A 72,089-nucleotide genomic window follows, 5' to 3' on the forward strand; every position below is an offset into this window, starting at 1 on the left:
TTGTACATAGTTTATTTAAAAAATCCAAAAAAATAAGAAAACCTTCAAAACCCAAACAAATCATAAAATTTGCAAAAACCAAAAAAATTAGAAAACATAAAATGTCCAAAAAAATAAAAAAATTCGAAAATCCAAAAAAATGATAAATGTCCAAAAGCCAAAAAAAGTAAAAAACTGAAAATTTCTAAAAAAGTTTATGTTAATTGCATTAGTAGGGCTCGTCAATTTAATTAAAATCAAAACTAAATACTCCTCTGACTTTTTTTCCATTGAAGATTCATATGAAACCATTCCTGATGAACTTTCCACTTTAATTACTAAACATGAAAATCCAACCACATCCATCCTTGAGGAAACAGAGGAGATAAATTTAAGTGTAAATGGAGAGTCCAAGTGTGTCCATATAGGAACTAAGTTACCCCCAGAAATGCGGTCTGAACTCATTGATTTCTTAAGAGGTTATGTAGATGTATTTGCGTGGTCGTATGCAGATATGCCTGGTTTAGATGAAAACGTAGTTGTGCATTAGTTACCACTTAAACCAGGGGCGAAACCCATTAAACAAAAACTTCGAAGACTTAAACCCGAATGGATCTTAAAAATCAAAGAAGAAGTTATAAAACAATACAATGCTGGTTTTTTGCAAGTATCCCCATACCCCGAATGGTTAGCAAACATTGTCCCTGTTCCAAAGAAAGATGGTAAAGTAAGAATGTGTGTAGATTATAGAAACCTAAACAAGGCCAGTCCCAAAGATGATTTTCCCTTACCTCATATTGATCTCCTTGTCGATAATACTGCTGGTCATGAGATGATGTCCTTTATGGACGGATTCTCGGGCTATAACCAAATCCATTTAGCAAAAGAAGACATGGAGAAAACCTCATTCATAACACCTTGGGGCGTGTTTTGTTACCGGGTTATGCCATTTGGCTTAAAAAATGCTGGGGCAACTTATCAAAGGGCCATGACCGCGTTATTTCATGATATGATGCATAATGAAATAGAGGTTTATGTAGATGACATGATTGCCAAATCTCGAGATGCTAGTAACCATTTAGAATGCCTCAAGAAAATTTTGGATAGGGCTCGAAAATATAATTTACGATTAAATCCACAAAAATGTTTCTTTGGTGTCACTAAAGGTAAAGTGCTGGGTTTCATTGTTAGCCATAGAGGTATAGAGGTAGACCCCAGTAAAGTTAAGGCCATAATAGAAATGCCACCTCCCAAAACTGAAAAAGAAGTTAGGGGTTTATTAGGGAGATTACAATATATAAACTGGTTTATTGCTCAACTTACCCCAACTTGTGAACCAATTTTTAAACTACTTAGAAAAAATGCTGAAAAAGGGTGGAATGATGAGTGTCAGTATGCTTTTGAAAAATTAAAATTCTACCTCCTAAAACCTCCTATATTAATGCCGCCGAAACCCGAAAGGCCTCTCCTCCTATACTTATCCACCACACCAACATCTATGGGTTGTGTCTTAGGCCAACATGATGAAGGGGGTAAGGAACATGTCATATATTACTTAAGTAAGCGGTTCACGGGTTGTGAGAGTCGGTACACACCGGTAGAAAAGGTTTGTTTATCTCTTGTATGGGCCACCCAAAGACTGAGGCATTATATGTTATCCCACCAAGTCTATCTCATATCTCGAATTAATCCATTAAAATATCTATTCGAAAAATTGGCATTCGTGGGTCATAGTTCCAAATGGTTGCTACTCTTATCCGAATTTGATATTACTCATATCACTCAAAAGTCCATGAAAGCCCAAGCCATAGCTGATCATTTAGCTGATTCGGCCATTTCTGATCTAGAACCTGTAAACGAAGAATTCCCTGATGAGGGTATATTATTTACCACCTCAAATACCTCACAATGTACTAATATAAATGTACCATGGAAAGTCTATTTTTATGGTGCGGTTAACAAACATGGGAAAGGTGTAGGGGCAGTTCTAGAATCACCATGGGGGAGTAAATACCCGGCTTCCACTAAAATACAATTTGAGTGTACTAATAACATGGCAGAATACGAAGCATGTGTACTCGGGTTAAAAATGGCTTTAGAGCAAAATGTCACTCATCTCCATGTCTTTGGTGACTCACTCCTTATAATCAGTCAAATAAAAGGGGAATGGAAAACTAAGGATAAAAAATTAATTCCATACTTTGAGTACTTAGAAAAATTAGTGGAGGAGTTTGTTGAAATTGAGTTCACCTACTTACCCCGAAACCGAAACTCTTATGCTGATGCCTTAGCCACACTAGCAGCCTGGATAGAATTAACCGATGAAACCATGACAATCCAAATAGATAGCCACAAAGAACCCTCATATTGCCTCCATATTGAAACTAGCAAGTCACACGAAAACCTACCTTGGTACCATGACATAAAACAATACCTCAAGAACAAATCCTTTCCAATAGAAGCCAATCAAACCGATAAACGTACGCTACAACGCTTAGCCATGCAGTTCACACTGTGTGGAAACCACCTTTATAAGAGATCTCCCAATCATATCCTCCTTCGGTGTGTCGATGAGACAGAGGCCCAAGAAATAATGCAAGAAGTGCACGCCGGAGTATGTGGTCCACACATGAACGGCTTGATGTTGGCCAAGAAAATAATGTTGCAAGGGTATTATTGGCTAACCATGGAGGCGGATTGCTGCAATTTCGTAAGGCGATGTCATGAGTGTCAAATTCACGGTAACCTTATTCATGCCCCCTCCTCTTATTTACATAACTTATCCTCTCCCTGGACTTTCTCTGTGTGGGGAATTGATATTATTGGTAAAATTAACCCAAAAGCATCGAATAGTCATGAGTTTATTCTAGTTGCTATTGACTATTTTACGAAATGGGTCGAAGCAGCATCATATTCCTCTATTACTGCAACACATGTGTCCAAGTTTATTAAAAATAACCTGATATGTAGGTATGGAGTGCCAAATGAAATAATAACCGATAACGGTACAAATTTGACTGCAAAAAAGGTAGAAGATTTATGTAAACAGTTTAAAATTACTCACCGCCGTTCCTCACCCTATCGTCCCCAAATGAACGGTGCGGTTGAGGCAGCCAATAAAAACCTTCTAAGAATAATTGAAAAAATGGTCGTGTCCCACAAAGATTGGCATGAGATGCTCCCCTATGCATTATGGGCCTATCGTACCTCTGTACGTACGTCCACTGGAGCGACCCCGTACTCATTGACTTATGGGGATGGAGGCAGTACTCCCGGTTGAAGTGGAAATTCTGTCCCTACGAGTTCTTATGGAGGCACAGTTGAAAGAAGCAGAATGGGCACAATCAAGGTATGACCAACTAAACTTAATAGAGGAAAAAAGATTAAAAGCCTTATGCCATGCACAATGTTACCAAAAAAGAATAGCTAGGGCTTATGATAAAAAGGTCAAACCACGAGAATTCAAAGAAGGAGATTTGGTACTAAAACAAATTAGGGGCAAGGATGGCAAGTTCAAACCTAATTGGGAAGGCCCGTATGTTGTTAAAGAAGTATATGCAGGAAATGCGATTCAACTCAAAGACATGGATGGAGATGAACATGCAGAACCAATCAATGCACAATATGTAAAAAGGTATTTTGCTTAGTCCATTCCTCTTCCTTTTTCCTTTTTTAATTAAGTATTGTATCTACTTTTGGAAATCACAAGCAAGCTAAAAAAAAAAAAATCCTCAATCTTACATCATCAACGCCAAGAAATAGCAAAATTTCAATGGAAAAAATGCTGAGTTTTACCTTTATATCTTTTCTCATTTTTTTACTAGCTTTCGCATTTATATTTCTTAGGTAATCAAAGGGGAATTGCTTGAATTAATTTAGACTATGGTTTAGGCAATTGAGCATGATGCCAAAAATTCTGAATTTTTAAAATAATTAGTGATTTCAAAGTGAACAATTAATTGCTAATCATGAATGTTGATCAAAAGTTGATAACCTTAGGAAATTATTTTTGAATAATTAATCTTATAAAGTCTTCTAAATTTGAGAGTGCTTTAGAGTAACCATTTATTATAGATTGACCCCTAGCAAAACTATGCAATAATTCCTTGTATGTATGAATACTTGGAGTTGTGTGTAATCATGGTACGTGTGACACAAAAATATATAAATTCTCAGAAAAAAAAAATAGAAAACAAAAAAAGGAAAAAAGAGAAAAAAGAGAAATAAAAGATGGAAGTTAGAAAAATGAGTACGGGTGCCTACGCAAGACTGGTTACCAATAGGCTCGACAGAACCTCCCAATTTTTTTCAAAAAATTGTAACACGCACCAACACACTTAGTTGTCGTACTTTGCTCCAATCAAGTGGGAAGGAAAATCAAAATTTACATCATTAGAATTCTTATTGGTTGGAAAGGGATCAATTTATAATCGAAGGAGAAATTAGCACTCTCAGATTTAGGGATATTTGCGGGATAAATTGTTCGAAATGATCATTCTAGGTGATGCATAATAAGATCAATCATGAGGTGAATAAATTGTTCAAGGGAGAGATCATTAATATTTTGAAAGTTCTATATTTTTGCATGCCATGTCAATTGTACTAAGTCCCAGTTCCAATTTAATTTGTAGCAAGTCCTCGAGATTATTTGGCTTAACCTTAGACCGGACAAAATATATTCACATTATGCTCTCCAAACTCATTAGAAAGTCACACTCTTTACTCCTAAATTTTCATAAATCCCAAATGTTTGTGATTCCAAAGTATTTATGTACTAGGTTAAAAAAAGAAAGGAGGAGAAGGAATGCGTACGTAGCATAGTTCACTCGTTGCATATGTGCAACACCCAAAAAAAAAAAAAAAAAACCTCTAACGAGCATATGAAATGAAGTGAATGAGGTGGTATCCCAAATAAGCGGGTAATGTCAACTAACCAAACAAAAAAAAAAAAACAAAAAAAAAAAAACCTTGAAAGCGGTCAAATTAGTTTTGGTTGTACTATGCAGTTAAATAAGTTCTTAGCTTGGAATCACTTGTGACATTCGTGCAATTTTTCTTCTTTCCTAAAGTCCACTATCCATTCAACCCAAACATTCACTAACCTCTACGAAAAAGAAAAAAGAAAAAAAAAAGAGTAGGTGTCCAATTTAATTACTTGAATTAGAACTTCATAACTTGTCTACTTCGAATTAGAGTCAACTAGTATGGTCTCTTGAATTTTACCAAGTAAGCCCCCAAAAAAAAACAAAAAAACAAAAAAATCGCACTAACCCTGTAGGTACCTAGTGGATCCCTGTGGTGCCGTTGATGATCGCTTTATAACAAAATTATAATCCCTTGTGGATAAAAATATGTTTCAATAAGCATATGAGGCAAAATACCACAAGGGAACGCTACCCCTTTGAATGCACCCTAGTGTTAACTATCTTGACTCATAATATCAATGATGGAACAACAATGGGTAGCGACATGACTACAAGATATGACTCACCACTTCGTTCTCAGGTACGTGATTAAAATAAATAAATAAAAGTTAGCTAATGAAATATAATTAAGGTTGGGTACCAAGTAGTCTTACCAGCACTTAACAAGTTAAATGGGTTTCACCCTAGAATGCCTAATGCCTTAGGGACCCATTAAATGAAATTGAGTGCAAGGATAGCAACTATGTATACTAGACCAATAGTTATATTTTCAGGGATATACGGGTGTCTTTTTCCTTCAGCATAGCTTTGTGAGACAAAGCTATCTGAAGAGGGGCAGCTGTAGACACCCCAAATTGTGTAGTTTTGGAAAAAATATATGCTTACATAAAACTCTGAGTAGTGAAATTAATGACGAATGAAGAATGCAATCTCGAGGTATCTGCAAAAGAGGTATGTTGTGTAATTGATTTTTTTATGGTTAGTGTCATTTATTGTCTATTTTTGAGTTGAATATATATGTGCACTATAAGGTGAAAATTAATGCAGTACGAGAATATTATATAATTATATCCACGATAAAAAAAAATTATTACTGACGGTATCATATTCATGGGTACTTATTTTTGTCGACTTATTAATGACATTAGTCATTCATTTATCTACGATTTTGAAATAAATTTTATTACTATAATCTCACAAAATTGAAATAAAATCCAAACATATGACGAGAAAAGATATACTTCTCAGATATATTATCTCGCAAAACTAAGACAAAATCTAGAAATATGACAAAAACCAGTTGTTTTAAAGTGGCTAATTTAGCCCTGATTAAAGAAGAACGTCAAATTTTCAATATACAACAAAATACTGGTTTTAACATGTTATTCTATTAAGACGCGAATTAAATTATGGTAATATCTTTAATTTAAATTATGGATGGTGCCATCCTACACCAACATCCAATAACTTATTAGAATTGCATTTTTCAGATGAAGCCTTATGACTAAAATTTGTTCTTTTCTCTAGTACACCCTGCATAGGTAATTATAAGGATTACTATTCGGCAAATGTAGGACCTATCGGTAGTGATAAGTCAAATCCAAAGTCTTACTTAAAAATATACATATATAAATAAATAAACGATATGATAACTTATAAAAGAATGGAAGGCTGATGCGCTCATCGTTGGATTCTTTCAGAAATTAATCGATGCACATACTTTTACATATAAGAAAATCCAATGATGACTGACTATATATCAGGTGCAATATGAAATACAAATGATGGTTAGGACAAAGATTGAACTAAACTATTGTTTACGCAACTGAACTCCAAAGGAAATAGCCATACCATTAATGTGTTCTAAATGATAGTCTTATTTATATCTATTCTAGGAACCAAGTTTTTTTTGCCATGTAAAATTAATGTTAGGTTGCACGCAAAGAAGTGTGTTACGGTTTCTGTCAAATCACAAACATATCTTGTCAAGCTTCTGTTTTTTTGCACGCAAAGAAGTTTTTTTTTATTCTCTTTTAGTTGCTTTGCTTCTGTTTTTTTTTTCTTCTTTCTTCCTTCTTTTTATTGTTGTTTGTCAAGCTTGCTTATCTCATTTTGTAATATACATTATCGTTGAAATAAATTTTTGAAAGCTAGAATTAGTAGAGACCAATTGATCGGGTGAGTGTGGTGCCTAACACCTTCCACATTCATAACCAAGACACGAACCTAGCTTATCCATGGGCATAAAAGAAATTAGATTGTGTATTTCCCGTTGTATTACGGGTGGCGACTCCGAATAAAATTTAAATCATATTTAAAAGGCTGAGTCGAGCGTTGGTTTCGTAGCACGGTAGCTACAATGCTATAATCCAGGTACTAGAAAATTCTATACTACGGATGTTACTTTTTTAGAAAATGAGTCATTTTTTAACAAAATCCAAGATCCGATTCAGGAGGGCAGCAGTCATGATGAACCGGACTTTGATCTAACTTTTTTATCTAATCCACTAGTAGCTGATTTAGGTCCAGGCCTAGCAGCTGATTCGAGTCCAGCAGCAGTGGATTCAGGTATAGGCCCAGCAGTTGATTCGGGTCCAGCAGCAGCTGATTCAGGTACAGATCCAGCAAATAACTCGGGTCCAGCAGCAGTTGACTCGGGTTCGAAAAATGATGAAGGTTATGAGCAACAAAATTCAGCAGAAACAGGTCAGTCGGGTCATTCACCAAATGGAATTAAGCCATGGATAGATCTTACTGAGGCAATACCACGAGAGGATAACAATGAGGTATGTTCTTTTGAAACCTAGCCTAGATATCCTGCACGTGTTAATCGTGGCAAGCCACCAAAAAGATACATCCCAGAAGATGGAACGAGTAAAGAAATAACATATCCAATTGCAAACTACACCTCAACCGAAAAATTGCCACAACCATTATAGAATTTTGCAGACCAACTATCTTTTATCGCCATACTCGAAAAAGTTGAGGATGCCCAAAAAGTAAAGAATGGACTAGAGCAATGACTATAGAAATGGAAGCCCTAGAAAAAAAATTGTACATGGAAAATAGTTGATTTACCACCAGGAAAAATAACAGTTGGTTGTAAATGGATGTATACAATCAAGTACAATGCAGAGGGAAAAATTGAAAGATATAAAGCTAGGTTAATGGCAAAAGGGTATACACAAACCTATGGGGTTGACTTCCAGGAAACTTTTTCTCCGGTTGCAAAATTAAATTCGGTTCAAGTTTTATTGTCCCTTGCAGCTAACTTTGACTGGCCATTACATCAATTTGATGTCAAAAATACATTTCTTCATGGAGACTTGGAAGAAGAAATTTACATGGAGCTGCTTCCCGGTTACAACCATATTGGATCAGAAAAAAAAGTGTGTAAATTAGAAAAGGCATTGTATGGCTTGAAACAGTCACCAAGAGCATGGTTTGGGAGGTTATGCAAGGCTATGAAAAACTATGGGTACAATCAAGGAGATTCTGATCACACCATGTTCTTTAAAAGGACTGAAGGTAAAATTGCAATTCGCATTATCTATGTAGATGATATGATTATAACAGGCGATGACAAAGTTGAAATTGAGAAACTTCAAATGAAGCTGTCAAAAGAATTTGAAATGAAAAATTTGGGAGGTCTAAAATACTTTCTAGGGATTGAAGTATCACGATCAAAAAAATGTATATTTCTCTCTCAAAGAAAATATGTTCTTGATCTCTTAGCCGAAACTGGAATGTTAGATTGTAAACCGGTTAGTACCCCAATGGAACAAAATGTGAAGTTTGAGATTTGTCCTGACCAATGTCCTACGAACAAAGAAAAATACCAAAGGTTAGTTGAAAAATTAATATATTTGTCACATACTAGACCTGACATAGTTTATACAGTGGGAGTAGTAAGTCAATTCATGCATAATCCAAGTGAAGATCACATGGGAGCTGTCACACGTATCTTACGATATTTGAAGGGGACACCCGGCAAAGGAATCAAATTTGAGAAGAATTGACATACAAAGATTGAAGGATATATAGATGCAGATTGGGCAGGAAATATCATGGATAAGAAATCAACATCGGGATACTTTACTTTCGTTGGGGAAAACTTGGTAACATGGAGAAGTAAGAAACAGAATGTGGTCACCTTATCTAGTGTTGAAGCCGAATTTAGAGGCATGATGAAAGGGATTTGCGAACTATTATGACTACGAAAATTGATCAATGAATTAGAACTGGGAACGAAAAATGAGATGAAGTTGTATTGTGACAATAAGGCTGCAATTGACATTTCACATAATCCAGTGCAACATGACAGGACAAAACATATAGAGGTAGACAGACACTTTATTAAAGAAAAACTTAATTCTCACGTTATTTCTATTCCCTTTGTTAAATCAACAGAACAGGTGGCTGATGTTTTAACCAAGGCGGTAGCAACTAAACCATTTGAAGAAATGCTAGAGAAGATCGGAATGGTAGACATTTACGTACTCTCGTGAGGGGGGAGTGTTAAGATTACACTTGGTTCCAACATAACTTGGAGATCAAGCCGAATCCTTTAAAAGATAGTATTTGATTATTTGTCATTAATTCTAAGGATTGGTTTCCATGTTTAGCATGATATACAAAATATTTCTCAATTGATAAATAGGCATGTAAGAGTTGTGTAATTCAATGAAGAAAGAAAAGAAATAAAAAAAATAAGGGAGGGAAGAGAGATTCATGGGAGTCTTGTGTTCTTGAGTTGTTTTATTATTATTTTTTTTACAGTTCTATTATTATTTTTGACACCTACCCTACCCATTAAGATTTGATCTTACCCTACCCTACCCTTAGCTGTTAAAATTATCGAGTAACGAAACGGTAGTGGGTGAATAACGAATAATACTACTATAATAATTAGTTTTATTAAATACTACTATAATAATTAGTTTTATTATATTTTACAAATAAAACATCAAAAGTCATTTATTTTTCACATATGCAATAATATTACTGATAAAAAATAAAAATAAAAATAAATATGCAATCAATTTCAACTAAATTGTATTTTTTATAAAACAAGAGAATTGAAAAACAAAAATATATCTTCCAACAAATTTAATTATTTAATTAAAGAACAAGACATACAAATAAAAAATAATATGTTTAATATTTTTCTTTCAACAAAAACAATACACTAAATAACAAAAGTAATCACTAATTATTGCTCAAAGATTATCATATTATTATATTTTATATAATTACTCTATAGAGTAATGGATACAAAATAGTACCCGTACCCTTATCCGTTTAGCTAACAAAAAAAAATCCTTACCCATACCTATACCCAATAAGCTAATGAAAAAATAATATTACCTATACCTGCCTTATTGAATACGGTACGGGTCGGGTAAACGGCTAAAAGGGATTGACACCCCTATTTCCAGCGCCTTTCTGCAGCTTAGTAATAGAAGATATATTAATAAACAATTTTTGCTAGCCCATAACAACTTCCGTAGCCAGATCATCACTCTTTCAGTTTCCTTTCCTTTGAAGAGATGCCAATACTTCTATTTCAGAATGCTGTAAAAAAATTGATTATGTAATGCTTGAAAATTTAAGATTAAAAATCCGCATTCAATCATTTCTTTTCTTTTTCACATCACAATCCCTTGAGTGGTTTTGTTCAAAAAAAAAAAAAAAATTCCCTTGAGTGGTTACTAGTGGTTGGTTACAAAAATAGTTTGTGGTTTGTGTAACTTCATTATAGTATAGATTCGAGAATGACATGATATGGACACGTTGTTCATGTATGTCTATGCTGACTATGCAAGACTGAGAGTCACTGTCTATTTCTGATTAAGAGATGAGTACACTCAACCTGTAAATTTAAAGTTGCCCTTATCTCATAATTTTACATTGACTAGGCAGGTTTGATAGTGAAAGATCAACTTAATATCTCATTACCTACCTTATACTGAAAATGTTCAATTAGCTGACAGTATAATCATGAAGCCCAAAACTTAAGACCTATGCCAAAGGGACCAGGCCTCTAATAAACAACCGTAACACTCTTTAAATCACAACAGAGACACCGCGCGCGGACACACTTGTAAACATGAAAGGATCTATACAGCTTCACTAGCAACCTTCTCCTGATTGGCGTTATTGTCACCACCTTCCTCCAATCCAGTCTCCTGCTCCCGGTTCACTGAAGCCACCGGTACACCATCATTAGATGTTCTCTCCTCACTCTCCGCTAGTGCCATTGGGACTGTGACAGTACTAGAACTACCACCCGGCTCACCTGCCAGGCTGGCAAACCCATTCAGTTTCAAATAACTCTCTAGAGGTCGGTTCGCCACCTCCAGGAGATTCATCATGCTCGGCCGTGACTGCAGGTCTGGATAGAAATTCAAATCTATGCCTGCCCGGTTGATATCCAAACCCAGGTTGGCTGATTCACTTTCTCGGTGCACATCCAAAACAGCCAATGGGGTACCTCTAGACGTGTTGCTTCCCTCGGCTTCGTCTTTACTTGCAGCCCAAAGAAGCTTTTTGTTGTTACTGGCCTCAGCCTTCTCCCTCTCTGACTGCTTCTGTTTCTTTCGCATCATTAGGGTCTTGAAACGGCGCCTCACAGTCAAGCACACATTGCACGTGCAAGATGGGTTGTGTTTTGGGCCTTTCCCACTTGGGGGCTGGATGCAAACTATGCACGTGCAGCCTGGCCTGTGGCGTGGGTGTTTCGTGGTCGGTGCGACTGATGGTGTGGCTTGGATGCCATTGGTTGAGTCCCCTACAGTTGCAGCAGTGGCTAATGCATCTAAACCAGATGCGTCCAGTTCTGTAATGTTTTGCTTGTAATTGTAACCTCCATTTCTTTGCCTCTTTATCTCTGCACCATGTTGTGACAGGTAATGAGGTAGGTTTTGCAAAATCATTTTAGCTGTGGTTAGTGATGGAACACAACGGGACTAAAATTTCAGTACTAAATTCAATACAGAAAACACTTCTATTAGTATTATTCTGTTGAAATTAACTGATTCTGTTTATTTACCAGATCAATATACTACAGAAAACATACACATCTTTTACATTGATTCTGTAATTTCTTAGTTTTCCTTATAATATTATCTGAAAATGTTTCAATATACTACGAATAACAATATCAGTTGAAATTACAGAATCGCAATGAGAAGCATATACCTTCGTATTGCTGCAAGAGATTTTGTATCTCTTTTGGGCTCAACTCATCTGGTGCAGAACATGAAGAACTGCAAAAGACACTAACTGATTCAAGAGCATTCATTTATTTACCATATTTTGTTAAAATGATAACAAGGTTTGTAAGTGACGTACTATTTGGAGTCACATGTGTTGTCAGGGCAAGTCCACTTTGAAGCAACAATAACATTTATGGTCAGCCTCCGCCATTTAAAGCATTCATCACATTGGATCCATTGATCTTGATCCCTGAAAAACCATTATTACAAGCAGATGGTTTCCATTGCTAATTTCAAGTTTTGCAACTGAATATCCAATTGGAAATGTAAATCTAATATACTCAATTTTCAGCCTAGACATTAGGCTGCAACAGTCAAAATGTAATATCAGATTAAAAATCGAATTGTGCTACGGAACCAAAATTTATTATGATTGGATATCCAAGTTTATTTGGTACTTCAAATAGGATTTTTATAGTTGATGTAAACACTGCTATGCTAAGCTTAATTATCAAGGCAAAGCATAATGCTTCAATAAAAGACAAATTGAAAAACTATTAAAAAAAAGTAAAAATTATAAGCCAGTCAATTTGAGTATAGCATGCTAAAAAAAGTAATAAAACTTGGACTACAAAATATTTAACTTAAAAAAGTAAACATGAAAGGCTGTCAAATTAGTACCCTGAAGCACGTGCAGTAAAAATTGTTTTCTTCCCAAAAATAGGAGGCTCCTGTATAATACAACACTGCATAAGCTTCTCTGACATTGCATGTTACAAAAGGATATGAACTAACCAATAATTCAGATTCACAAAAAAGATCAAAACTTAATTTTATCTCTCAAAAAGAAAAGAGGCAACATACATCATCAAAAAGATAATGGGAACATTTACAATACACATCTAGGTATATTGGATCAGATCTACACAAATACTATGTTGGCCCAAAATGTTACTTCAATATCACAAATGGTATTAACATGCTAGATTTGTCTCTTATTTTTACAGCAAATTATCATTTCTCCTAAAAAAAACAAGGAAAAAACCCATGTCAGTTCTGATGAAAAGGACTCCTACTTTTTTCAGGAACAGAAAGGAAGAGAGCACTGACTTACATCATACTCTTCAAATTCATATTCCTCGATAAGAACCACATTTGGTTTGACAGTTGGTGGTGGCCTCAACAAATCCTGAGCCTCCTCCCAGGTGAGCTTCAACTCCAATGCCTCCTTGCTATCCATCGACAGCCTTCGGCTCTTTAACCCAATGTTACAGGTCCTCTTTTGAAATGGCTGTAAGATTTCGTTCGGCAATGGCCTCCCACTCTTATTAAGCCAACCAACATCACCATCAGACGGATTGGTGTGATCAGGGGGTCCCTTTCTTGGGTGGAGAAAGCCAGAGTATCCACTTACTATTTGTAAATTGTCTCCTTGAGTGAAAAACGGGTCGGCCATGAAGGTGCCATTTGCAATTGCAGAGATCTGAGAATCCTGCTTTGGGAGAAAAAATGATACCATAGCTTTTAACATGAACGTAAAGAGATCCATTATATTGGTCAAGGTTGAGGTACTAAATGTATGAAGATAAGTACTACTAAAGATTAGGAGTATATAATAACAAATTTGAGACAAATAGGCTTCAAGGTTTTTTATTTTTACAGCAGTTTTACCGGCAGAGTTGCTGTGTTGCTTGCTTTCCGGAACCCCATGACAAGCTTTCCTCCTGGTTCTATACGGCTAAAGGTCACTGACAATACAAAAAGAAAAACAATGAAAATAAACAAAAAAATTCTAGAAATAACCAGATATATAAGCTTCTAGAAATAACCAGATATACAATGTCTACTCCTAAGAACAAGTGTGAAATTACGATCACAAAATACCAACACGTGTATACATTACTGGTACAGATTGCAACTGGTATCATCTCATATGGGTGTATGGACAATTCACATGACTTAGCCAAGTAAATTTACCAACAAAAAGACAAACCTGTGTCACCAGCTTGTAGTTGCAAAGACTGGATACAGGGTGTGACTCCCTCTAGTACGTACATTCTACTATTGTTGTTTGGCCAGAACCGAAACTGGAAGTGCCATTCCTTCCCTTTAGCATCTTGAATTGTCAGTGGTCGGCCTTCAGGTAGAGAAATTGGGGGAAAATATGCCTGAAAATATATAAAGAAATTATCATAAAGATAATTAATCGATCCTTTGAAAAGACATGAAAAGTTTGGGGATTTTATTCTTCTTTACCTCAGCACAGGCTTTTGGGAGAACTAAACGGCCGATCCGACCTGCATCACTTGCACTCAGGACTTTCTCAAACAATGGAACTATTGTTGCATTTGAGCTTTGAGATGGAGACAGGTTAAGAAGACAAAATGACTGCCAAAAAGCCAAGGATAGAAAAGGGAACGAAAATATATAGTGGGCACTAGTAATTAACGATTCGAGAGAGTAGACAGAGATTAAGTACTTCGCTCATCATGGATGCCAATGTAAAGCCTAGTTAGGGGTTGATGTATTGTTTGTTTTTTCCTTTCTTCTATTTGGAGCTTGTTCTCTTTTCACACTTTATTCATCCTTGTATATACTTGTAACTATCTTTTATTTGGTTTAATGAAAATTTAGTAGGCTATTACTTCTTACAAAAAGAACAAAAACAAAATAAAAGGTCCTGACAATTGGTAAAACAGATCCACCAGATATAGGCTGGAACATGATGGTGAAACCAGTGCAAAAAATCAAGACCATAACATTTCTGGTATCCAGGTCAGGAATGCGACTTAACCAAGAATTATACATTTATTTTAACTCTTACTAGTGCAAATGCAGGAATAGCATACAGAAAAAAACTAAATGAAAGGATACTCTCCTGAAATTTGCTGTAGCTCTTGATCAGTAATCCTTGGCCAATAGCGGGGGAGCAATTGGTTCCTCCCCCGCCCCTCTGCTGGTGGCCTTGCAACACGCATGTGAGATAATTGGCTCAGGTCCTTTGTGGTATCAAATGGCATGGCCTTTGATGGTTTGGGTACAAAATGACGCGGCCTTTGACCAGTCAACTCAGGTGGTGGAAGCATAATAGTTCTTTCCATGTTTGGAGTATTAGCGAGACCAAGACTCATGCTCAGAGAAGTCTCAGTCAATGGCTCAGAGTTAGTATTGCTATTATTATTGTTATTACTGCAATTGTTTTCTATGTGGATATCTTTCAAATCAAAGATATTTTGGGAAGAGGTCCCAATGAGGGATGAAATTCGATTCAGTGGTAAAATGGGTTTTTCTTCCCATTTGTCCATAGAAACTGATGGCATGTCTATGGCCCGGCCTTGAAACACTTCCTCACTTGGTCCCCTGGCAGAAAGAGGAAATGGCCTCTGACTCTGATGCATTTGTGGCGGTGGTAGGAGTTTAGGGACAGGTTGGGTGGGTATCTGCAGAATGAATGATGTGATATTAAAAACCAAACCAGCTGCGAGATTTCAGTCAGGGACTAAGCAACACATTTGAGTTGAACCAATTGTCCAAAATATGGTCATTAAATTGTCGTTACGTGCTCTTTTTTTAACAAAAAAAAAAATATATATATATATATATATAGAGAGAGAGAGAGATGGGCTATGGTGCATTGCAATGCATAGGCCATGGTGTGCATTGGACCATAAATCACCGATTCAAAGTCCAAATGACCGATCCAAACCGTTCATCTTGTTCTCCATATTAATATGTGCTTGGAGATCAAATTTTACATATTTTGGAATTTTTTTACTATTTATCAAGCCACTTTGAAAATCGCTGATCCAACGGTGGCTTCTGATTTTACTGTTCCAAACAGTCACCGTTGGATCAGCGATTTTCAAAGTGGCTTAATAAATAGTAAAAAAATTCCAAAAAATGTAAAATTTGGTCTCCAAGCACATATTAATATGGAGAACAAGATGAACGGTTTGGATCAGTCATTTGGACTTTGAATCGGTGATTTATGGTCCAATGCACACCATGGCCTATGCATTGCAATGCACCGTAGCCCATCTCTCTCTATATATATATATATATCACACTCCATATTTTAACTTGTTGGCAAATGATACACAAGATAACCAGATATTTATAAGGCAGACCAAACATTTATATTTAACGTTGAATGATGGAACTAAGATGATAGGAAAAAATCAAGCCAAGGGGATTCAATGGCGAGTCCCAAGCTTGTATGAACTTGCTATGAACTGGTTTAGTCCAATTAATAAAAAAAAAAAAAGGAATCTCAGGGGCAATTAAATAGTTTTTCTTGACATAACATTGTTCTGGCAGTTGGATTTAGTGGCAGGTGACCCAAATATTCTCAAGTGTATTTTGAAATAGAGTAGAATATGTTACTCATATTGCAAAAGACCATAGAAAATACCAGGAGTAACAGTATGGGATAATGGATCTTACAAATTGAACTCCTGAAGCTTTGATGCAGTTAAGGCACTGGACACCACCACTGTCAAGAAGGTCAAATGAATTCCTTGAAGCAATGCACCCACAATGGAGACGCTGCAAAAAAAAAAATCCACACATAGAATCAATGTTATCAGAACCGAACCGGACATCAACCAGGTAGAACTCCGGGTCATTGGTTCATTGGTCGGACCAGTGGGTCAACCGGTTCAACTGCTGATTTTTTTAATACAATTACAACTAATAACCTGAAATACCAGCAAGTTATTTAAATTATTCGTCTAAGTCCTTACAAGAAAGAATGTCATATTTAACAAAATAAACATTATTTTTAAAAATATTGACAGTGGATGTCAAGTTGATTACTAGAAATTAAAATATAAAAAAAATACATCCAAAAGACCACAAAGATGTAGGCCTTGCAAAAATTAATTATTCAACAAAATCTCTCCCAAAGAAACGCCTCTTGAATTGTTAATTTCTGTAGCACATTAGCAGGAACTATCTTCCCTTCAAACAAGATCTTATTCCGTTGCTTCCACAAACTCCAACATGTCGATGAGAAGAATATATATGCACTCCATTCATTGTTATTCATACCCTCTCTTAATTCATGTTGCCTTGAATTGATAAAGATTTGCTCCACTGTCTCACCTCCTTACATGATTTGCACCCCTAGCTTAAAAACCATCCTAGACCACACCTGTAATGCTTTCTGGCATTCGAAAAGATTATTCTACAGAACTTGATCGCATGTTTTACATAATAAACATTTTTAGTTTAGAAATTTGCATAAAGATCCCTAAATTGCAATAGGATGTACCGGTACAGTTTCTGAAAATAAAATAAATTCAATATTAATTCAAATAAAAGAAAAAAAATGTACCAGCAATTGTTCCTCATGATCAAGTACATATATTAGAACTTCAAAGTAACTTCAAAAACAGTTTGAGTTTCTGATTATCTTAGTACCAGCTAGCTTTGGCAGGAACATAACCAACATGCTCTTTGATTTGAGCATTTCATCAAACATCTTGTATGCATAAGTCTATTCAATAAAATTAACACAAAATATTCATAAAACTAGTTACAGTTCTTGATCTTAGTAGCTTCTTTTGTGATTATCTTTCAAACAAAGTGTTGAAAACGAAATTGACCCACAGCCAATTTATCAGAGAGGAGATTGAAATAGAAGGAGATTTAAAATAAAAATGATTTCCATCTTTACAGAGAAGAGATTTGAAGGAGATTAAAAAAAATCTATTTCAAAAAGTCAAGAATAATCGGAGGATGAAGAGATTTGATTGAGAAAGGAAAGGAGAATATGATATCGGAGGAGGAGATCTAAAGAACCTGTTTTGAACCGGACGGTTTAAATCAGCGACTTTTAATAAAAACAGACGGTTTAATCTTTTTTGAACGGTTTATTAGCTGAAGCGATCTGATTGCAAAACCGAACCAGACATGTGACCGGTTCCGATTTTTTTCGGTTAAACCGCCGGTCCGGTCCGGTTCTGATAACACTGCATAGAATTAATATAGATTTTTCCGAAGATTACTCGACTGTCTAAAGGTTTGTCATTGCTATAAAACCAGCTACAAGAAATAAGTATGTGACATTTGTCATTCTGAGTCCTGACTAACCTTTCCACAGTAAGAGCATTCCCTCCATCCCGACTCTTTTTGGTGGAATATATCACAAAACACATGCTGGTCATAGGCCAACCTAAATGTGCATGGAAGTAGTTAGGCATCAAAAGTACTTTACCAATGACCAAACAAAACGACCAATAAGTATATCTCTACCATGAAAAAGAGGAGCGTATAGTTAATGTCAATAAATTTGTATTGTTGGGTGGGAGAGGGTATGATTATACACCCAAATTCATCATGAATATGGTGTACTGTATTCAATTGCAAATGATGTAGAGGACGAAATAATAATGAAGCATTAAATGAGAAATTAATCCTGGTAGGACCCCCCACCTGAAAGTTTGTGGTCATTTGAGGGGGTAGATTTTCGTTTGCTGCCATGTAATAAATTTATCTAATTAAATGCACAATTTTTTCAAACAACAATTAATGCACAGTAAAAGAAAATAGTAATAACAAAGAAAACATATCCACCCGAAACAATCAATAAAAATGAACAGGCAACTTCTTGTCAGAACTTTATTCCAAAATAAATAAGAATAAGAAAAAAAAAATGTGGACACACAAAAGGCCATACCCACACTTGTCACAGAGAATGGCGAACCCACCCGCTCGGAGAGCCCAACCCTTCCGCCACTCGCCGGCCGGCGCCGCTGCCATGCACCCAGAGTTCATGCACCGATTAGTTGCCATAACCACCTGTTTCTCGTCCGTTCGACCACACCTCACTTGTACGCTCCTCGACACCAAGATTAGAAACGAAGCATCGATTGTGCGCCACGATCGAACCAGAAGCTAACTCTTAATCCGCGCAGATCAAGTTAGGCAGAGATCGAAGGTACAGAGATAGCGAAAAGGAGGTTGGGGAAAGAGGAGAAGGTGAAAGAATGGAAAAAGTTGGGGAGCAGATTGATGGAAGGAGAAGAGTCTATTGCATGATGGGACAAAAAATAAGAGTGAAAGAGAGATTGAAAAGGAAAGAGAAAGGAATGTAAATCGCGAAATTTAAAATGCATGCACGACACTTCGCTCCAGCCAATAGCTTGCAGCTTGCTTCTCTTTCTTTCTTCCACTGAGGTCGCCTGTCAACAACAGGACGACCCAAAGTAGCATTAAAATAATATTAATTTCTTACATACCCTCAAAGACTTCTTTATTTTTTTATTTATTCTCTACCTAATAAGAAGATAAGTACATGAAATCCTCTGTTCTATCTTTTCTTTTTAAGTACATAAAGTCTACTTCATATTTTTATTTGAGTGACTCTATGGTATTATGCATATCAAGGTTACGGCTCTATATTCGAGTTTTCAAATTTTAACATTCGATCCGAACTGTTCATCTTGTTCTTCATATTAATATGTGTTTGGAGACCAAATTTTACATTTTTTTGAAAAAAATTTATTATTTTTTTAGATATTTAAAAAATCACTTGATCTGAAAATTTTGGACCATCCAAAAACAGGGATTTTCAATAAATCTAAAAAAATAGTAAAAAAATTTCAAAAAATGTAAAATTTGGTCTCCAAACACATATTAATATGGAGAACAAGATGAACGGTTCGGATCGACCGTTAGGATTTGAAAACTCGAATATAGAGCCGTAGCACGGTAACAAATCGTAATATGCATAGTACCATAGACTCACTCTTTTTATTTTAATATTTCAAGTTAGAAGACAAATGAGTGTACAAAACAACAAATAAAACTTTGTTCCACCGGTTGTGTGGACTTTTTTTTTTTTTTGAACTTACTATTTAGGAGTGAGGTTATGATACAATGCATAGGCCACGTTGGTCCGTATTATTACTTTGGATCAATAAAATAAAGTCCAAACAATCAATTAGAATTGTTCAACATGATCATTTGCTATCTATTTGGTTGAGGCCTAAAATTTAGAAGGTTTAAGTTAGTTATTTTCACTTAAGTTGGCATAAATTATTCATGTGATGGTTGAGGTCTAAAATTATGTTATGTTTTAAATTATTTCTTATTTAGTTAGATTTTGGTGGCTTAAAATATGGTTTAATTTTTTTGTTTTGGCTTCCACTAATGCAATAAGCTTATGGAAAAATTGTGTAGGTCTTGCAACTTATTTTGTCTTACCTTGTCCATTTTTTTTTTTTTGGTTTACTTATCTTACTTAACTTAATTGCCTACAAAAACAAAACAAAACAAAAACTAAATAATTCCAATTTTTATTACTGCAAAACATAATGCAAAAAGCTGGTACCAGTTGAAACAAGTATTTATAGTACCAGCTTAATTATAGTGGAAATATAATAGCCACATGAATTTTGCAAGAAATGATAAATAATAGAAAATTACCAATGAGAAATAACAGAAAAAAAATACAAGAGTCGTTTAATTATTACAAAAAATTATAGAATCGTATAATTTCAAACATAATAGAAAAATTTAAGTACATTTTCGTATGGTGATTGTTGAGTGATTTAGATTGCCTATTTAAAATTTATAAACAAAGATATTAATTCATAATACAAATATGTATTATGTATAGTATCATAATCTCACTGTAGAATTTAGATAGAAATATTGATAACTTAATGGCATCTGACATTTTTATGTCTTTTACTGTCCAATGTTGAAGTTTTTCAATGAACGTTACAAAGGTTTAATAACAGTCACACATTATACACAAACCACTATATGTTAAAATTATACGAACTGTAATGATTGTTTTACGAACCATTATGACGAATCTGACAATCAGGAAAATTTGTATTCCCTTTTGCAGGTAATTATTAGACATTTCCAATAATGCACATGAGGTGAGGCAAGGCTCTCCTCACTCGTTACCAAGGAAATTAATTCTCAAATCAAACATATGAAATTCTTTGGTTTGAAAATTAGATTTAAAACTCCTGCATAAAAGATTGTGATATTGAGGATATGTTCATAAGATTAGTAAATGTAAATCCATGATGAATTTGCCGAGGTAAGAAAGTCACCCACAAATAGCGAGATTGCAAAGAAAATGCTAATTAAGAGCTATGAAGTTTATACACGGACAATATTTCACACAATCAAAATTGTTGGTGGACTCAAAGCCGAAAAACGGTTTGAAATCATGTAATTACCTCGGCAAATTCAAAGCTCAAGCAAATTGGTAAGTTTGATGACTGAATGAGTTACAGCAAAAAAAAAAAAAAAAAAATTCATACTAGTTGACAATCCCCTTGGCCCAAACTACGTACTAGCAACAAAAAAAAAAAAAAAAAAAATGACTATGACTTGACAATCCCCTTGGCCCAAACTACGTACTAGCAAATTGGGAACTTGGGTTTTTTGAATTTTGAATTAAAGTGAACAGTAGACGAGTATCGGGTACGGGTAGTCGGGTACTCGGGTACGGGTATAGTCGGGTACAGGTATGGTCGGGTAAGGTATGGTCAGGTATTTACCCAAAAAAACCGGTCCGGTCCGTTTTTTGCCCGTACCCGCGTACCCGACCCATACCCGGGCTCGGGCACGGGTACCCCAGGCGGCGGATAAGGTAGGATATACCCTTAACGGGTATAATTAATACTCTAGTGGAAGCAGAGGCTAGCTAGTTCACTATCAAAAGTTATATCAAGCTTTTTTTTTTTTTTTTTAATAAAGATTGAAAATCAAGCCACTAAACTATTTAATACCTTGTAATACAACAAATAATTTCTCTCATCTGAATTTCGAAGCTATGACTTAAGATCATGTGCCTTTGACACTAGATCAAAGACTAGTTTTTAAGTTAGATATCCTGCTGTTGATATAACTCATTTGAACTCTTTGGAGAAGTCAGTGAAGTTGAGGATGATGTCATTTCATTTGAGCCATTTAAATGAGTCTCTTTGTTTCTTTGGAAAGGTTCACTGCATGGCTCGAGTCATTTTCTTTTTGTTAATGGCACTTTAATGAAACGTGGGGTCAAAGCTTTTTATGTCCGTCGACGACTCTACTGGAGATGAATCTTGAACCAAGTATGGTGTGACCGTTCTGATGGAGAATACAGAGCAAAGCAAACCATTTTATTATTACTGGGGACTCGTTTTTATTATATTTATCCTAAAATGTCAACATCAGAATTCGGACATGATACAATCAATCGATTCAAAATAAAGATAAAACTAAATTTGTTTGACACGGTGATTTTAATTGTTATTAGGTTGTCAAAAGTAAACATGTATGATGAACTTGCCAACAAGCAATCATACATTAATTTATTTGACAATAGTTATCTTTAAATTTTAATATGTATTTTTATATTAAAAAAAATATAATTTTTCTTCCTTGTGATCAGTGGCGAAACTAAGAATGATCGGTTGGGGAGCCAAACTAGTTTCTTTCATAATATCAATACGGGGGGCTAACTAGTTTTTCTCAATTGCATGTCCTCGTTGACATATTAGTCACGGCACGACTAATATAAAATTAATATATTAGAAAATATATTAAAAACAAATTGGTCTTTCATTTAAATAAGATTAATATATGCTTGATTTTGCAAGATGTGTTTCATATAAATCTATTGTATTAATCTTGTATTAATATGTTGATTGATAGGGGGCCAAGGCTTAGGCTGGCTCAGGCCTTAGTTTCGCCCCTGCTTGTGATGTAAATCACACTTGTTTGGCAAGAGGTATCTTTACAAATTTAGCAAGTATTCTTATTTTTAACCATATTGTGAAATATATCATGGAGGATTTGCTATCTAGAAGACTAGAAGCATTGTTAGCTTTTAAGGAATTCCACTGATAATTAAGAAAATTGTTTGAAATAATTTGGTATTGGTGTAACATCCCCAAAAATTGAATCATTATTTTTTTATATTAATAAGATTTTTCATAATAATAAAATTGTACATCTATTGATAACAGATTCTATTTAATCTAATAAAAATTATAGTGTCTTAAAAAAATAGGTTTCCGAACAATAATATAATTGTTAATAAAATAATATGAAATATTAGAAAAGCCTTTCTCTAAATCATGGATCTGGTGGCGGCGTTTGTTTCCATTATTACTAACAAGAAAAATAAAGAATGAAATATAATTGCTTTCATTATTAATAAAAAATATTACTTTCCATTTACTCTTTACCGGCACAGCTCCTCTCTTTAATTAAATGAAAAATGAATCAAATTAGAATTTTCCATTTTGATTGAGTCCCTAATCAAATCTTTATTTTCATTTTCTTTTGCTTTCCATTTACTGCATGCCGCTTCGTCCTCTATTTAAATCTGAATTTTGTGACGAAAAATGTAAAACCTATTGTCCTGGCGCCTCCTTATTTTTCTTTCTGGTGATCCCATGATTAAAAATTTTAAACAAGAGACAGCCCAATAAATCCAGAAAATTATTGATACAATTATGATGTTGTTTATCATTTAGTTTGATTGTACGTCTATCCGATTGAAATTCTAACTATGTCGCATTGATTCTAAACAATCGTTGAAACTTAATTTGGATTTTCTAGATTGATCGCTATAAGGTAATCCAACTTCTCTATAATTTATGTTTTCAATTTGTATAGTTGATTTGGATATTGGTATTGGATATTAGATTATGTTGGCATATAAAAGAAATAGCGGGTATGAGGTTGAAATTTGATGAGAATGTGCGTTATGAGAATATGAGAATCGCCTATGATAGAGATTACACGTGTAAATATGATATGACTTGTTTTAAGGATAATCTAGACCGACGTGCGCTATCACCAGTTAAATATGCATGCATTATATAATGTCAATTCGTGTGGATTAATCCAATTATAGAGAACTGCGTCATTAAATAACCAGTTTCTAAGCTTTGTAGCTAACTATGTTGGCGATATAGTTAACAGATCAAAAAAATATACAAAGATGCTTATATTATCACGCTCCGGATGATAAAAATACGATGTGGGATAAGTATTTACTTGTTTTGTTCAATCTTATAAGATTGAACAAAACAAAATTAGTTAATGAACAAAACGAAAAGAAGTAAATACTAAGGTAACATGCAACTCAAATCATCATCCTGCATACTTGAGATTTTTGTACTAACTCTATCCTTCTTATTTAGTTTCTTTTTAGAGTATTTATTTTCGCATTAAAACTAGTTTCTGATCTTAAAAGATAAAAAACCAAAAATAAACCACCTTGTTATTTGGACTCGTTCTTTATTATATTTATTCTAAAATGTCAACATCTATATATCTTATCTTAACACGGTAAAATAATGCAAGTAAAATAATCTAGATAGGAACCGTCTAGTTAAAATTGAAGGAAGAAAGGACGATCAAATACCAACCATGCACTTCGTCTTATTAATGAATTTCACAGCAAATACATCAAAGACTCATTCCTCTTTAATTTAAAAAAGCAATGCTCTACTTTATTAATTCATATGCATATTTTCTCTCTAAAGAAGGTCCACGGTAAAATTAGTCGTACTTTTCATTGTTAATTTTGGTAATTAAGCAGAAAGTTTGTCTCTTTACTTGTCCCTAACAATACGTTTTGGCTTAATATAGTTACTACTTATTTCAATCAAGTATATACTGAATTCTATATTTACAATTTCTCATCCAAATTTAGTTTCTTCTTATTCTTCTCTTCAATTGCCATTGCCAGGTTATTAATTGCTAATTGAAGCTTAATCAAAGAAATGGGTTACCATCAGGAGCGTAAATGGTGGGGAGGCCGAATCACAACCATCTTCGGAAACGGAGGATATAGCCGCCTCAGTTCAGGCGGAAGCACTGAACCATTGTTGGGTTCCAACAATGACTGTTGTGCAAATCATCAGCAGGTAACTACAATGACAAAACGAAATTAGAAATATGTAAACTAATTTCTTTTTCTAGTAGTTTTATGTAGACCTTAGGCTATGCTTCAGTGGAAGAGAAATATCGATCATTAAAGGAAAGGAACGGGAGAGGAGGGGAAAGGTCAGCAGACCGAATTTGATCGAGGTCGTTCTTCTGCTCCAGTAGAGGAAAATCAAAAAAGAAGTGGAGGAGAACGGAGGGGAATTCGCTGCATAAACTCTTTCAAGTTCGTCACCCTCAATTCGAGCCCTCTGATCCCTTCCTTCCCTTCCCGTTTATTCCCTCTACCTCTAAGTTTTCTGGAGCACAGCCTTAGTTAACACAATATATTACTAGGAAGATTTCTTAGTTATTTTAATGGTAATTTTATATTTTTTTTGCCAAGATTTAAAACTGTAGTTATTTTAAATTAAGAATCCCAGAAAAATTCATAGGATTATTATGTTTCTCTAATGATCCAAACCCTATGGTAATTATGAATGCATAGTTTGAGTTCAGACATAATTTGAACTGTGTTCACAATTTTTTGTATCACATAATTTTTGTGATATCTACTTAGAAACAATTGAAATAGTTTCAGTCATATAATGAAAAAAATATAAATACTTATCAGTTTGCTAATAAAAATATGTAAGAGTTACAAATAGGGAAAAAAAAAATATTACACATATTCCACACTGTGCTCCTCTTTTTTTATTTAATTTTTTTTTTGGTTTTTTAATATGCCACCCTTCAAGGATATTGGAGAAAGAAAGCAATATTCATTTGGTGATTATGAAGAAGTTTCTCAGAAAATTTGCGAGTTCCAAAGAAAGATGGATGAATTGGGAAGAAAGATTGATGAAGTAAAAATAGAGGTGGCTAATGCCAAGGTGATTGCAATTAATATCTAGGTTATTTCTTGTTTAATTTTTTTCTACTATTTTTTGTTTGAATGCTGAAAATTGATCAGTTGGTAATTAATTCGTAATCCAGAAACAGAATGAGAAGCACAATAAAACTGAGAAAGAAAAGATAAAGAGGGCCACTGCTACATTGGAAGGCGAAATCAGAAAAATTATGGATCGAATTGCAGTTTTAGAGAGGAAATTGGTCAACAAAATAGTAAGCAATGTTGTAATTTTATTTATTATTATTTTAATTATACAGTCGTCTTTTTAATTGGACAACATCCGTTTTTGAATTTGATGTTAAATAAATATTTAATAAATAAGAACTTCCTTTAATTATAACATTCATTTTTTTAAGTACTTTTTGCGATAATTAATTTCTTGTCTTGCTACAGAGAGGCAAGGTTCATGAGTCGTCATGTATGCCTTCAGAAATTAAAATATGAAATAGATAATTAGTGTACATCATAAAAAAAAAAAATGGTACATTCAATTCTTATACTAACTATATTTCAAAAAAATTATCCATTTAAAAAAATTTAGTATTGTAGATGTATTCTCAAATAATTTGAAGTAATTAACAAATTAAAATTTTTAAGGGTGGAGTTTTAATGAATTTATAATAAACAGCTAATATTTTTTTAAAATTAACTCAAATTTGATACACGTCCTATCCAAAACTATATAATTTTTTAAAATGTGAAAAATTGTTTTAAATCTGAAATTTTTTTAGTTACCACCTCAGAAATTCAAAATTTTGACCTTATCACTGTTTTTGGAAAATTCAGAAAAAAAAAAAAGGCAATATGAAATAGTGCGCAAACCTGGTCTGTGCACGGAACGATTTTTTTTTTTTTTTTTTTTGCTGTTTTTTTGTTAAAAAATTTTTGATAAAAAAGCGAGATATTGGTTATGGATATTGGGGCTATGGAACAATTGGTTTGTACAGGGGAATATTTGTAAAGAGAGAGAAAAAAAAAAAAAAGGAGAGGAGGAAATCTTCGGATGAAGAATAATAATGGAAGATTTCTCCTTTTCTTTCTTTTTTTTCTCTCATTTCTAATGGAAGAAGCCATGGCTGCTCTCATTGCAAAACTCATTCAACTGTTTTGTAACCTCAATTATTATATAACATAACTCATATCTCGCGCTTTTATCAAACAAAATATTTAAAAAATTAATAAAAACAGTAAAAAAAAATGTTTCGTGCACAGACCTGGTCTGCGCACCGTCCCAAATTGGTGAGTAGACTCAATCTGCGTATGTGCTGGTTTCTGAATTTTCTCAAAAACAATGGTAAGGTCAGAATTTCAATTTGTTGAGATGGTAACTAAAAAAAAAATTAGTTTTAAAATATGTGTACCATAAAAGTATGTTGTGTCATAAAAATTGAATGTACACTAGAATTATCTAGATAAAATAAAGTAACATATTGTATTGATTTTACTTGCAGAAAGATACTGAGAAGATAACTGAGATAGAAATAAAAAATACTGCACTTGAAGGAGAAATCCAGAAGTTGAAGGCAAGATTCATTTACCTTGAGGCCACCTCCATTCTGAATATGGTCAGTTTATTTGCCTTGTGGATTTAAATAAAAAAAAATTTAGTAGATATTGATTCTAATTAAATTCTTTTTCATTAACTAATTTGTCTTTCTTTGGCGCAATATAGCCCGATTCAAGTGCACCTCTGTCCAATCTTGACCAGGTGAGTTTATTTTATTTTATTTTCTAATAATAATCTTTCCCAATTATTTTAACTATTCCCAACTAGTTCAACCGTCTCCATCCAATTTTCCAATTTTGAATCGCGCTCTATTTTCCCTTCTATTGTCTCTCCTCCGTCGCTACCTCATTTCTTCTCTTTTTTTCTCTCAATTTTGAATTGCATTCCCTTCTCCCTTCTATCGTTTCTCCGCATTTGCCTCCGGCATAGTATGATTCGAGATCTGGAGGATCGGCCTTTGCGCGGTCCAGGTCTTCAACATGTAGAACGTCAGACGATCACCAAAACAGCAAATCTGCTTCTAACATTCACTATTGACGGCTAAGATTGGTTCTTCATCGATTATACTCGGTTTAAAGGCTTGACATGAATACTTTAAAGGATTGCAGACAAAAACTAAAAGCTTGACACGAGTACTTTAAAGGCTTGTAGATAGAGCAGTTCCTTTCTTACCAATAACAATTGAGCTGAAACTAGAGAAATTTCTCATCCGACATTTGAATTTTTTTTGTAATCTTATTCGGTACAGATGGAGGAAATGGAGAGGCCGGCTTCCTATGATGAATTGTTTGCATGGATAATTATTCTCGCCTTCTTTGTTGGCTTTCTTATCGGCTTACAAATTTGATAATTGGTTGGGACTTGTGTTCAGATGTGCTGCCAGCAAGTTCAAACAAATATAACTAGTTTATTTCAGTTCATTTTCTTCATTTTTCCCTGCAATATTTACTGACTTGTACATCAATAGTAAGTTAGTAACAATTGTAATTTATTAGTTATTTGAGTTGGAGAGGTAAGGAAAAAAAGTGCATTGAAAAGTTAATTAATTGAAAATAGTCTTTTCTTTTCTCTGTTTTTTGAGTTTACCCAACACTATGATTTTTTGGGCTATCCTTTACCAACCTTTCACAGTTTCTACAAAGGTTTTAAGAAAAAAGATGTTTTTTTTTTTTATATAATTTATGACTCCACTAGAAATGAAATAAACTTTGAGTTAAGAATGAAATCATCACCAGGCTCAGTGAAAGTATAAATACATTTATAACTTCAATAGTTCTTTAGATCATTCTCGCATTAGAATTTGTTCCTAATACAACCAAAAGTGTTTTGTACCATTTCATATACCCACATCTCAAGGCACTCTATTAATTATTGTCAATGTCAATTAATTGGACACAAGTCGGAAAGTTCGAACAACACAATTCAACATGAATTTTCAAATCGAACGAAATTTTGAAAAAGATAGGTAATTCCTTATTATTATTATTATTAGTTTTACAGAAAAGTCTGTAGGCATATAGACAGGGGTGGACCTACATTGTACTGGAGTAGCTTTATGTGCTATCAGCTTATCTCAGTTTTTTATCTTTTTTTTTCTGCAATATTTACCGGAAATCAAAAGATACAATTACAATTTATTAATTATTACCTATGAGAGGTAAGGGGAAAAAAAAGAACAGTTAATTGGAAAGTTAATAAATAGAAAATATACTTTTTACATTTTTTTTCTCCAACGCTACGATTTGTTGGGCTATTCTTTATAAATCTTACCAGGCCCAATTTAACCTATGCCCAAAATGGGATTACACAGTTTGTCTTGGGGCTTCTGGCTCTATCAAAGCATTAGACGGCCTGCCTATGTTATTGGGCCTCAGCCCATAAAGTTATTCTAAAAAAAGAAAAGAAAAAAAAGAACTACACGGCCTGCCTATGTTATTGGACCTCAGCCCATAAAGCTTGGCATTGTACATTGGATTTGAAAATTCTCTCTTCGCAACTTGCATATTTTTTGGAAGTACAGAGAGTAGACATGATGAAAATTGAAAATTAAAATCTGTATAATCTATGACCACTAGAAAGGTAATAAAATTATCACCAGGCTCATGTAATAAAATTATAGGAAGGGATGGAATGGAAAGAAAAAAAAAATTCATTGAATTGTGTTTGCTTGTAATCAATATAATCAATTTCTTTTTCAATTTGAGATGTAATTGATGAAATTTTTTTTTTTTGCAAATATTTAAAAATAATAACACAAATACCCAACTCTATATCTTACCTATATAATTCTCATTAAAGTTTATTTGTCACAAATCTATAGCAGCCACTGAATTTATAATTAACCTTTTAAATTTTAATTAACCAAATAAGAAATAAAACATAAAGTAAATTTAAATTCAATTTCCTTTATTAATCATTTAAAGACGAAAATGTTAAATATGTTAATCTTTCTTTCTATTCTATTCCACTTTCTTCTATTCTTCTTTCCCTTCCCTTTCTCTACTCTCCATCCAAACAAGGTGTTAACAAAAAAGCAAGCAGGAATGAGAAATTAATAGCACTGGAGATTATTCTCATATCCAGGATTTGTTCAACATAACAAAAAGGTGCTTTGTACCTTCCCATAAACCCATATCTCAAGGTATTCTATTTTTGTCATTGTCAACTAATTGGGCACAAGTCTACGGAAAGTTCAAACATAACACAATTCAACATGAATTTTGGAATCGAACGAAATTTTGAAAAAGATAGGTAATTTGTCAATTCAATCCTCCGCTGTGTCAAACGAAGATATTATTAGCACTCAAAAGAAATTTTGGGTGCAATGAGTAGGTTATTATTTTTCCCAAATAAGCCACGAAGTAACTCACACATATCTAGTGTATTGAAAAGACCCGTCCGGTTCATACTCGAATTGTCCGAATCATGGATCGGATCCGGACCGTGTTGGATCTCCGGACTGGACCGGACTAACTCAAGGGACGGACCTGGCAAGGATTTGGTCCGAATTTTTTCACTAGACCTACCCAAACTCGACCTGCACTAACTCGAGACTCGCCTAGACTCAAATTGGATCAAACCCGGACCGGACCGTGAAGAACCGGATTCGGACCGAACTAAACCCGCACAGTCCAGTTTCGACCAGAAACATACATGTTTCGGTCATAAACAGTCCACTATTTAAAAAAAAAAAAAAAAAAACTGATCCGAATCGGACCTAGATCCGATCCAGGCCGTGTGAATTTTGACCATGGGTCTAGCACGGGTTTGGATCAACTCCTCCAAATTAGACTCACCGGACCCAGATCGTGCTAACCCGTAGACCTGTTGGACCCCGGACTGTGAGAACCGTGGAGTCGACCCGACCCGTTTGCAATTCACTACACATATCCCTGATTGTCTATTGCTGGCACTATTTTAGTCAATAACTTGCAAGGGATATGGTGATGTAATTAATACGCAGGGATTGTAAGCGGTTCATTTGCTTTTTTTTAGAACTTTTGGATCAGCTTGACTGTATATTATTTTGTTTTCCTGAAAAACTGAGATATTTTTGGTCGGGGTTTTGGCATTTGGGAAAACTGTAAGTGTCATCTATTTTGAAAAAGAAATCAAAATCTTGTTATGTTGGTCCCAGACTGAGCTACCAGACAAAAATATTATATTTTAATGGACCAGAAAAAGTGCATCATTTTGTTTAGCTACTCAACAAGCGAACTATACGTTTTACAGCTCATGGAATAATTTTTCACAAGCTGTGATTGAAATTCTTTTTATTTTTTATATATGTTGGAATTGTTTTCTATCAGAAATCCATGGTACAAGCTAAATTTCGAAGAAATAATTAAGTCGGATCAAAGAATTTTCTTTTTCATTGAAGAACTGCATGCTTCCATCTAGGGGTGTTCAAACAGTTCGGTTTGTTCAGTTTTTAACCAGATCGGAATATTTTGATTTAAATAAATCGGTTCGGTTGAAATTTTGAATAATTTCAATTTAAATGGATTTTCTTAAAACTGACTAAATCAAACCGACCGGTTTATATTGATTGGACTCTAATTTTATTAGTGTTATAATAATTTCATTAAACCAAACCAAATTGAATCAAACTGAACTTCAATTGTTATGTATGACAATGTATTCTTTTCGTTAATAATAATACCAATATGTTTACTTCGGTTTGAACCAAACAAACTGAAATTTACTTCGGTTTGTTCGATTTGGTTCTTAATCGGTTGATAGGTTTAATCGGTTCAGTTCTGTTTTAAATTTGAAAACCAAAGAAAATATTGGTTTAGTTATTTTACTTAACCCTAACCGACCATTTGAACATCCCTACTTCCATCTTCTTTTAAAACCCGATGAAGAAGTCATTTATGAACATTAAATAAAAGTTAAAAAAAGCTAAATGTATAATAAGACAAAAAAATTATACTTAATACTATACACTTAATTATTAATCAATGTCTTGAAAGTTCGTTATTTGGTTCTTAATTTTCTAGTAAATTATTTTTATATGATACGTTTTCAACTATTTTTCATTTTTTTTAAAATATTTTATATGTAAATTATTTTGATAAACTTTAGTTAAAGAGTAAGACTTAGGTGCTATGAATAGCACTAGGCCATCCATGTTACGGTCTCAAAATCCTATCGTATTAATTTCAAACTTTGATTTAAGTAACGTAGTAAATTGATTACATAAATATATAATGAACTTGTAGAATATTAATTTTTATTATTTTTGAAGTTTTTTTTTACTATTTTCTATAATTTATAAAAGATGACAAAATACAACTTTAAAAAAAATAAAATATATTTTAGGCTATTTTTTTGCTATCTTTCATAAATCATAAAAAATAGTAAAACAATTCACAAATAGTAAAAATTGATATTCTACAAGTTCATTATATAACTAATTTACTGAACTACTTAAATCAGAGTTTAAAGTTATACGATAAATTTTTGAGGCTGTAGCACGGATGGCCTTATGCTATCTATAGCATCCAAACCTTACTCTTAGTTAAACTTATTTAATTTTGATTTCAATAATTTAAGTTCCAAATTTTTTCTTTTCAATTAGACAATGCTAAACGCATACTTACAACTTACAACAAGCAATTTTCTACAGGAACCATGCGCAACAAAATAGCTAAGGCGATGCTCTTTAGAAATTGTATGTTTAAAAAAAATAAAAATAAGTAATAGGTTTAGTTTCTTCCTTTACTAAAAAAAAAAAATAGTCTCTCCTTCGATTGGAGAATTAAGAACCTAATTTCTGATAGTGAGCTTAAACTGAATTTAGTGAATTTATTAACTATATTTTTGCAAAGCTTATTTGACGAGCCTAATTAATTAACTTTCTACTTTTTACTTTTCGTTTCTAATATATATAATACCTGGTTCACAGATACTTGAGCAAAACTAAATCAATTAACTTTTAATTAACAATCATAACCTTATCATGTCGATCTACCTTTAACAAATGTGGTTAATTAATTAGAAAAGCTTGCTATTGAGTGATATTGACAGCTACCAGTGCATAATTATTGGTGAAAATATCCCTTGACGTGCCTTGTTTGGATTATGAACAAATGAAAAAACAAATCATGACCGGTGGTAAATAAGTCATAAATTTTGATTCATTTTCAAAACTTGTTACACACGTTTCCAAAAAAAAAAAGGTTTAATTTAACCTACGAATTACGATGGCTTAATTCTTTATTCTTTATTCTTTATTATTTTTTTCTCACTACTCGATAACCACGAAAGTAAAACCTCAACCCAATCTCTATTTATATAATTATACGAGACTATCTATATATGTCACTATCATTAATAAAGTAAAATAATTTCAACTTTCAAGCAATCACAAATTTGACACACGACTCTCTCAATTTCCTCCCTTCTTTATTGTATTTCTTTGAAATATTTTTGGATGCAGAGAACAAGAATTAAGACAAAGACAGTGCTTAAATAGAGATACAAAGTAAAAGGTATTTTTAGTATTTTCTTCTTTACCATAAATGACAAAAACAAGAAAACAAAAAATATAATGAAGGAAGAAATCCAGTTGTGCCTTGCGTATCCATATTTCCTTCTTTATTCATTTGCCTATAACACCAATGAATATCTCAACAATTAAACTATAACATCAGTAGTTGATTGCTTACTTTGGTATTGTGTTTGTTATTTTAAACTTGAACTGTTTGGATTGACATTTCAAACTTTAAAATTGCAAAATATGAGTGTGAAGTAAAACACTCGCTTTACTTCGCGAAACACCGTAGCCCGATTTGTAGAAATTTTTACTATTTTTTTTTGAATTTTTTAAAATCACTGGTTTTTTATGGTCCACGATTTTCTGAAAAGCAGTTATTTAAAAAAATTCTAAACAAATACTAAAAAGTTTCTAAAAATTATAAAATTTGGTTTTCAGACACAATTTAATATGACGATCAAATTGAACTGTTCGGATCGACGTTTTTAACTTTGAAATTGAAGATATAAACATGAAGTAAAACACTCGCTTTACTTCACGAAGTATCGTAGCCCAACTATATATAAAAAAAGTTTGTACTATGGATCAATATCTCTAAATTTAAAGTTCAAATATTGAACCATTCAACATAATCTTCATATGAAAATATATGTGCTTGTTGAACAAATTATATATTATTTTACTAACTTTTTAGATAAGTTGAAAATCACTGAAAATCCAAGATCATTAAAAAGTAGTAATTTTTTTATCTATTTTGAAAAATAGTAAGAAAAAGTTTTAATTTTAAAATATAGTATGCAAGTACATATGAAGATGGCAATTATGTTGAACGGTTCAGATTGTCTGTTTGTTTGAAGTTAAAAAAAATGAAAATATTGATATTGATCCATAGTACGATACAATCCGTGTTATGCATATTATTATAGCCTCACTCCTTTTTCATTATTGTTTTACAATCAGTGATGCAAAAAACAATCAAGTCGGTCAACTTATTGGTCGTTTAGTCAGTGTGGTGACTAAACCGTCACGAATAGAGGGTATGGAAGGCTATTTGTGGATGAGAACGTCAAATAGGTTCAATTAATTGTCCGTTTTGCATTTAAACGGTCCGATTAATCATTTGTTTATCATTTATACGGTTGATTGGTCGGTCCTTTTTTTTTGCATTTATCTGTTATATGCACTATACTTTATCTTGTCTGATCTGAACATTTTCTAAATAAAATTTTCATATAACTTTTTAATTAAGTTAAAATAAATTTATTTGATGAGTTTGATGAGTTAAATTAATCATTTTGAATAAATTATAAATACATGTGCATAATTTTAACGGAAGCACAAAATTATTCGCAAAATTTCTATAATTTGTCAACCATATGTTGATTAATCGTTTAGTAACATGTAAGTTATATTGTTTTCTTTATTTGTACATAATTTATCTTGTTTTCTTTAAACACAAGATATGTACATACTTTGTCTTGTTTTCTTTATTTGTCAGACGAATACATATTGATATTTACCCCACTGATTACAACTTATGAGGAAGTCTGACCTTGAGCCTGACCAGTTATTGGATATCCGGTAATTTGGTCTGCATAGAGAAAAAGAAAACAACAAAAAAAATATTTTCTAAAATTACAGTTTGTCTCCTTTGTATGTTTCTTTCATATCGGACAAAAATAACTTCTCTATCACTTATATCTCGTGCCAGTATGGCGTGTGATTTTTTCTCTTTGAATATCATGTTGCATCTCTCCCTCTATATTATAAAGACTATAAAAATATGCAATTGCTTAATTTCTATTTGTATTCATCATATTGTATCTCCACTGTCATCCTAATGTAAGGAATTCAAATCTGCTACAATCCTTCTTTTAGAAAAAAAGAAGAAGAGAGAAAATAAGAAAATTAAGTAGGGTGGTGTTATTCTATAAGAATAACAACAGGTTTGAATTCTCGTGCAAGTGCTAATTATATTCAGCACATGTTTTCACTGAATTTGTAGTGCCAATACAAGATATATATTTTATCTGTACAAAAATGTATTAGCAAAATCAATTGAAAAACAAAGAGTATAAAATGAAGTAGGTCGAACAAAGAGTATAAAACGAACCTTTTATGTTGAATTCTTTTTCTTTTTTTTTAAAGAAGAAGAAATGTAGAGATCACGTCTCTAGATTCTATTAATCAAGTAATAAAGGACATCGGTGGTGTCAATTTTATAAAATTATGTTGTAGTCCTAATTTTAATATGAGGAGGGTTAAAATGCACCCTCCCTTTTGTGCTCCTAACGTGCATCCTCCCCTCATATTTTCATTTTCAAAGTTAAAATAGTGGATTCGAACCTTCCAACGTGTTCTTCATATTAAAATGTGCTTGGAGACCAAATTTTATATTTTTTGGAAATTTTTTACTATATTTTCAGAATTTTTAAAAATCATCACTTTGCTGAATTTTTTATTATTGTTTAGTTTAATCAAAAATTCTGAAAAGATAGTAAAAAAATTTCAAAAAATGTAAAATTTGGTCTCCAAGCACATTTTAATATGAAGAACACGTTGGAAGATTTAAATCCACTATTTGAACTTTGAAAATAAAGATATGAGAGGAGGGTGCACGTTAAAAACACAAAAGGAATGGTGCATTTTAATCCTCATCTTTTAATATACAACTATATATATTGATTGTGGATCAGACGTTATGATTATAGTTGTCTAAATTAATTAAATTGATTTACATATCTTTCTATGTAATTATAGAGAAAAAACTGAGTTTAAAAAAAAAGAAAAATAAAAAGAAGAAAAGATTTCATATCCGGACCTTTTGTCCCACAACTCTTTGGTACCGTTCGGCAAGGGCCTCCTTAAGACTCCTTAAGGCTAAAGGAGCCTCCTTTAGCTTTCTTAGCCGTTTAATCTTGCTGAACACCGGTTCCTTAGCTCAGATTAAGATAACCTATTTTAGCCTCTTTTTGTCCGGATCTTAATCCCCTGCTCCTTCCTTAAGGCACCTCTTCCCTTCCTTTAGCTTCCTTTAGCTATCTTAATTCTTTATCCCTTTCTTTAGCTTACCGAACAACCCCTCCTTAGCGCGGATTATTATTTAATCCACCATGTGTTGTCGAACAGCCCCTTTGTGTTATTGCTATATCCGGTGGTTGGGACTTGGGACTTGGGAGCTACCAGTGGCATCAAAAAAATTTGGATGCCGAATGGGATTGTTAGCGGATCGAATTCTGGTTGGATTGTAGTTAATCCAAACATGACATCATATCATTAATCTTTGTGGCTTTATATTAGCTGAATTGTTGGGGCACAGTGCTCCGTAAGAAAAGGGATGGAATGCAACTGTGTGAGATCTTATCCTTTCTCGCCCGCATGGAAATATGGAATGCGCCGATTACTCAACACGAACTTCACGTTTCTTTATTCTTTTACGGACTTTATGGCCAGCGACTCATAAACGCTTTTGAAATTTGAAGTGCGAAGCATGGCGCGTTGCTCCGATTCGTTTCATAATTTGTGGCTTTGTGCACCCTGTTTATATATTTTAATAATTTTTATGTGTATAATGTACATAATGTATAAGTTATAACCAGTGTTGTAAAATGCGGTCGCACGACCCGCATATGCTTATGCAGTGATTTTCTGTATATAAAATTTCATGCAATTCTTAATATACAGGCACATATATATATGGTCTATGCGGACTTGAAAAAAATCTAAAAATTATTTTGCGTTGGATTGAGAAAATTAGAATCTATAACCTTTATAATATAATAAAGAGACAAACTATTAGATTAAACAATATAAATTAGTTTTATTTTATTTATATTTCTTTAACAAAGCATAGTAAAACTGCATATGCATTTCTGCATACAAATCCGCATATGCAGTATGCAGTAGCCTTCCGCATGCATGAATAAAATTGCATTTTGCAACACTGGTTATAACTAGTTTGATTGTTGGATTTTTAAATTATAGATTTTTTTTTTCACGGATTGTCGAGATTGTTAAGTTTATTCATTGTGAATATATTTCTGCCCTTTTTTAATACATATTATTGGGTACATGTTAATAGAGGCGGAGATACATTCAAAAAAAAAAAAGAGTTAATTGATACTCATTTGATTGCAAAATGTATGTACTTGTATCTGATTTGTAGAATTGACTTCATTCGTAGTATAAAAATTTGAGTGAGTCTATGGTACTATGCATATTACGATTTGGCACCGTGCTACGGCTCTATATTCGAGTTTTCAAATCCTAACGGTCGATCCGAACCGTTCATCTTGTTCTCCATATTAATATGTGTTTGGAGACCAAATTTTACATTTTTTGAAATTTTTTTACTATTTTTTTAGATTTATTGAAAATCACTGTTTTTGGATGGTCCAGAATTTTCAGATCAAGTGATTTTCTAAATATCTAAAAAAATAGTAAAAAAATTTCAAAAAATGTAAAATTTGGTCTCCAAACACATATTAATATGGAGAACAAGATGAACGGTTCGGATCGACCATTAGAATTGAAAACTCAAATATAGAGCCATAGCACGGTAAGAACCCGTAATATGCATAGTACCATAGACTCACTCTAAAAATTTTATATAATTGACTTTCATATTCAGCAATTTTTTTTTTGTTGTTGTTGAAAGTCCTGCATTGATTTAAGAAAAGTTACAAGTTAGTTGTTACGCGATATTAGACAGTGAGTGTCTGTGAAAACATTCAGCTCTAAATAGATAAACACACACATGAGATATGTGAATCATGTGGATACAAATTAACTTAATCATTCTTGTGCAAGTTATATTTCTGACTTTAGAGAATCCAAATCCAATACGCATAACGCAATGCTGTATGGTATTCTTGGATTCCTATTTCAATCCTAAAGATCCTCATTTCTTTTTTTATATATATATAGAGATCGAAGTATCTAAATTACTTTAATTAACTTATGTTGAATTGCAAGCTTAATTTCATAGCAAGTTGTATCTTGATATCACGATTATATATCTTCTGCACCAACCTAGCCGTCACTGGATGAATCATGAATGACGTCTCTTTGCACTCTGCGTCAACGTGACAATCCCACCAATTACATTTTATTTTCGAAAAAGTGGGTGAAAGCCCACCAATTTTCATTGAAACTAAAGGAGCTTATGCTGTTACAAGTTTCAAACTAAGTAACAGCTACAAAAAGGCACCAAAACAGTGTATAACAACACACCAGTACAATCAGATCCTAATTAAGGGGGCCATTCGGCAACAAAGGCTTAATCCGTTTTTTTTTTCTTTCTTAGCCGCTTAATCCTACCGAACAACAGTTCCTTAGCGCAGATTAAGAACATCTCATTTAGCTTTCTTTTATTCAGATTTTAATCCTTTGCTCGGAATTTAAGATACTCATACCTTTTCCTTTAGTTTTTATTCACGGATTAAGACAATCGAACATCAGTTCCTTAGTACTCCTTAAGCTCTTAATCATTTGTTGCCAAACGATAGAGTATAAACTGAAACAGGAAAACAAAAGCTCACAAAGCTTCAAAACAGCCAAGTAAAAATCAAGATCACAAAGCTAGCTAGAATGCTAGATCAAAGAACCAAAAACTCAAATCATTCCAGAGCAATTAAGAGATCTGTACCATATGCAAAACCAGTGTACTTAAATTACTTTAATTAACTTATATTGAATTGCAAGCTTAATATCATAGCAAGTTCTATCTTGATATCACGATTATCTTCTGCACCAACCTAGCCGCCACTAGATGAATGACGTCTCTTTGCACTCTGCGTCAACGTGACATGACAATCAGTAGTATTCTCGTTTTTTACGCCGGTTACTTAGTACCAATGAAAATAAAAATATTTCTTAACCCGCAATTTAGCTTTATTTTACACCTTTATGACCTTAAAAACCTGAAGTAATTAAATAAGAGTGAGTCTATGGTACTATGAATATTACGATTTATTACTGTGCTACGGCTCTATATTTGAGTTTTCAAATTTTAACGGTCGATCCGAACCGTTCATCTTGTTCTCCATATTAATATGTGTTTGGAGACCAAAGTGATATTCTAAATATCTAAAAAAATAGTAAAATTTTTCAAAAAATATAAAATTTGGTCTCCAAACACATATTAATATGGAGAACAAGATGAACAGTTCGGATTGACCGTTAAAATTTGAAAACTCTAATATAGAGCCGTATCATGGTAACAACCCGTGATATGCATAGTACCATAGACTCACTCATTAAATAATAAAATCATCTTTGGAAATTTGGCTGTGGCAGTCTGGCTGATATTGTGAATAGGGTGAGTAATGAGCGAGCATGAGCGAGTTAGGATATGCTCGTGCTCGCTCATTTAATAAATGAGCGAGTTGTTAAATGAGCGAGTCGGAAATGAGTGAGTTATGAGTACTAAAATTTAATAAATTGTCATAATTCAATTAAATAGAATAATAACAAAAAAAATTAACGGTTACAAAAATAGAATAATAACAACATAAACTAACAATAGCATCAACAAACAACAATCAACAAAAACTAAAGCAGCACTAATAAAAATCCAACATAAATCCAAAAACATAAACTAACAACATCACACTGTTTTGAGGCGTCTGTTTAAAAAAAAAATGTATAAACTATGAATATTTGGAATTGAATGTGGTGGCGGGATTAGATGTGGCAAATTTTAAATGAGCGAGTTATGAGCGAGTTGGGGCATGCTCATGCTCGCTCATTTAATAAATGAGCGAGTTTAAGTGAGCGGATAAATGAGCGAGTTCAAGTGAGCATTTAGTGAGCGAGTCATGAGCAATTTACTCACCCCTAATTGTGATATCATAAGATAGCAAGGTTGTTCCTGATATATTGTGCCAAGTTGGGCTAAGCGCACGTACCTCGCATGCTCCGATCCTCCCTAAACACGGATTTTTTTTTTTAATCAAATGAAAGTTGGTCCCATGGCATGGATATTATTTCCCCACATTTTATACAGTCGTTAAAATGTACGAATTGATCCTGGTTTACCCAAAAAGTTGATCACGTTTTTCCTATTTTGTTTGGGTTCATCTCATTATATTTATATCCGACCTTTTTTTAGGAGAAATAATAAGATGAGTCACGAGTTGGAATTCGAAAAAATACAAACTCCTCCATTAATATCTCATAAATCCTATCTTTCTTCGAAGCGGCTCCCCTCTCTCTCTCTCTCCTCTCTCTCCTCTCTCAAACCGAAATTAGCAAATTGGTAAATTGCTGTGTCTATTTATTTCCTTTTTAACCCAGCATTAATATCTACTTCTCTACTTAAGTTAGCCGCACTCTTAGACTCGTGGTTTTGACTATTCTGGCACCTGTGTTGTTCTAAAGAAGAAGAAAATTGTCAGCTTTTCGTTAAATTCGATCAATGTATATAGTTTAAAGTTATGCGGTTCATTCTTTTTTTCTTTTTGCAGATCTTCTTTTGATTCTGGGTCCTCTCTTAACCTGCGATTTTGCCCTCTCGTATGATTTTGTAATTAGATCGATGTTTCAAATTCGGATTGACAGCATTATTAACTGGAGAATTCATTTTTTAGTTTTACTTTGTAGTCGTCTCTTTGTGGTTCGAATTTGTGTACTTAATGAGCTTAACTGATACGCCTTTCCTCTACTTTTTTTTTTTTTAATTTGAACAGATTTATCTTTTGATAATAGCTAATGGGAGGAAGGATCTCAAAATCAAGACGTCCCAATGGACCCAATCGCAATTTCTCTCATGGACAAAGCAGTCAGGGTAGATATGCTAATTATACAGATAACTATGTCCCACCAAGCACTGTCAACAGGAAGTATTCACAAATTGGGGATGAATTCGTTTCTCTGGATCAAGTAATCCATTCCTCTTTTTCTTCCATCAAAATTGTTATTATATTATTCTTATGTAAATGTTTGTTTCTTTTTGTTTTTCATAAAGAAATGCTAAAGTGTATGCACCTTTTGGTAGTGGGAAAATGGGAATGGCATTGATAATTGATTCATCTTTTAATACCCACCTACAAAGTTTGAGAATTTCCAGGGGCTCAGGTGCTAATTGCCCAACCCATCTATTTGACAGTACTGACATGTCAGTATTGCGGAAAGAGAAAATTAATTCATATATATTGTTTTATCCTGTATTGTGCTACCTGAGGGAGAGAGATCTAGTTTTAAATTAGACCAGATTACATGCTGTAAGAGGTGAAAAACAATGATATCAAAATTGGTAGAGTAAGAAACTAGGAGAACACCAATGGTAGGTATGATGTAAGACAAAAATTGGCACTGAAGTGTGTGATTGAATGGTAGGTAATAGGTATGGTGTAATAAGCACTGAAGTGTGTGATTGAAATGTTAAACCAATGAAAAGAGACTATGCTATCATCTACCACCTAATTATTCAGATTAGCTTTTGTTAGTCAATGGAATAATCTACTAACAACAGGTCAATACAAGAAAAAAAAGTACATAGCTGGCAATTAAAATATTAAGGAATAAATCTGGATCATTTGTTTATATTATTTAGGTGACTGATGCACTTGCACAAGCTGGTCTCGAATCTTCAAACTTGATTGTAGGAATTGACTTCACAAAGAGCAACGAATGGACTGGTTTGTCATTAAATAAGTGTTATTGTTTTGAATTATTTTAGTATTAAAATATTCAGCATGTTAATACCTATACATTACAGACTAGGAATATGAATTCATAGGTCTCATCAATAAATAAAAGTAAGATTTGGAGCTTGTTTGATAACTTAATAAACTTCGTTCTCACTACTGGGTTCCTAATAAACTTGCTTGGGCCTCTATGGGAGGCTTATTGTTAGGATCGCATTTTAGAATTTAAATTTTTTAGTTGTAATACTACCTGATATTCTTCTTTTTGTGACTATGTTACTCTTTTGTCAATTTTAAGTTTGATGAAAATTTAGTAGGCCATTTGCCTACTACTTAAAAAATAAAGATAATCTGCTCTGTGCTAACTGTACTAAAATAAAAATATAATAAATTTCAGGTAAGAATTCATTCCAGAGGCGATGCTTGCATGCACTAGGAGGTACCTCAAACCCATATGAACAAGCTATATCTATTATAGGGCGATCACTTGCTAAATTTGATGATGATAATCTTATACCCTGCTTTGGATTTGGGGATGGTTAGTTTCTTGTTTCCTTTTCCCTAAGGGCACTTTTGGAAACTAACAATGTTTTCAGGAATACAATCTGATACCCCCCCAATTTTTTTTGCAAGAGATGACATGGTATTTCACAATGTATTTTCCAGACCCAAATGATTATTGCTGAAAGGAAATTCTGAAAAATATTATAATTTACATTGAAAGTGTTATTATTTGTTAGTACAAGTGGAGAAGTTAAGTTATTGCTTTGGTTCATGACAGCATCGACTCATGATCAAGAGGTATTTAGCTTCTATGCTGACCACCGGCCATGTGATGGCTTTGAAGAGGCGCTTCAGCGATATAGAGATCTTGTTCCAAATTTGCGATTAGCTGGTTTATTTTTTATTTTTCATCATTTATTAATCATATAATACTTTTTCCCACAATGAATTATGCTCATTGGTTTTCTTTTTTACAAACAAGTAGCTATATGGGCTAGTTGATAACCTCGTCATTACCAGATGTGTTATTTTCTTGGCATGACTGTGTCTTAATATGTGAATTGGGCTTTGGGCAACTATGATGTTTTGCTTAATATTTGAACCATGAAAAACAAGGTCCATAAAGTGCCTCAAAAGTTAGGATGGATAAATATCCTATTAGAGCTATCACTGCCAACTGTAACTTAAGTAGGTCCTTGATTTTGAAAATATGTTAAGATTAAAATTGAAGTTTGTGTTTTGAATTAGTCTTCTTTTTTGACAGGCCCGACGTCCTTTGCACCAATAATCGAAACAGCCATAGGGATTGTGGATAACAGTGGTGGCCAATATCATGTCCTTCTCATAATAGCAGATGGACAGGTTTGCAGTATTTTTCATTTTACACTAATGCATAGTAACCTATTTCTGATTTACATTTGAAAAAATGAAATTATTTTATAGGTGACACGTAGTGTTGACATGGAACCGGGACAACTGAGCCCACAGGAGCGCGACACCATCAATGCCATTGTCAAAGCTAGGTGATCTTCTTACTCTTTTTTTGTCTTTTTTTTCAGGATAAAGATAGCAATTGTGAGAAGCTGATTTGTGTTGTTTTTAATGTTCAGTCAATATCCCTTGTCAATAGTTCTGGTTGGAGTTGGTGATGGACCATGGGATACCATGAAACAATTTGATGACAACATACCTTCTCGTGCGTTTGATAATTTTCAGGTACTATTTTTTTTTACTGTTGCCAACCAGTACAAGTGATACACATCCTCTTAGCTCTTTCCACCTGCAGTGCTAAATTAAAAGTTGGTTTTCTTTTTTATTCCTTTTTTAGTTTGTGAATTTTACAGAGATAATGCTTAGAAACATACCGGCCAGTAAGAAGGAAGCAGATTTTGCTCTAGCTGCTCTAATGGAAATCCCTTCTCAGTACAAGGCAACCATGCATCTTCAACTTCTAGGGTATTATTACCATTTCCTTTTCTCTTTAATTTTTTTTATCAAAGAATGAACATCTAAAATCCTGATGATTTCTTTTAAATTTAAATTTTGTAGTAAAAGGAAAGGAGTACCTGAAAGATTTTATTTACCTCCACCAATAAGAACTCAAGACCAAACATATTCTTCTCCAAAACCATCCCCAGGCGATAGTTATCAGTATACAACTGCCACAAATTATAAGAGCAATGATGCTTCTCCCTCTGGTCAATCCGATGATCGCCAGGTCAGCATTCCTTTTGTATTTTATATCTGTCCTTCACGTGTTGAAAGTTCAATTGTCGAATTCAAATTAGAAAGAAAAATGTAGTTGTCTTAATTATCATGTAGTCAACTTCAGATGAGCTTGTGTAGTTGACTTCAAATTATGTTAATTTCAAAATTGAAAAAATATAAACCTTGAATGAGTTCATATACTTCATACCAGCTCTGGCATCACATTTGAAAATTTTCAGTAGAAGCTTCATTTTTTCTTTTAAATTTACTATTACAGGATTGTCCGATCTGCTGGGCCGAAGCAAAGAATCTTGCTTTTGGGTGTGGCCATCAGGTACTTTCAGCCAAATTGTATATACAAATGTGTAGTATCAGTTTTCCTTGTAATTACTTGATAGTTGATACTAATTTTTTTTTTCAGACTTGTGCTGAATGTGGGAAGGAATTGAGAATATGTCCAATTTGCCAGAGGCAGATAACAACTAGGATCAAATTATATTGAGGCTAATTTAAAGAAGATAGCTTATTTATTAGAATTATAGCATCATAGTTCTTTTGTTGGATTATGTACATAATGCTTTTTTGATGCTAGCACCATGCATAATTGCCGCAACAATGAAGTTTGGTCTTTCATTTAGTTTATGACATATAAACGCCGTGAGAATCCAAATAAGTTGGATTGTTTATACACTTTGTCATATTTTGGGGATGTGCTACCAAAAAATGAAGACAAAATAATGTCAACGAAAAGTAGTGAAGTCGGAAAAGGGATTGTTTTTTTTGTTTCCAGTTATTAAGGTGCACTCGGAGCATCTACCTTCCTGAACTCAGTTGAATTTCTCAATAATTATTATTTATTTTTTAGAAATTAAGATTTTTAAATTTTTTTTCTTTCACATCTCTGAAATTAATTTTAGAGTTTTTAATAAGTCACATTAGTGACAAATTAAAAAGAAGAAATAATTTGAGCTAATTATTTAGTCAGCATAGAGTTTATAAACTTACTGCATAGTTTCTAAATAAGAAACTCTTTTACATATCTGAAACTTAATTAAAAATTGCTACATCAAATTAAAAGCTATAATAATCTAATAATTTCAGAGACGTAGATCTCTTGTTCAAGTATGTTTGGATGAAACAAGGAATAGAATAAGAATAAAGCTAATATCAAGTTTGAGAATAGTAGCTAATCTAATTTTTAGTTGGGTACATCTTATTTAATATCTTACATGTGAAGTAAGAAATTTGTCACATCTCTTATCCTACAATCAAATGAGTCCGCATCATCTGCATTAAGTCAAAAGAGCATCTTTTGAGTTAATCCATCTCGACAATTTAATTTTAAACAGAGTCAATCCGATTACAGATTATAATTTAGGGATCTTTTAATATTAGTGTGGATTTAGTCAGCACGGATTTTAAAGACAAATCAAATGGTCCTGTCAAAAGATTCCTTTTTGAGTAAATGCAGAGGATATGAATTCCAATCAAATATGACTTATTGCTCTATAAAAGACATTGGTTCAGATTTCTTAAGAGGTAAATTTTTGGAGCTTGCTTACAATGACCCATGCCGCCCAATAATAAATGTAGTTAACTTACCAACTAAGGGAAATAACTAGGTCGTGCTTTTGTCACCTCAGAAAGTCAAGCATTGATCACCATCTTTTATGTGACTAAATAAACCAACTACACTAGTCCAAATTTTTGGATCACCTAATCTTAATCTACCCAAAGGTTTTGAAACTAGCGTTGATGGTAATAAACCTGGGTCCTTCACTCTAAAGTAACTCAAAGTTTGAGTTTAGATCTAGACCATTCGATCAGAATTTAGGTTAAATCGATCCGAAGTATAATTCATAGAGCTCTTTTAATATTTGTGCAGATTCTGATCGAACGGTCCGGATCCAAACTCATACTTTGAGTTACTTTAGGTGATCCGATTATAATAAACCTCGGGCAAGCTTCAACAATTGGCGTTCAGTTTTGACTTCTACCATAGCCTGTTTAAAATTGAAGTCGCCGGTACTCGTTTTTTTTTTTTTTTTTTTAAATAGGACATCAGTAAAATTTATTTACTCGATTATTTGATCTATGGCTTATTCGATGAGGTAGAACCAGAAAGAAATTTTTCTATGTTAATAATAAGAAACTTTTGTATTAATTAATCAGATGAAACTACTGATAAAAAAAAAAATCAGTAGCTTATGAATTAAGAGTACAAAATTATAAATTAGAGTATATCATAACTGTTACCTTATGTGATATAATGAAATAAAAATAATATATGATAATGTTTTAGTTATTTATTTAATCAAATAAGCTAATAACGATAGCGAGATTGATTTATTCAAGGCAATGTTAATTGAGCCTAGCACGGATAGTGATCGATGCCACCTCTCTACGAAAAAAAATAATACAAGTTTGATTCCTACAGAAGATAAAAATCAAATAGAGTTGACTAAAAGACACCATTATTTCACAAAATTAGAGATATTGATTTATATATTATTTCATGTAGTACTTTTTTATTAATAATTTTCTTAATAAATAAAACCAACATTATATAACTTTTTTGTTATATTTTATGACACTATAGTTGGACTATTGTGCTTCATGAAGTAACAAACATGTTTTACTTCACGCTCATATCTTCATTTCTAAAGTCTAAAAAGTCGATCAGAACCATTCAACATGTTCTTCAAATTGAAATGTACTTGGAGACCAAAATTTACATTTTCTTTAAAATTACTTACTATTTTTTAAGAATTTTTAAAATCATTATTTTTTATAAAAATCTAGACCATATGGTGCGCTTGGATGGAGAAAGAATAACACTAATCTGAGAATAACATTATTCTTTTGAGCTATGATGTTTGAATGGAGCAAGAATAGCACTAATTCATTATTTTACTAACTCAACCAAAAATTGAATTAGCCACTATTCTCAAACTTAAAATTAGTTCTATTTTTACTTTATTCTTTGTTTCATCCAAACTTACCAGGATATAGAAGCTGTGCTCGGAATCTGTTGCATTTTTTTTTTTTTTTTTTTTTATATAATATCCTTTCACCCGTAAGTCCGTAATTTAGTTCGAAGCCTCTCTCTTGCTGGAGCATTTTATGATGCGCTGTTCTGGACAATCTGCAGAATCTATGTAATCTTGAAAAAATTTGTACAGTTTGAATGTGAGAATAAATCCATGTGACCATAGTGACAAATGAAAAATTCGGGTTTGATTCGGCAGAGTCAATAATTCGTGATTCGGGTATAATTCGGATATAATTTGGGAATGATTCGATAAAATAAAAAAAATAAAAATAAAAACAGCCAAATTTAACTTGTCATACAAAATTTATATAACTCCTAAGCACAAAAAATCCCAAAATCCGTTCAAATTGTCTCTGGCAAGTTTTTTGAGAGAGAAATCACGTGGGCATGACCCACATGGTTTAATTTGATTTGATGTTTCTTTCCCCTCAAGTTTGTTCTCGCGTGAAATCCGACGAATTTTTACTGAAAATAATGCGAATAATTCGTAAAAATCGTCTTTTATTCACGTTTTATACGGTCAATGATTCAGTCAACGTATTATACGCTGTTTGGTTCAAAAACACTGAAAAAATAAATTATTCGCAAATTAAACGCGAATAAAACACGAACCTTGTCACTGTGCATGTGACTATGTGAGCCTGTGAATTTGTTTTCTACACGCGACAAGGTTTCAATGGTTGGCACATACAATCTGCTCTTTGAGGTATTGCTGGACAAATTTGAACAAGTTACAAGAATGTTTTGGATCAAGATCGTTCGATTTGAATCTGTCGCTCGAGATCGCCTCAGAATTCGGATTTCTTGCTCGAGATGTTTGCGCTCTACTTTAGATGGATTATCATGGATTCGAATCGGATAGTCTCAATCTAAAACCCAACTTTTGAGTTACTTCACTGGATTTGAACTCCAATTATCTTCGGTCGAGTTCGAAAACAATCATAGATGGGAAAAAGTCCAACAGAAACACGTGTCTAGAGATAACGGGTCCAAATTCTCTGAGAACATCTACATTCCTAAAACTCTTAAAATTTCTAATTTGACGTGGCAGTTTCTAATTCAGTTTCAAAGATTCAAATTGATTTTTTTATTAAGCTTAGCTCCAGACCAACAGACCAATCCAGCTTACGCCCTATAATGTACATGATTCTTTCATATTCGTGCAGATTTTAATTGAATGGTCCGGATCTAAATTCAAAAGTTGAGTCAACTGAGAGCATACGAATTCGTGGATAACTGACCATGTATTTCATCTATCGCTCGCTCTAACGACGGGCATTTTCCATAAACCATTCAAAGACCAACAATAGCGAATTCACATTAAATTATTGGAAGACAACTGCCTACTTTTGAATTATGAAAATTAGATATAGATCTATATATAATCGGACTGTTACTTATTTATAGAAATTTTTTGGTCATATCTAGATAGCCACTAAATTGGATAATTCACAACAGTCTGATGTTCAGTCTGCATTTCTGATGTTCGTATCAATAATAAAAATTGTCTACTTCAAATAATTTTTTTGACTACATCCTGAGGACCACTCAGAAATTCATAGGTCGGTTTTCCTTTTTCTTTTTTGTTGCATTAAATCAATTAAAGTATTTTTTTAATGCTTATTAATATATATATATAATGTATATAATATTTTTTATAATTATTCGATCGGATAACGAGTATGAAATAGACTTTATCCGTATTCAGTAAATTTATGAAAAAAATGGTACCCGTACCCATCTTATTAGAGATGGTATGGATTGGGTAAACAGATAAAAGGGTGCCATTGACACCCCTAGTTAGAGAAGGAAATATGTGACACGCCGTGACGTGACATGACAAACACGCCGTGATTTGGTCACGTAACGTGACATAATCATTTTTTTCACGTGATGCGATAAAATAGTGATGGACGGTCACGCCGTGAATACACGTGGCATGACCACACGTGATATGACATAACATGACGTAAATTAGTCGCACAAAACTTTTTTTATATTTTAATTTAAATTGTTGAAAATTCAGAAAAAATATAAAAAAAAAATATGAAAAATTGTAAAATAAGTAAATAATGTTCCAAAAAAAAATATTATTTTGACGAAATATTGTTGAATATCAGAAAATAAAAATCAGTACTACATGAGTACTAATATCACTGAACCTGAAAATTTGAATACTCTATGCTTAAAAAAAATGAAAATTAACTAGAAAAAACTCGATATATATTCTATGTTTCGTGTCGTGACATGACGTGATGTGTAATTTTCGCTTGAATACGATTACGGCAAGCGAATAGTTATGTCACATGACATGCAAGTCACATCATGTAATCGACACACGTGTCATGACGTGACTGATCACAGCGTGACAAATTTCCTTCTCTACCCCTAGTCACGATTATATATATTTCTTTTCTTAAATGAGTTCGCTCCGGCCTAAATCGATCTCGAATTAAGAATGATCCGAACAGCATCTGACCATCGGATCAATGAAATATATATATTACTTGCTTGCGTTAAACAACAAGCAAAGTTGGTTATATGGATTGACCCTCGGCTTTAAAGAAGGTAAAAATAAAAATAAAAACGGGTCGGATCAGGTTAAACTAGTTGTGACCCGACCCAACCTGTTGTTGCATGGCAACCAGATTCTGTGACCCAAACCCAACTCACTGAGCTATTGGGTCGGGTCAGTGGTTGACTCACCGAGGCGCCATCTGTTTGTCTCAGTGTTGTAAATAACGGTATGCGTTTGTCGAACGGATAAAGTACCGTTAAACAATTAATCAAGAATAATAAAAAATAATTGTCTATAATCGAGAATAATCAACTGATTAATCAAAAAAATCTATGACGATTTGATCACTGTCAACGACTAATCGGCCGATTAATTTTACAACAATGGATTGCCTTGATAATTATTGGCATTATTTGCCAAGGCTGAAAGATATTGGAAATAAATCTCGTGACATCACAAACCCTATCATTGAGCCATATAATTGATTGCCCAATCCATCACATGTTCCAATCCACTATGTAGATCAATTATTCATTTGATGTGACCCCAAATTCCATGAGGCCGATATTGTAGCAACTAATACATCAAAATTGAGTAATTAAAACAAAGACGCAAAGAGGAATTTCCCATATACACCCAACAACTTCGAAATTGCTTATTTTCCTCCTCTACAATTCAATAATATCATATTTTCCTTATAAAATTTAAAAACTCACAAATTTATTTAATTTATTGACTTTTTTTTATTAAAAATAAATAAATAAATATGTAACATGTTTAAGAGAAATATTTGATCTTAATTTGTCAGTTTTGAGAGCAAATAATTTATTTTTTCACTTCTAACGGACACAAATATATGCCTAAATGTCATAGTGGCTGCAGCACAAGTAGATAAGTAAATCATTTGTTCTCGAAAACCAATCAGCTAGAATATGGAACATTTTACTTACACAAATTACATATTTTAAAATTTTTAATAAATGATAATATAGGTAATTTCTAAATTTAATATGACTTTTAGTAGAAAATCAATAAATTGGATAGAAATGTGAGTTTCCAAATTTAGAAGAATAAATTAGGTATTATGAATTTTTGAGGGAAAAAATATGTAAATTCTAAACTTTTAAAAAATATACATGAAATTCATCATGTCTAATAAAAAAAAAGTTAGTGTACATTTTAAGTTTTCACATGAATCACTTATTAGGGTCTGTTTTAGAAGAGGAGAGAGGGAGGGAAGACGAGGGGTGACCGGATCATATTTACTTACTGCATAACGTTTAATTCTTTAGGAATAGAGCAGGAAAGAGAAAAGACTACGAGTTGAACTCTTTTTTTTTGGTTAAAAAGGCTTTGCGCCCAGTTTCATTAATAAAAATGAAACAAGTTTTTGAGAAGGAAACACAAAAGGGAGTCAGAGATTGTAACATACAACTCTCCACTCAGCAACATTCACAAAAGAAACCTCATATCTAGCATAGACTGAACCTGAGCCTAGCACATGCAAAGTTCTAACATAGTCTCCAAAATATAAGCCTACAACTAATATCCAAATATCTAGTTTATGGGACAAAGATCTAAGTATTCTATTACTAAAATGCTCTTTTTTAGTCTCCTGTATAGCAATCATATCTACATTATATTTAGTGATATAATCAGTCAAAGCCTGTCTCTTCCTAGGGGAATTCATCCCTCTAATGTTCCAATTGAGAATATTCATGGATAAACTAAACTGGCTCTTAACTGAGAAGAAAGAGATGTACAATCCACATGACGTGGTAAAATCTGAGTAATCTGTGTGGTGGAGGTGTGATACCCCAAAGAGAGCAACAGAGACTCAAACTGAGCTCTATCCATATGCTGTATAGCTGGGATAATAATATCTATGTCCTTATCAGAATTGCCTAATTCTATGTTATTATGAGTTGGACTCCATATACAAACTATTTAAAATTTATAATTTCAATTCGGAGTATAAAGAAAGTTAACTATTTATCCGGCCCCTTTCTTTTTCTTCCCCTCTTCCTTTGTAGAGCACAACCTTTCTGAAACAATATTTCAGTAATTCAGGTTACATTCACTTCTTCTCTTTTCTATCTTTCTTTGTTTGTTTGTTTTTTTTTCTTTAAAAAATAGGCGAAGTGTCAGTTTTGGCTTTTAATCTAGTAGGTCTGTATCGTTGAGTTTGAACATGAAAATTTCAAGAAAAAAAATGGACTCACCGAAATATGAAAAGGAAGGCCGGCCTTACAAACAAAATATGTTTTTCAATTGAAAATGATAGATTCCTCAATCTTCCATGAAACTTGGTAAATGAAAACGATCCTATTCCGTTGATTATTCTGTCTGGTATTTTGTCGGCTCGGCTCCTCCAAGTAATACTAGATCTTACTAGATCTGGGCCATATAAATTTAAAACCTGAATGGTCAATATCAACCTCACCTAACTTCAATGTCTATAGGTAAAATATTACAAAGTACATATAAAATTATGGAAAAGCAATACCATATTAAGCACTATTTATAAAGAGGGTTCAAATGCCTCCATTTTTAAAAACTTAAATAACTCAAAGTTTAAAACTTAAACATCAAAATAAAACCGTTAAATGTTGTTGTTATAGCAATAATCATTTTAGTCTATTTGACTAATTTGCAAAAACATACAATTATTGAATTTTACGATTTCTTCTATTTTAGAATTATGCAGGTTCAAGTCAAATGGAATTGCAATATGGAATACTTGAACTGAAGAAATCATGGAGACTTATCAAGAATGTAAATTGTAAAATCTAAACTTGGTAAAGTGTTTTTGATGTTGTTTCAACAAGATAAAAACGTTGGTAACGTTTGTAAAACGTTATAACGATTATACCTTAAGAAAACGCTGTGAAACAACTTGATCAAAGACAAAGGAATCAAAAAATATGCTGTAACGTTTTAAAAAGTTATAACGTTTTCTGTAACGTTTTAAAAAATTGTGTTGTAACGTTTTAAAAAGTTATAACGTTTTCTGTAACGTTTTAATTAAATTCATTCTTCAAACAATTCCTGTTTTTTATCAAGATTTTACAGTACCAAACGTTACATAACGTTTTACAAACGTTGGTAACGTTTTCATCAAAATCAAAGCTGTCAAAAAATTAAAACCCTAAATCGCATTATTTGGCTAAAACGTTGGTAACGTTTGAGGCCAAACAGCTCATTTTTGAGTTGACTCTATAAATAGAGGTTTGGGATCTCTTCCCAAATTAACCTAGCCGTCCCTAATTGCAAAAGAGGCGATTTTATGTGAGTTTGGTTCCACCATTGTTGATTGAGCTTAAAACTTCAATATCTCTCAAATAACCTCAAACTCACTTCACTAATATTGAGTTAGATTAGGTTAGAGTGATCTATTGAGTGTTTCTCTTGAGCATCTAGACTTTGAGACTTCGTTCTCATCTCGAGTAGCTCGTGTGACTTCCCTTTGTTGTAAGGGCTCGCTGGCTCTCATCTCTAGTTGGCCATGTGACTTCCCGGTTACTTTGTAAGGACTCACCGGTTCACAAGTTGTAATTCTTTCGTATTGGGTAATAGAAAGGCGCACCTAGAAGAGGTTGCGACGCCCCGGAGACGTAGGTCTTGGTTTTGCCGAACTCCGTTAACATCCCGCGTGTCAAATTTCTCTAAACTCATCTATTTACTTTCAATTGCAATTTAATTTCAGTTTTTTAGCTAATTAGCGGTGCACTAAGTATAACAGATGTGATCTATGTTGTTTTCTCTATGTGCCCATAAAAACATATTACATTTTGATTTTGCTTTAATATGAATTAATAAGTTGAAAAATCAACGTCTAGAAATTATCCACATTAGTATACATTTTTACAAGCTCAAGATGACAACCAAAACAAAGTTGAAATGCCATAATTTTTTACACGTTCATAGATAAAATAATATAGTTCATATCCAACGGTTTTATTTTAAATTTTAATATCTAAATTTTAAATTATTAAAGTTTTTTAAAAATAGAGACACACAGAATAGAGACATTTAAATCCTCCTCATTTATAAATAAGTCTCTTATGTCATTATGTGCTATTTGAACTGTGTAGATATTCTGTACAAGAAAGAGACATTGTCCCTCTAAAAGGTTATCATTTAATAATGACTTGAAGTGTGAAAAAAAAAAAAAAGCCTGTTCCAGCCTTTACGTTAACCTTGCAACATACCGTAATTTTAGCTTTGTCATTCTATGTTGTCATTCTATGTTGGATCTAAATAAAATTTGACCGTCTTTCTCTCGATCGATTCCAATGTAAATATGTCTGTATAGAGTAGATGTAAGGTCATTTGGTACTTAGGCTGTGCTTCATAAATGCAGCGCATAGAGGAAGGGGAAGAAAGAACCCAATCACAATTCTCCTCGCTACAGTAAACTCTACACTCTGATTTGAAAGTTACGAATTTTGAAACTTTGCACAGCGGCTTCCCCTCGTCACAGTAACGCGTTCCTTTTCTTCCCTCTCTGATTACCTTCCTCTGGAGATTTTACAGATGCGAGATCTACAAAATAATTTTTGAAAATCCATACTCGTAGAAATTTACTGAAATGATTATGAGAATATACTGAAATGATCGGATACTCGGTGTATTGTGAAAATAGTTGATGGAAATCAAAATAATGAGAAATATATTAAGAACAATATATATTTTCCTTTATAAAGATCTCGTTAACAATATCAATTGATTGGTTAGTTATTAATATTTTTTATCATAATAATCTAAAGTCTAATAATTAACACATAAAATTTACGAAAATAAAAAAATAAAATTGTAAAATGTAAAAGTTGCAAACAATTTACAATTAAATAAAATGGAGAAATCCAACAAAATATAATTATGTAAGGATGAAAACAAAAATAAGATTGATAAAATGTAAGGGAGAATGAATAAGATATATCATATGTGAAAAAAAAATAAGTTCAACCAAATATTTTTCCCTGTACAAATTTGATTCTCATTCATTTTATTTTGATCATTTTTCCCATACAATAAGGATGAATCTCCACGCATAGAAATATTCCCTCCACTTCCGAATAAATTGTCGCGGATTCAAATTGGACAGTCTCGATTCAAAATCCAAAAATTGAGTTCCTGCACTGAATCTGAATTCTTATTTCAGTGGATGAAAGAAAGGTCAATATTTTTCCTTTTTTTCACACGATGTATTTATTTAAAGACTTTTGTGTTGAAAAGCTAATGGTCAATGGTAAATTTCTAAGCAAAAGTTTGATTGGTTGCGTGGTCCTTATTTACCTGTACATGGTTATATTATTATTACTTTATTGAAGTACCTTTGTCCTTTGAATAAATATACTGGTTTCTCTGAAGAGAATCAAATTACGGATCTACATTGAAACTTGAAAGCGACTCTACCCCTGCATCCGTTGAGACCACACCAAGTAAACATTGGCAGATCACGTAAAGCGACTCTTACTCGTACAACCGTTGGGAAATAAGTGCCTAATTCTGGATTTGAATTTTTTATTTTGATTCAATATTAATTGTTCAATGTGTCTAACTACTTTTGATTTGATATAGTGTCTATTTCTAGTTCAGTTTCCTTCTTAGTTTTGGTTGATTCTGCACATTTTGTTTTCTTTTTCAGATATGCGATACTCTATTTTGTAAATATAATAAAAGAGAAGAAGATAACAAGAAACATCTGACAGTGAGATCTATTATTGTAAGTCTAAGAAAATGGATTGGCCAAACTTTTTGTGCATTTTATTATTCAATACTTATATTTCGGTTAAATTGTTATCGAAACTGACTTCGATTTGCTAATTGGCTAAGAATTGTTTCATTATGAATTGCATCAAACGAACTTTTAATTAGCTTTATAAAAATATTTCAATACCGTATCAATCGATTTTATAATTATAATAGATTTTATAATAAATATAATTATAAGAATTAAATTATATAATTAGTTATTTAAATTCAATGAGTACGATATCCAAACAGAAATCCTAAATCCAACCAGAAATCCTGAATTCTGAATGCACACCTACACAAAAGATACAAAAGCTAGACTATGATACAAATCTGTTGTGATTCTTTGAAATCACATAACACTGCTATCCTAAATCTATCCATTCATTTATTTGAAGATTCGTACATAATAAATAAGTGATTTTGAGATTTGTGCATTCTAAAAAGTGAAGGGGTGGATTTAGAATCACATGGTCTGCGATTCGTTTAGACTTTAGAGCCACAGCAGATTTATTTCCGCTAGACTCAGAGGTGGAGCTAGCATTATACAGGGGTAGGCAAATGCCTACCCTGGATTTTTTTTTCTTTTTTGTTGATCCGGTTATAATAACGGGCTTGCCTACCTCTGAAGAACGGGTTTGCCTACCCCTGACCCGCTACTAAGTCATGATTAGAGGTGATTATCTTCTGTCTGAACTGATTCAGTCTTCTAATTTCATGGTGAATCGAAAGAATTTGGGAGAGTCGAAGGAATTTGGGGGGAGAAAGGTAGGTGCCAGTCACAAAGAGGGAGAAGAAGCCTTTAAGGCATTGTAAATATTGAATGAACATAGTGTACATGTGATCTACCGTGTTGTTTTCAAAATATTGATTGATTCATAGTGGATCAAGTTCGGCCGAATATTATTTTATGAGTTACTGGGCCCACCTAAATTTTATATTCCATTAATTTCCCATATTGATATCTTGAGAAAGAGATCGAATCGTCTGCCCCCTGGGGGCAGGAAATTCTTGCCCCCAGAGTCACTGTTAGTGGGCCCCCAGTTCGAAAATGAACAGTGACCGGCTGCCTTTTACAGTGACCGGTCCCAATTGCAGAGATAGAGGGGGTAGAATTTTCCTGCACTCCGGGGGTAGAGGATTTGAGTTCCTTGAGAAGAATTCTATATCACCTGTAGTCGTGTAGAACAATTTTACATTTTTACTCCTTGTTTCCAATGACAAACTTTTGAAATAAATTCTATTGTCAGATACAATAATGAACTCAAGAGTCTCAAACTATCGAATGTTTTTTTTACTGTAGTGGAGCAATTCACTAATTAATTTATTAAATAATTTATATTAATACATGTTCCTTGCTTGCGCAGATGCACCTATAAAATAATCATACTAGTAAAAAAAACTGACACATATATATGACAGTTAACGTATTAAATAACTGATTAAGTCGTGAATTATTGGTATTAAAGGTAGGAAAGGGAGTCATGGAGACGATTTGAATTCGAATCCGTTTTAAAAAAAATTCGAACCCGTTTTTTACCTATCCCTGACTTAAATTCTGGCTACGCCACTGGCTAGACTAAGGTCGTTCCAAGTCGTCTCTTCTTGGGTCAACCCGTGTAGAATGGGTCAATTAATAGACGACTACATCAATAATTTTTAAAAAATAAAAATAAAAAGGGGACAGCATTAATTGCTTGCTTTGAACTTTCTTTTATATTATTTTTTATTGAAGAATTTTCTTTTATAACAAACGGTCGTGGTGTGTCCTCTACTATAAATAAAATCAACCTCGTTTTCAGTGTCTGTACTCTGTAGCATTCTCTAATCAGTTCCCCATTTAACTTTGCAAGGAATAGATAAGAGGCCCTTCTTTCTGAAAGAAGATACCATATGAAGGTATGTTTATTTTCATTCTAGTTTGCATATAATATAATAGTGTTTTTTTTTTTTCTGTATTTGCTTTCGCTTTTGCGAGGATTCTGTTTTGATGTGGCATCTGCATATAGCATCTGCTGTGATTTTGCATATACTTGACGTGGTGTACCAACTACCAATAGCTTATTTTTATCATGTTATGCCTTTTGCAAAGAGAACAAAAAAGAATGTTGATGTCACCATTAATTACAAAGTATATATTTTGGTTCTTAGTACGGTCATATATAAATATATCTTTCAATAATATATATATGATCATTGCTCTAAAAATAAATTTACATACAGTGCTTCAATTTAAAATGTTATTTTGCAAGTTTGGTTGCCGATTAGATATATATTTATTATGTACTTCAAATTACAAAGAAGATAGCTACATGGCCATTATTCAATTAAAACATGAAAGCATTTGCTGATAGTCAATTGCTTAATTTAAAAATTGACAACAAAAGCTTAACGACTCCATAGGAATTATCCTAATTGGTCCCCAAAAAAAAATGAAATGGAAGTTTCTTTCAATAATTAATGTAATTGTTGTTTGGTTTCAGAGCAAAATAGTTATTGAGGTGCAAATGCGCTGTGACAAGTGCCGGTCCAAAGCAATGAAAATAGCTGCTTCAACAGATGGTATGTCAGAAAACACAACTAACATATATATATACATATCTTTTAAACTGATGTAAAAAGCTCTAAAACTTTCTTGATTTCAATAATTGAATATGCAGGAGTAGAATCAGTAGCCCTACAAGGAGATGATAGGAAGAGCTTGGTTGTTACTGGTGATGGTGTTGATTCAGTAAACTTAACGAAAACTTTGAGGAAAAAGATTGGCCGAGCAGTCATAGTAGAGCAAGGTGAGGTCAAGAAAAAGGAAGAAGATAAAAAAAAGGTGGAAGAAAATAAGATTCAGTGGTGGCCTCAGCCAGTTGTAGTTTATGATCAACTGGAAAGCAACCCAAATCCATGCTCTATCATATAAGGAAGCGTCCTTTCTCAAATTAGAAAAAAAAAAAAAATGTTTCTTGAGTGTTCAAGTACATTTTAAGATTCTAAATATTATAGTCTGTGGAGCATGGGTACTCTTTTTTTTCTTTTCTTAATTTTTTTCTTACTTTGTGTGTTTTTTTGAATGCCAAGAGTAGTGATAACAATAGAGAGAGTATCAAATACATATATTAGCTTATCTGTTTACATTAATTAGGGTATATGTGCTAAATTGACTATTCCCGGGTAGTTGCTTTTTGTGGCTGTTATTTATTGACTTGATGGAAAAATCAAGGTCTTTTTGTTATACTAATCTCCTCACTCCTGTCTCTCCTTTTTCCCCGTACTCTCCTCAATATTAACTTCCTTAATAGTCATTTATCTCCCCATTTATTCCACTAATAATTTTCATTTATCCCCATATTAAATTAGACTGTCATTTAATAGCAAACTCTGCATTAATTATGCTGTCCTTTAATAACAATCTCCGCATTAATTATATTGTCCTAAAATAACAATCCATGCATTAATTATACTTTCCTTTAATAATAATTCCCGCTAAAATATAAAGTATTTATCCATGTAACATAAAGTACTTATCCATATAACATAAAGTATTTATCATTATACTTAAGAAATATTTATCATTGATATTTTATTAAAAGTTGCAGCTATGTTTGAGAAGTATTTATTCATATAACATAAAATATTTATCATTATGTCTGAGAAGTATTTATTATTGATGTTTTACTGAAAGTTGCAATTATAGCTGAGAAGTATTTATTGTAACATAAAGTACTTATCCATGTAATATAAAATATTTATCATTAATGTTTTACTAAAAGTTGCAGTTATGTCTGAGAAGTATTTATCCATGTAACATAAAATATTTATCGTTATGTCTGAGAAGTATTTATTATTGATATTTTGTTGAAAGTTGCAATTATATTTGAGAAGTATTTATCCATGTGTCACACCCCGGAACAGGGGGTCGCGCAGTTTTGTTTTAAAATACGGTTTTGTTCATGCAGATCTATATATATATATATAAAACGTTATGTTTATGTGTGTGGGCCCGATTCTATTAGTATGCGGGGGGTGGCAGGGGGGCGGCAGCCCCCTGCGAGCGTTGTCTGAGGTTACGAAGCACCGCTCAATAGAGCCCGGAAAATTTGATTTCAAAGAAGTCAAATGGCATAAAAATCCTTTAACCGACGGCCCAGATTAGTCACATTATCATATGATTTGATTTAAAACAAGTTTGGTTCAAAACCGATTTAATTTGGCTAAGTTATATCCAAAACAGTATTTTTGGGAACCCATTGCGGCCCGCAATAGGTCTGTTGCGGCCCGCAACCCTTCCCAAAATTTCCAGCCTCTGCAAACTGCCTCTGACTCCATTCATTGCGGCCCGCAATGACCTGGTTGGAAGTCAGCCTGCGAACTTCCCTCTGTCTGCTCTCATTGCGGCCCGCAATAGGGTTATTGCGGCCCGCAATAGGGTTATTGCGGCCCGCAATAAGGGTACTGTTTTTCATTCCTTTGCCCATTTTCGTGGAATTTCACCCCGTTTTCAAACCCGATCAAATCCCCGTATACTTAAACAATTACTCCCCATTCACTGGACCTTTTAATGACATTAAAAATGCAATTTCAACATTTAAATCATAACAACTATTTAAAACATACCGTTAGGGTTTTATAACATAATACGGTTCGATAATAACCTATACATCAAAATAACCGACTACGGGTTCAACTACACATTCAAAATGGGTACAAAAAGGGTTTGGCATAACCTATTAGCTCGGCCTATACTCACGAGTCGAGCCCGAGTCCCACTTCACTTGCGTTTACCTGCACATATCAATTCAAAGGGAAAAATTTCCCGAGGGGAGGGGGTGAGAAAACCTGTCATCCGTTTTCTCAGTGCGGAATTTAAAGGGCTACTGGATTTGTGCGAAATCCATCACCAGAACTAAATACACTAGCAATAGGGCATCGAGTTATTTATTTACCAATAACAATAAATGCACATGTACCAGGAATAGATTCAAACGGATTTCAATTCACATTTCATCAACATCAATCAACGAATTTCCAAAAAGATTTGGTTTCACAGATATAATATATATAAGTCTGGTTATGAGGTACAGATATCAACTATCTATCGCCTCCGGCTTAACAGTTCTATTTTCTGGTTTCAAGTCATACAATCTCATCAATTCATCACTTAAAATAAACACGGGCATATTCCGCGAATATGCAACAGAATACCACTTTTCTCAAAAAGAAATCACTGACACTATCACTGAATCACTGAATTACTGAACCACTGAACCACAGTTCTACCTAAAATTACACTGCACTTCCCTTACCCAACCGGTACTGGGTTCACTAGGGCCATTCTCCAGATGCGCATAAGGGTCCTGGATGAAAGTCTAGTAGCTAGCTAGACTTTCCACTATGATACACTGTTCACTTCACATAATCAATCCAAGTCATACTGTGGTTCCACTCACTTATTCAAAACGACAGATCAACAATCGATAAACCGTACCAACATGAGAATCATAATAGTTATACTATTCAATTACACTAATATCACAATTAATGCAATGCGGCAACAAATGCTTTCAATCAGAGCTTCAACATGCTATGCACAGTTTATTTAAATCAAGCAATCAACATAAATACAATAATATGTACCGTTATTTAGTTCTACGAATAAACCCCAAAACAGATCCCGTGAACCCCCGCACCTGGTTATGTAGGGCACGTAGAGGGTCCGCGATCTCGCGACTCGGTAAGCTCGTCAATCCCGCTAGCCGTGCTCGTTAGGATCTATACATAGGTCAATTTATTAAATTCCGGCATTTTTACAATTTAAACCCTCAAATCAATTTTTTTGGGAAAAATCCGTAAATTGGAATTTGGTTGCACTTTGGAACACGGAATCAGTCAATTTACACTATATAAACAACAAAGGCACGGAATAATCAATTTGGTACGATTCTACGGGTTTTCACCGAAACCCTAAAAACACGGAATCGAGAAATTTGGGAAAATCCGTAAATTGGAAATTTGGTGGCACTTTGGAACACGGAATCAGTCAATTTACACTATAGAAACAACAAAGGCACGGAATAATAAGTTTGGTACGATTCTACGGGTTTTCACCGAAACCCTAAAAACAAGGAATCACGAAATGAGAGAGAAATAGGAAGGGGAATTACCAATGGAACGGATGGATGTGCGAGATTTGAGCTCCTCTTCCTAAATCTCCGTTTTCGCGCAATACGGTCACCGGGGTGTCTCTCTCTCACTCTCTCTCTCTCTCGTTCTTTCTCTCTTGGCGGAAACAAAGGAAAAGAGGAAAAGAAAAGGAAGGGGTGGGGACGCAGGAAGGGAAAGGAAGGAGGGGGAAGGAAAGAATGACAAAGGGGCCCCACTTGTAAGTGGTATTTTTGCAAAATAAACCCTCCACTTATTCGATATTGATTAAATAATTTATATAACACCTATTGCTCATCTTTCTTAACACAATTAATCGTATAATTATTGTTCACCATCCACGTCACTAATTTCGTATATACGTATATATATATATTATTCGATTTAACCACATATTATTTTTATTAATCTGAATTTTAAAAGTTCACAGTGTTACACCATGTAACATAAAGTATTTATCCATGTAGCATAAAATATTTATCCATGTAACATAAAATATTTATCATTATGTCTGAGAAATATTTATCATTGGGTGAGGGGATTCTTCATTTAATGGTCCCCAGTTGTGCAGAGACAATCCAAAAAAAAAAAAATTGTGCTGGGATAATTGACAAGTATTTATGAGGAAATTGTTTATTTAATGGTCCCCAGTTGTGCTGGGACAATTCAAAAAAAAAAAAAATTTTGTGCGGGCACAATTGATGGATTAATTTATAATTTCATAAATAGAGATCATTGCATAGGGATTAATACTTTGCAAATTCAAGATAAATACTTTGATTCTTCAAGTTAAATAATAACATTTTACGAAACGCTTATTAATGACTGAGCGGTCCCCTCATGATATTTTTGCGGTTTGTGCGGTTTTTTTGTAGGGATAGACCTGTGGAGATTGTTATCATGATCCTTTTGATAAATACTTTGTCTTTTTCGAATAAACTCATACATCCGTTGTACTTTTCAGTTTTATGCAGTAACTGGCATAGTCACAAGATTCACGAATTATTCGCGAATTAAATTCAAATAATTCATTTTTTTGGTGATGCCAAACCGAATGCCGAATTATTCGGTTGACTGAACTTTGACCGAATTAAACTCGAATAATTCGAGAATTTTATGTATTTTTCCTGAATTTTATGAATTAGTCACAAATTTTTCCCGAATTTTTTCCAAAACATTTTTTGGTATTTTTTTTTTTGTTCTCTTGCAAGACTGAGATGTCTAGTCCGGATAATTCCGAATCATTCCCAAATTATATCCAAATTATTCTCAAATTACGAATTTTTTATCTCACCTCACCGAACCCAAATAATTCATTTGTCACTACTGCAGTTAAAGAAAATTGATGCTACTTCAAGCATTAGCTTTAAATTTTTTGGTGAAATTTGCCAACTGAATCAATTGAGAACCATTAGCATGCTTTCTGTTAACAGAAAAACAGTACCTGGGACACATTTACTTTGTTGAGCTTTTAAAACAGACGCGCAAAATCTGATCTTTACAGGGGAAACTAATTCTGGTTTCATCTGATATGGTATGGAAAACGAGATCAGGATTCTTTATTCCACCCCGTGTCAAATTCTCATCAATTAATACAAATCAAGCAGAACAGCATGAAATTAATATTCCATTACATTACTAAGCTGTTTCAGCAAGAACTAAAAAAATGCATACTTTGAAATCAGATGGAAAATAGGCGATGTTGGGTTTCAGAGAAGAGAAACTTTGACATTTGAGGCACACTAACCTCTTGTGAAATTCTTCCTTTTTCTAGTATATATCAGAAAAAAATTGTAAGGTAATATCTAATTAAATGGGTTGACTTATCCAGAGCCACGAAAGAGCCATGGAACAGAACTGACAAGCTTTCTTTATATGCTTTAGCTCAAATAATCAGTACTTTTACTCGAGAAAGCCAACTCAAATTTCGGAAAAAGAAATTTAGCTCCTCTCTCGTGCTTCAAATTTCCTCTTTTGCAGAAGTAAAGCAAGCTGGTACACAGAATTTAGAAATATTTGTCAATCAAACTAATCAACACGATGGCTCACTAGGTTAACTGTCTCAGGGACTAACTAACTTATTTTCTATTTTTGAGAAGTTAAAGGATCAAATGCTAAATTCTAGTTTTCCCTTTTCTTTTCTTTTCCAGAGTATTCAAGTTTATGTAACTAATGACCCCTTAGGATTTGTTTCAAAACTAGAAAATGAAATTTGTTGATATTATAGTTGAATTTTGTGCCTATATATGCTTTCTGGAAACCTGTCACCGCCACTGCGTTCAAGTCTTCTGTTCAGATGTACAGCAGAAACAAAATTCAACTGTCTAGTGTGGTTACCCCCATTTTTTTAGGATAAAAATGCTAGATAATTGACTTTATAACATTAAATTAACATGTGCTAAATTGACTATTCCCGGGTTATTGTTTTTTTCTGGCTGTTATTCATTGTTGGAAATATCAAGGTCTTTTTCGTAAAGACTTAGATGCCTCTTCCGAGAAATTCATACATGCATTTGTTGGATTTATTGTCAACCTCGTTGGATTTAATGCCAACATTGAGCATATATGTAATCTAATTATGGATTGTTTACTGTCATATATAATTGTCAATTAAAGTGATCAAATAAGATAATAGATAATTAATATATTCATTAGGATGTGATCCATAAATGTGTAGAACAATTTAGGCAAAGATCAAATTATTGATGCACTGATTTAGAAATTTGCAATTCAGAAAAATACCATTTAGGTCATAAATCTGCCTTTATGGAGGTTTGTGTTATCTGCACGGATATCGATGCAGTTGCATAGTTTTTGATGCGCCAGCACGTTTTTTGATGCACAACACATTATACCTTTTTCAAATTGGTAGATAACCAAAAAGGTTATGATATATAAGGATTGGACCCCAAGACACAAAATAACCAAGAAAAATACAGAAACTGAACATACATTTTTCTCTTAAGAAAAATACATTTATGTGTACATTTTCTTCTTCTTCTACCATCAAAGAATAGAGAAGAAAAATACATTAAGAAATTTGAAGAAGATTTCTCAAGGGCCACACCTTGCTGTCTTGAAAGACTTATTCCTCAACCCAACGACAAAAAACGAGGACTTCTTGTCATTGAAGACTTGTCTCATGCTCACGGAGACGGTTTGCTCTACTATGGCTTTAGTTATTCCATGACAAACGAAATAGAATCAGGTATTATGATCTGCACTTATGATTTATGTTTTGGATCTCTTTGGCATATGACGGTCTTTAAATTAAGGTGGAGAATTGTTTGTACTTCTCCGGAGTGTAAGTGTTTGACCCCTAAATGAGATGTAATTGTTTGATTTCTAAATAAGCGTAATTGTTTGACCTTTATAATTCCCCAACAGCATTGTACTTTGAGTTGTATACAGTACCTGTAGTTTAAAAACATCCTGCTTTTTAAAGAAAATTATGCTGCTTCAAGCAATTGCTTTTAATATATTGGTGAAATTGGCCATGTGAATAAATTGGAAATCATTAGCAAACATGCTTTCTGTTAACGGAAAAAAGAGTACCAGAGACATATTTAGATTGTTGAGCTTTTAAAAACAGTCGTGCAAAATCTGATCGTTCCAGGAGAAACTAATTCTTGTTTCCTTTCATATGGTATGAAAAACACAATCAGGGCTCTTTATTCCACCAAGGATCAAATTCTCATCAACTCATACAAAACAAGAAGAACAACATGAAATTAATACTCAGACACATTACTGAGCCATTTCAGCAAGAACTAGTAAATTCATATTTTAAAATCAGGTGGAAAATAAGCGATATTGGACTTCGAACAGGTTCTCCATTTCTCAGAGAAGAGAAAACTTTGACATTTGAGGCACACTAATCTCTTGTGAAATTCTTCCTTTTTCTAGTATATATCCAAAATTTTTTTTAAGGAAATATCTAATTGAAATGGGACAACTTATCCAGATCTTGAGTGTTTTGTTCCTGTAACCACATCGACAGAGCCATGGAACAGAACTGGCAAGCTTGCTTCGAATGCTTTTGCTAAATTAAACAAGACTTTTATTCCGAGAAAATCAACTCAAATTTCGGAAAAGGAAATTTAGGTCCACTATAGTATTTTCTGTGAGGATAATTCAGTTATTTTCCTTAAAAAGTTTGTTTGTGTCAGGTTTTCAAAAAATATGTGGACTATCGCTGCACTAACCTATCTGACTCAATGTAAAATACCAAATCTATTTGTCTCCTCCTCTCTTGTGCTTCAAATTTCCTCTTTTTCAGAACTAAAGCAAGCTTGTACACAGAATGTATCAATATTTGCCAATCAAACTAATTAGCACTGTGGCTTACTTGGTTAACTGTCTCAGGGACTTACTAACTTATTTTCTATTTTTGTAAAGTTGAAGGACAAAACACTAAATTTTAATTTTCCCTTTTCTTTCATTTTCCAAAGTATTCCAAGTTTATGGGGTTATAGATGTAAGATTACACATGTACGAATAAGGGTGGACCTAACCAGAGAAGATGTAGAGACAACAGAAACTTTATTTTCGTGTTTTGTTTATTATTGCAAATCTTATGTACTCTGTAAGAATCTAGGTTGAGGAGATAGCGTAGGGACGACTGTAAATATTTAAAAACATTTCATTTTTTTAATACAATTGTTGTAGAGCTGGTCAGCTGGTTGCTCACTGATCTTCAAAAAAAAAAAAAAAAAAAAGATTGAGTTTTATACCTATGCTTTCTAGAAACCTGGAACCGCCACAGTGTTCGACTCTTCTGTACACTTTTGATGCACTACAGGAACAAATTCCAACGGTCTAGTGTAGTTGGCCTCAACTTTTTAGGATTGAAATGCTAGCCTTCATAATATGTTAATAATGAGTATGGCTAATATAACATTAGTGTCATTTCAGTCTATATAACACTAACTCTAAAATCTATCAAATCGAGTTCAAATGGTGTATTCAAATCGTTCAAACCAATTTACTTCATTAGTTGTGTATTTACATGTAAAATTTATAAGTTTTTTAGTTTATTTGATATCAAGTCAAGCGGTCAAATGTGTGAGTTTTTAAGTTAATTTTAATACATTCATTTTTCAATTTTTTTGCCGCTTGATTTGATATTAAAATAACTTGAAAATATAAAAAGTTTGCATGTAAACGCATCACTCATAAAGTAAATTGGTTTGAACAATTTGAATTCACCATTTGAACTCGATTTAATAGGTTTTGGAGTTGGTATTATATAAACTGAAATGACACTGATGTTATATTAGCCATACTCGTTAATAATAAGCTCCTGCATAAGTCCCTCCGTTCCATACATGTCCCCAGAAATACTACTGCTTACATATATAACACAAATCAGCTGGTTTACTTTCTCCTTTCCTTGCAAGAAAAAGAAAATATGGAAAAGCAAAAAAATAATCCTTTTCTATCTTGCCTTGGCTATATCATGGTTGAATGTTGATGCCTGAATGTAGAGTGGGAAAAATGGTACGGCAGAGCTGGCTCTGTCACGGAACGGCACGTGTGACTGTTCTGTGCTGTGACTCGTGTGTCTCATGACGTAATCATTCGCGTGTCGTGACCAGCTTTTGAAAATTTGGCACGGCATGTCACGCGAAAGATCCGGTCACGGCACGGCATGTAATCACGCGAGTCACGTGTAATTAGGACTGTTAGGTTTTAATCAAATGGTGGATGTTGAATAAACTAACTTAAATTATGAAAAAAAATAGTTAAACATGAGAAATGTAACCAGTTACGTTTGGACACGGCATACGAATAGTCACGGCGTGACTCGCGTGCCATGACCACCCCTCAACATTTTGGTCACGGCATGTGTCACTGTTCACTTGGTCACGACACGGCACGAGACCAAAGTCACAGCATGTTAGTCACGGAACGGCACGGCACGTTTTTTCCACTCTACCTAAATGCATTTTGATTCCATATTTAGTTGATACGGAGGGAACATCCAATTGGGCATGAGAGGGCCCAATGACAAATAGGCTCACCAGCCCAAGAGGTTCCAAAAGTCTTTCTTAGTAGGCTAACATGCTGTTCATTTGTGGTAGAACTTCTAAAAGTACAATATTAAAAGATAAAATATTTAAGAAATTGAAATTTTATACCAGTGAAATTCGAAAGGGGAAAGGTGTAAGAAAGATGTGTTTGAAGAAATTAGGTCTGCATGACTCCTCCAAATGCCAAGTAGGAAAGCATATCAGCATAACTTGACAAGCTTCTTACATGGCATTCAGGGAGCCAGGCAAACTACACAAGATCGCCATATTTGCAACATAGATACCTAAAAAATGCAAACAATAAAATACAATCATAAAAAATTATGTGTCAGTTTTCATATTGAAAACAGTAATATAAAGCGTGCATAGATAGTACCTTAGACTTGAGCAGTAGTGAACAATACAAGACACGTTTAATTGGGAAGGCGGAACCAAACACCATGTTAGGATCTCTCTTGATAAATAATGGCATATAAATTGTTCCAGCTCAAGTAGAAGAAGAGGGCAGAATTGGAAAATGGCATGTGAGCTGACAGGGGAGGCACAACTGCACAAGTAGACTTGCCAATGAATTTGCACCATCACTGCATGTGATCTTCTTGGCAAATAATAGATACAATACCTCCAAAGAAGCAGGCTGGGTTCTGGCCAGCATGGTAATTTTGGTGTTTTCTGTTAAAGAATACCTCCAAAGAAGCACGCTGGGTTCTGTCCAGCGCGGTAATTTTGGAGTTTTCTGTTAATTCTTTTCTCGAAATTTTTTATCTATAGAAATTACTAAGAGGATGGTTCAAATGCCTCCATTTTATGTGCCTCCATCATGCCTTCATTTATAAAAACTTAAATAACTTAAAGTTTAAAACTTAAACGTCAAAATAAAACCATTAGATATGATCTATGTTATTTTCTCTATATGTCCATAAAAAATTATCACATTTTGATTTTGCTTTTATGTGAATCAATAAGTTAAAAATTCAACGTCTAGAAATTATCCACATTAGTATATATTTTTGCAAGCTCAAGATGACAACCAAAATAAAGTTAAAATACCATAATTTTTTCCACGTGCATAGATAAAATGATGTAGTTCACATCCAACGGTTTTATTTTGAATTTTAAGATTTAAATTTTGAGTTATTAAAGTTTTTAAAAATAGAGGCATGATGGAGATACAAAAAATGGAGGCATTTGAACTCTCCTACGAAAACAAAAAGAGTACTTGGATTGTAACAAATTTAGAAAGATCAGACTCAATGAGTCCAATTCAAATATATTGATCGGACTCAATGGTCCAAATCCATGAGTATATTTTATTTTAATAAAAAGATAGATGTTGAAGAAAAAATTTGGAATGTACACAGAAAATTAGATAAAAAGTGGATCGGTCTCAATGATGAAGATCCAAGATTTTTGTAAAAAAAGAAAATTTAGAAGAGTTGGCCTCTACCGAATTTAAAAATTTAAAAATTTGGATCTGACTCATTGAGTCAGATCCACTTAATATTAGATTAAATGTGGATACAAATTTCTCCTTTTCTATCATTAAAAAAAAATATATATATATATATATAGATCTGGACTATTGAGACCGGTCCATATTTTTGAACCGAACTCATTGAGTCAGATCTTTTTAAATTTATTACAATTCAAGTACTCTTTTTATTTCCGTACATACAAATTTAATAATTCTTATAGATAAAAAATTTCCTTTTTTCTCCTCACTTTTCATTGTGGGGATACTTGTTATCTGTACATTTGTACTATTACAATTATTAATCTTCAATCAAACTATTTCTTTTGTTTGTGAACACGTGCAAAACCAGCCTTTCTCTTTTATTTTACTAGCTCTACAGCTGCCGGATACTGAGGATATTATCCTTGTCAGTTAAAATTTAATTTTAAACAGTCAAACAGTAATGAATTGTAGATTTATAAACTTTGAATCGCCCAAAAGTTCTTCTAAAGCTTCAATGCAAATTACACCGTTTTTTTTTTCCTACCACCCTCAAAAATCAGAATTAAATGAATACCACCCGAATAATCAGATTTCAGATTCCGCCACGTTCGCACTGTGGATCTGCGGACGGATCGCCAACCCGTTCGCGAATTGGATCTGCGGACTGACCCGCTCGTGCCCTGACCCGCTCGCGCCCTGACCCGCTCGCGTGACCCGTTCGCACCGTGGATCTGCGCACCGACTCGTGGATCTGTGCACTGACACGCTCGCTTTGACCCGCTCGTGTGACCCGTTCGCACTGTGGATCTGCGCACCGACCCGTTCGCACCGTGGATCTGCGAACGGGTTAACCCGTTCGCAGATCCACGGTGCGAACGTGGCGGAATCTGAATTCTGATTTTTCGGATGGTATTCATTTAATTCTGATTTTTGAGGGTGGTAGGAAAAAAAAAACGGCAAATTACGAGTAATGAATAGAAGATTTACTATTTTGATTACGTCACATCAAGTCACATCAAATTACGTAAAAAAAAATTATCACGTCACATTTTTATTTCACTATCTCTACTCTCATTCCATCAAATTATGGCGAAAGGATTCAAATCAGCGAAAATTCCAGATGCATGAGCAGTAACTCTGGAATGTCGAATCTATTTGTTGAACTGTTTCGAGATGCATGCACAGAAAAAGTTGGACGGATGAATTCGAAATTCCAGAAATTTCAGCAGTACTGTCCATGCATTCAGATTTCAGCTTATTTGAATCCATGGCGAAAGTCTTGAAAAACTTGCATCAGTCAAATTGATAACAAAGATCGGGGCTTAAATAATATTGTCTGGAACCACATAATCATTATTTATTTACTTCTCAATTTATTTGTTTACAAATAACAAAAATGAATGATTCAAATGCATAATTTTGATTGTCGTCGGCTCCCTCTTGAATAATAACATCTATTGTAGTAAAACAATAGATCTATTATTACTATGCAATCAAATAACCATGAAAAAAACAGTGGATAAAGAAATGAAAAGAAAAGAAGCAATGAAAATTATCATTATAAACAGTCTTGAAAACTAATTTAGATTCGAAACATTTTTTTACGAAAATCAAAGCGAACTACAATTAAATTAAATTAAATTAGTTTCTATAAGCTATTCTACTTTTCTCACCTCAAATAATTTTCATAAGCTCTATATATTGTCTATTCTATTTTGACGAGTTTATAGTATGAAATAGAAAATGATAAATGAAGGAAAAGAATGAATTGATGGAAATATTCAGCATGAATGGTCTAGGAAACTAATACAACAACTCTCTAAAATTATTAAAAAAATAAAAAAATAAATAATAGTTTCCATAAACGCTCACACTAAAAATTTCCATCAATTTCAACTTCCTTTCCTCAACTACCAATATTTTTGTTTTCGCTCTAATATATTTTCTATTTTTTTTATGGGAATAAGTTGATGACGAAAGGAGTTTATATAGATGAATGAATAGGTAATTTGGTAATATCACTTCACAATTTGTCCATTGTTTAGTTATATTCGATGTGCGGTTTTATTAAATAATTGGACGGTTATGAATTTTCTGACAGATACATTGAATTTTATATTGAGATTAGTTCAAATTCAATAGATAAAGATTTATCAAAAGATATATTCATTTAATGAACGTTAATCCCTTCCACATCTCCTTTACTTCTAAAATCACAATAAAATCATCTCAAGTGTTTATGACGATTGGTTCCTCAATTGTAAATTGTTTATGATGATTTAGTATATTTGAACATATCAGAAATAAAAATCAATTGACAGTTTAAAGGTATAGAAATAAAATGGATAAAAATCAATTGACAAATAAATATTCGGGTACAAACTTCAAATCAATGATAACTGTATACTAAACACAAACTTTCATGTACAATTAAACATAAATATTTCAGAATAAAACTAAAATTCTAAAAATATTATTATATTATTTTGATATTCATAGTAGATATCAGGCATTTAAAAATAAGAATCTGCATCCATAAAAGCTAGAACTTATATTCACAATATAAATTTGATATTTTGACATCGTTCTATAATTAAAAAAATTTGGAGCATGTGATTGGCTCATTTATTTTCAGATAATTCAGGTGTCCGCATATTTCTAGAGATAAGTTATTCATATTAAAAAATTTTATTTCAAGAAATAATATGTAGTGTTAAAAATATATAATATTTCAATAGTAAAGTAGATGTCAGAAATCAACCAACCATGTTATTGAATTTTGAAATTAGTTCCCGAATTAACAAATTTATGTCTAAAATTTTGTATCTG

At 33.2% G+C, this 72,089-nt stretch overlaps 4 protein-coding genes across 9 annotated transcripts; 3 read left to right on the forward strand and 1 right to left on the reverse strand.

The window, feature by feature from the left end:
- Positions 1 to 10,762: 10,762 nt before the first annotated feature.
- Positions 10,763 to 19,292, reverse strand: LOC144557850 (B3 domain-containing protein Os07g0679700-like). 4 transcript variants are annotated; one of them, XM_078306473.1, is made up of 12 exons: positions 18,801 to 19,292; positions 18,215 to 18,296; positions 16,565 to 16,666; positions 14,996 to 15,561; positions 14,378 to 14,474; positions 14,115 to 14,289; positions 13,793 to 13,869; positions 13,236 to 13,613; positions 12,803 to 12,852; positions 12,258 to 12,371; positions 12,105 to 12,172; positions 10,763 to 11,793 (listed from the first exon to the last, which is right to left on the reverse strand). In XM_078306473.1, the coding sequence occupies exons 1-12, from the start codon at positions 18,914 to 18,916 to the stop codon at positions 11,024 to 11,026; spliced, it is 2,595 nt and encodes an 864-aa protein (XP_078162599.1). In that variant the 5' UTR covers positions 18,917 to 19,292; the 3' UTR covers positions 10,763 to 11,023. The 4 variants fall into 4 exon arrangements, with proteins under 4 accessions (XP_078162599.1, XP_078162598.1, XP_078162600.1 ...); XM_078306472.1 differs by having other exon boundaries at positions 13,236 to 13,616; positions 18,801 to 19,281; XM_078306474.1 differs by lacking the exon at positions 18,215 to 18,296 and having other exon boundaries at positions 13,236 to 13,616; positions 18,801 to 19,236.
- Positions 19,293 to 24,524: 5,232 nt separating this feature from the next.
- Positions 24,525 to 28,442, forward strand: LOC144558711 (uncharacterized). 2 transcript variants are annotated; one of them, XM_078307561.1, is made up of 7 exons: positions 24,553 to 24,640; positions 24,837 to 25,014; positions 25,771 to 25,905; positions 26,009 to 26,137; positions 27,377 to 27,490; positions 27,598 to 27,633; positions 28,181 to 28,442. In XM_078307561.1, the coding sequence occupies exons 2-7, from the start codon at positions 24,871 to 24,873 to the stop codon at positions 28,277 to 28,279; spliced, it is 657 nt and encodes a 218-aa protein (XP_078163687.1). In that variant the 5' UTR covers positions 24,553 to 24,640; positions 24,837 to 24,870; the 3' UTR covers positions 28,280 to 28,442. The 2 variants fall into 2 exon arrangements, with proteins under 2 accessions (XP_078163688.1, XP_078163687.1); XM_078307562.1 differs by having other exon boundaries at positions 24,525 to 25,014; positions 26,015 to 26,137.
- Positions 28,443 to 40,542: 12,100 nt separating this feature from the next.
- On the forward strand, positions 40,543 to 44,939 carry LOC144558253 (E3 ubiquitin-protein ligase RGLG2-like). 2 transcript variants are annotated; one of them, XM_078307057.1, is made up of 12 exons: positions 40,543 to 40,691; positions 41,122 to 41,314; positions 41,988 to 42,072; positions 42,479 to 42,619; positions 42,863 to 42,976; positions 43,349 to 43,446; positions 43,528 to 43,607; positions 43,695 to 43,800; positions 43,913 to 44,040; positions 44,134 to 44,302; positions 44,570 to 44,626; positions 44,714 to 44,939. In XM_078307057.1, exons 2-12 carry the CDS (start codon positions 41,144 to 41,146, stop codon positions 44,792 to 44,794), a joined length of 1,230 nt encoding a protein of 409 aa, XP_078163183.1. In that variant the 5' UTR covers positions 40,543 to 40,691; positions 41,122 to 41,143; the 3' UTR covers positions 44,795 to 44,939. The 2 variants fall into 2 exon arrangements, with proteins under 2 accessions (XP_078163183.1, XP_078163185.1); XM_078307059.1 differs by having other exon boundaries at positions 40,656 to 40,852.
- Positions 44,940 to 57,415: 12,476 nt separating this feature from the next.
- Positions 57,416 to 58,727, forward strand: LOC144558219 (heavy metal-associated isoprenylated plant protein 47-like). The gene is made up of 3 exons (XM_078307009.1): positions 57,416 to 57,518; positions 58,103 to 58,181; positions 58,280 to 58,727. Exons 1-3 carry the CDS (start codon positions 57,513 to 57,515, stop codon positions 58,531 to 58,533), a joined length of 339 nt encoding a protein of 112 aa, XP_078163135.1. The 5' UTR covers positions 57,416 to 57,512; the 3' UTR covers positions 58,534 to 58,727.
- The last annotated feature ends 13,362 nt before the right edge of the window (positions 58,728 to 72,089 follow it).

Source organism: Carex rostrata, chromosome 8 (genome assembly GCF_964058835.1).
Source record: "Carex rostrata chromosome 8, lpCarRost1.2, whole genome shotgun sequence".
NCBI lineage: Eukaryota > Viridiplantae > Streptophyta > Magnoliopsida > Poales > Cyperaceae > Carex > Carex rostrata.

What these genes read in the sequence shown, in the direction of transcription:
- LOC144558711 (XM_078307561.1), top strand. Translation starts at nt 24,871, where the DNA reads ATGGGTTACCATCAGGAGCGTAAATGGTGGGGAGGCCGAATCACAACC. An exon ending in GGAAATTGGTCAACAAAATA is followed by an intron (nt 26,138 to 27,376) that starts GTAAGCAATGTT and finishes TTTTACTTGCAG; the next exon opens with AAAGATACTGAGAAGATAAC. An exon ending in CTCTGTCCAATCTTGACCAG is followed by an intron (nt 27,634 to 28,180) that starts GTGAGTTTATTT and finishes TATTCGGTACAG; the next exon opens with ATGGAGGAAATGGAGAGGCC.
- LOC144558253 (XM_078307057.1), top strand. Translation starts at nt 41,144, where the DNA reads ATGGGAGGAAGGATCTCAAAATCAAGACGTCCCAATGGACCCAATCGC. An exon ending in TCCAAATTTGCGATTAGCTG is followed by an intron (nt 42,977 to 43,348) that starts GTTTATTTTTTA and finishes CTTTTTTGACAG; the next exon opens with GCCCGACGTCCTTTGCACCA. An exon ending in AATGCCATTGTCAAAGCTAG is followed by an intron (nt 43,608 to 43,694) that starts GTGATCTTCTTA and finishes TTTAATGTTCAG; the next exon opens with TCAATATCCCTTGTCAATAG.
- LOC144557850 (XM_078306472.1), bottom strand. Translation starts at nt 18,916, where the DNA reads ATGGCAACTAATCGGTGCATGAACTCTGGGTGCATGGCAGCGGCGCCG. An exon ending in ACTACAAGCTGGTGACACAG is followed by an intron (nt 13,870 to 14,114) that starts GTTTGTCTTTTT and finishes TTGTATTGTCAG; the next exon opens with TGACCTTTAGCCGTATAGAA. An exon ending in TCTCTTGCAGCAATACGAAG is followed by an intron (nt 11,794 to 12,104) that starts GTATATGCTTCT and finishes AACATGGTGCAG; the next exon opens with AGATAAAGAGGCAAAGAAAT.
- LOC144558219 (XM_078307009.1), top strand. An exon ending in AATAGCTGCTTCAACAGATG is followed by an intron (nt 58,182 to 58,279) that starts GTATGTCAGAAA and finishes TTGAATATGCAG; the next exon opens with GAGTAGAATCAGTAGCCCTA.